Source organism: Zingiber officinale, chromosome 4A (genome assembly GCF_018446385.1).
Source record: "Zingiber officinale cultivar Zhangliang chromosome 4A, Zo_v1.1, whole genome shotgun sequence".
NCBI lineage: Eukaryota > Viridiplantae > Streptophyta > Magnoliopsida > Zingiberales > Zingiberaceae > Zingiber > Zingiber officinale.
In genome coordinates, this window is record NC_055992.1 from 155,940,173 (window position 1) to 155,998,109 (window position 57,937).

Genomic DNA, 57,937 nt, shown 5'->3' on the forward strand with positions numbered 1-57,937 from the left:
CAAATAAAATACATTTAGAACAAATTTCCATGGGACTAGACCAATAACCTCTAGGAATAGTCGAATCGCTAAAATTGAATACTTGGATTAAAAAAAATATTAGTCTCTTCACACTCGATGCATATATCGAAATACATGTTAAATTAAAATTAAATCCTTTATCAAATATATAAAAATCACCTAACTGAACAGGATTACTTAGAGCATCATTTCCTCAACAAGGAAATACTTTCATGACTTTGCAAAGTCTGATAAAGCAAGATAGGATTGATAAGATGAATGATCAAGTCATAGCCTAAGTCAAATCTACATGAATTCCTTATAAAGGTCGCTTAACTCTCATAACTTATTTAAGAATTCATCGCAGTTCCCATTAATTGGGTTCCAAGTATTCCTAGTAAGCCCACCCCTGATCCGGCCCATGACTTAGATTATGTATTAACTTAAAGCTCTACTAATATTTATAGAGAATCTCACTTAATCCTTAAATAACATTTGCATGAACCCTATTTTCCATGACATTTTTTTTAAAAAAAAATCTGGCTCTAACCTTTAAAGAAACTAAGTTCCTAATTTAAACATTCAAATTAAAATGAGACCTTACAAATAGAATTTTCAAATAAAATACATTTAGAACAAATTTCCATGGGACTAGACCAATAACCTCTAGGAATAGTCGAATCGCTAAAATTGAATACTTGGATTAAAAAAAATATTAGTCTCTTCACACTCGATGCATATATCGAAATACATGTTAAATTAAAATTAAATCCTTTATCAAATATATAAAAATCACCTAACTGAACAGGATTACTTAGAGCATCATTTCCTCAACAAGGAAATACTTTCATGACTTTGCAAAGTCTGATAAAGCAAGATAGGATTGATAAGATGAATGATCAAGTCATAGCCTAAGTCAAATCTACATGAATTCCTTATAAAGGTCGCTTAACTCTCATAACTTATTTAAGAATTCATCGCAGTTCACTTTTTCTTCTATCAAGTTGTAAGTCTCTCAAAGGTACTAAGCTGATAAGTACATATCATTCTTCTTTCATTCACCTACCTAGTTTGCTTTGGTCTTACTAACTTCAGAAATGAATGTAGCCTTCTCATCCTAAACTTGCAGTATTTATAAATAGATCACTATTCAATAGTGATCATTCACAATTAGTAGATATAATGTGTCAATGCTAGATCTGTACATGATTTAGATAGATTATTAACCCGAGATAATCGGAACTGAATACTCACCACACTCGGTTTTATATTGATAGAAGACAATCATACAAACAATTCTTCAATATCAACTTATTGAAAATAGATGAAAGTTGAAAGTAATAAAAATAAAATTAAAAAAAAAAAAGTACCTTCGACAATTGGACCTGACTCTTGATCATTAGAAGAATTTGATTTTTTATTTCGTATAATCATCGAAGTCATAGATAGATAATTATCGAAATAGACACATGTGCAGTAATAAGATATTATTTTACTTTATCCTATTACCGAAATCATATCCAGGAAAAAACGAAGTCTTTGATCGATTCAAGGAGACAAATCTGATTCAAAGTTGGACCGATACTGAAATAAAAAAACATCTTTTACTTTGTTTGTTTTGTAAAGTATCGAAGTAAAAAATGCTATATAACTACACGATTTAAATGTATTACTGAAGTAAAAAATATCTTTTTATTTCATCGGTGGTGTAACATGTTAAAGTAATAAATGACATACAACGTCAAGGTTTATATTGCTTGGCAAAATAAATATAATCTATAACTTCATCATATTTTCTATTTATCGAAGTAGTTGATATTATGTTACTTCATAGTATATATTTATTAACAAAGTAATTGATTGTCAAGATTTCATTGTTTTGTATTATACTGAAATAATTAATAAAATACGACTTCACAATTATTAAACTACGGTGAAATAAATGTTACCTCTGACTTCGGTACAATTTTAATGTTATGAAATAAAAAAAATTAACTTTATAAAAATTATATATATATATATATATATATATATATATATATATATATATATATATATATATATATATATATATATATATCCACAAGCATAACTAAAAAATACATAACCAAAAGTATAACCACATGTATGTATGTTCAAAAATCCATAATGTAAAATAAAATATTTATCCGAAAGTACATATCCCATTTAGGAACCTAGATACGAGTAGATGAATTCGCTCCATTCACTTCTAACTTCATCATATTGAAATTGATTGTAATATTGATGCTTGATTATTCCTGCAAACTTTCATGTATAAAAAATACAAAAATACATTAGATTTATAAAACTATTACATTCATTCTATATCATAAACAAGAAACTAACCATCTTCTCCAACTGTGGATTTTCACATTCAACTATCTCTTTCATGTACCTCATCACACAATATCCACATTCAACAGAATCACTTTATTTGAGATTACCCTATAATATAATAAAAAAAAGTAATGCAACAATTACAATCCAAATAATAAGAAATATCCATTTATGTCTTAATATATATATACAATACATACCGTCAATTGCTTAAAATCTGGTACTTTAGTAATACCCTTTGAGACATTGTATATCTTGACCCCACTACATTTTAAAAAGTAAAAAAGTTATATTTTTCATATTTATAAGTGAATGCATTCAAAATCAACACAATCTACTACCTACTTGGTCACCATAATTTTCCATACATCATCTCGATTTCTATTAGACATAGAATCCAATAAATATATCATATTTTTATCTTCAATGACGATAGTCAAGATCCAATGGTACCTGTAAAAATAAAAATATAACATTGACTAATATATAGTAAGAATCGATAAATAATTAAAATATTACCCTGTGTTGTATGGGATGAGGCAGATGCTGTCTCTACACACTGCTTCCAACTGCTCAACAATATGTTGTGATATGTCACGACCATCTTTACCAAATGGGCATGTAGATAAGTTGCCGAGATCCACAAATGAAATATAATCAGCCCTATCTTCATCTCTCAAATATTTATAGAGGTAACTGCACTCAAAGATTATATAACTTGGTTAGAAATGCTTCAAAATGTGAACAAGTTCCAAATAAAATATTAAAATGCAACCAAATATTGTAAGTTAGACATAACATACCCCATGTAAATCAAAATTTGTCTGAGACCTATCTCTCTCATTTCTATAAAACACAAGATATCTTCTCTTAACAACCGTATACTTTTAGGACGTCCAAACATAGTGTCCATAAACTCTATATATATGCTCTCCGATTCATTCATCAATCTATCAACATATAAATATACTTGCATGCCATGGATAATATCTTTTCTATATCCTTGAACTTGTCACGATGACCAAGAACATCCGATAGAGCAAATGGTTGAGGTTTTCCCTTCTTCTCCAATTTAGAATATTCATACAAGTTTTATAAATTAAACCATTGTCCAAGCAACATATATAAAAACTGCAAACACAAAATTAAGTGAAACTTACAGTACCTTTGTTGTTGGAAAAATTACCAACTCTTTAGGCCAACCAACAATGACTCCAACTGCATCTTTGTTGATTCTTGGTCCAGACTTAATTGGAATTGGAAGCTTTGCTTCTTCATCTAAGATAACATCAACAGATACCTAGAAAAATTGAAAAATCTGCCTCCTAATATTATTGCGTCATACGCCACCACATTTTCAAGTTATTTTACAGCTAGGTGGCATTCTTCCCCTTTTAAGAATAAAAAGATATTATATATATATATATAGTGAAAAAAAATAATTTGACTAGAAATCAAGAAATTTAGAACTTTTATATTTGAAATATCGTATTCATAAACTTCTTCCACATCATCTAACACCTTTGGATCTTTCATGTTTGAGCCCTTGTGCAATACTGCAGTCTCGGAACTTCGATCATTGATGATTAGCATAACACTAGCAAGTTAAGCCTTCAATTTCTCCAATTCAACCTTTAACCTCTTAGTCTCTTCCAATTGTTCTTTGAAGTTTTCGACCATAGTGTTTAAGACTGATTCCCTCTTCTTTCTTGGAGTTTTAAAGTAGACTTGAGGTTTTACGAATCCTCCCACACCTCTAACCCTTCCATAATGTTCTTGGCTTCCTAAGGTAGTGGTTAGCACAACATTCATTCCAAAAGATTTAAGCCGTCCTTTCTCTTTCTTTTCCAACAACTCATCCTACAATTAGAGACATAACAAATCAATCAAAAAACTACAAATCTAGGCAATACAGAGATTGAATAAAACTAAACATTTATAATTTCTTTCTGCAACTTCTTACGTCTCCACATTTGTTATGTTACCAGATTTGTCTTCCCGGGCTTTACGCCAAAGCATTGATCTATCAACTTCCTCGTCTTCAGCAATTTATTATTCTCTCTCTATAATTCTAAATTCATCAGCTTAAGAACATAAAAAATTTGCTTAAAATGACAAATAGAATGTTTCATAACTTAAAGTTCAACCTCCAAGCCGATGTAACCCTTGCGAGACATTCTGTGGTAATATTTACAATGCATGGTATGTTCTTTTTGTTTTTCATGAATAACCTACATTATTATGGTCTTTAATTAAGTATGAAAATGAATAGTTCTTAAAAGAAACATGACAATTTATAAATTATACCTCCCATGATGGATCCAATCTCGCATCCACAAATGTTTTCCAATCTGATATTGTGAGCTAATACTGACTTGGGGGAGAAATTAACTTTTCAGGATTTTTCTTATTCGGCCATACAAATCTGTTGGTCAATTTGTTTTAGAAATCTCGCCACTTTTGAGTTGCTGAACTCAGTACAGCAGACTCACTTTGTGAAGCTAGTTCGAAGACATTCTGTAAAAAAAAAATTATTAGTTGGTACTATTTCATTTCGTATATACATGTACATGTTCAAAAAAAAATATCTATATAAAATGTGGATCGATGATTAAAACCACGTTGTTTGTAGTTTTCCTTAATTTTGCAGCATGTTTCTATTCGTTCAGTTGTTTCTGTCATTTCACAAGTTGCATCATAAATCATTAATTAACTACATAGATTAAAATTTACATTCTCCAAACTGGAACTTTTACTTGCCCAATAATGATCCTTTAAGAAGATAGGGGCAAAAGTCACAAGGTTCTCTTGGATCTAACTGTATTTTTTATAACTTGTTCACTGCTTCTAACAGAGGGTGCAGAACAAGGAGCCCGTAGGTGCAATTATGTAAAACACCATTAAACCTACACATCAATAAATTAGAGACTAATTTAACTAAAATGACTTGTCAAAAAAGAAAAAAGAAAATGATCATATTTAAGAGAAAAAATATAAAGAGGTTTCAATGATTGTTCTCACCTAGGGTTAGATTCTTTTTTTTAGGATGAGGGAAAGAATTCTATTGACTATATCATTGTTTATTTACTTGAGAGTTTGTTTGATTCAAGATGAAATGTAGAAGCAATCAATTAGTATTAGATTGTAATGGTTTTCTAGAAATTCTGTAGCAACAATGGAAACTCGCATAGAACAACTGATGTAAAATATGGGAAGTGAGCAAGATTTAGATATTGTGATTGGGCTAGTCTAGCTCAAGTGTTTGCTCCATTATAGTGCCGTTTTGTTGGTTTCTTTTACTACCTCATATCTGGTTATTATTGAGGCTTACCTCATTTAAAGGGGTGGATTAGTGAAAATTACATTATGCACCAAATTCTTGATAGCTCGAGAGGTATAAGTTAAGTCTCATTCCCTTGATTAGTTGAGTTTAACTAGGTTTTTTTGATAGAGATGGACAAGGGTTTAGGGTTTTTCTAATATGTGTGTTGATTGTGCACATTGAACAGATTGACTAGGATCTTGCCAAATTGACAAGAGCTTTAAGAGGTCAAGATTAATAAAGAGCCACACATCAATAGGATTGATTGAAAGTCCAAGAGGTGAACATCAAGTCTGACTACGAACTTGGCTAGACTCACATCAACATTTTGGTTTTTGGTTCAATGGTTTGGAGGCACAAAACAAGGTGAAGCCAAAGGCAAGGTGAATGATGGCATAGGGCAAGCTTAGAGGGCTTAATCTATCCAAGAGACAAAAATCTTAGCGCGAGAGACAAAATGTCAAGAAGCACATTGAAGAGTTGAAGATATTTGGATTGAGAGATCATGAGCGACACCATAATCTTGAATTAAATTCAGGATAGTCAGCCAAAAGGGTTATACAAAATAAAAAAAAAAATTGGGTTCTACATAACAGAAAATATGGATCCTAGAGTATGAGAAAATTTGTGAATTTATAAATAAATTAATATGCTAAGATAAGAGTTAGAACAATTACAATAGAGGCAACACCTTATTAATCGTAATGTTTTACTATAGTAAGGTATTTTGATGCCTCTTCTAATTAGCAAGATGTTTTGGAATATAGAAAAAAAATTGAAATATTGGTGATGAGACTATTTTGCATTCGGGATCATTAAAGCGGTTGCGGCATGTGCTAAGGCCCAACTTCAAATTTTGTAACCTCAAATAATGAAGAACAGAAGATATATTTTACTTACAAATCTTTCCAATTCCTCCCATGCCAAACGCTAAAGGATCTGTTTCTTTTTTTTTTCCTTCTTCCTGAAGTTCCATGAGTAAGCCAAATAATGCTCGACTAATCCTCATTTCTTCGGACAAGCTGGAACATCTCACTCCACAAGAAAATTATCACTCAGATTTATGTCGATCTGCTCCAACCTACTCCAGCAGAGCGTCTTCCGGACGAAGGCGAAGGAAGAACAGAGATGAATAGAGCGAGCAGAGCGTTTTCCGTGTGAAGGCGATGGAAGAACGGAGATGAATGGGAAATAGGGTTCTGAGAGAGGTGACGGCGCTGTGAAATAGAGACAGTCAAAATCACAATCGGATCCCTATTAAATTGCGGATCCTTATCAAATTGCGGGTGGACGGATATCGGATTGCAACCAACAGAATCCTAATCCAAAACAGACTCTCACTCCATTGGGTCCCTTCCGCATCGTTCGCGATTTTTCCTAAAGTCGAAACCCTAGAACATTAAGGACACCACTCCCTCCTATTTCTCAACAACATCAACTTCCGTGAGTGTTTTCCTTTTCAAGCCGGACTCTCTTGCTGGTTTTGATGGGAATCTAGTTTTGACTCGCCTTCTGTTCGGTACCACTGTCGATGAAATCTCTAATTGACGTAAGTCCCTTTTCACTCATTTCGCAGCAAGCAGCAATGCGAAAAGGTTTGAGTATGATACTATAGGAATCGATCAAGCCTACAAGCAGCAATGCCTTCAAACATTACCTACTCATTCATCTTAAATATTTTACATTAAATAACTTAAATTTTAATTTTATTTACTCAATTTAAATAATTATTATTTAAAATAATAATAATAATTTTAAATATATTTTTTTAGATTAATAGTTAAAAACTAATCGTTTTATTCCAATTTTAATTTTAAAATTTATAATCTTTTAATAAATAAATTTTAAAAAATAAAAATAAAAACACTCATGTGGGGTGGGCCAGCCTTGGTTGGCCCAACCCACATTATCTTGAACACGTGCAAAATCTTGAACGCGCTCAAAAGTGAAATGGTGAACACCTCTTCACATTGGTTTTAACACCAAGAGGATATTATAACACCTCATTAACATTACCAACACAACATTAATGATGACAAATTATCTAACGTTTTGAGGAGGATTTTGCTATCCAAAATGCTTGATGAATTTTACTTGAAGATCTATAATTTTTTTTCAATAAGTTTGAAGGTTTCATGAGCAATTGTTAACTTAAAATTGATAAAATTTGAAATCGTTTGATTCTTATTACCCTATTGCAAAAACTATTATTTTATGCTTGAAAAGTATTTATTTATATAATATTTCCCCTTGTTAATTAGTTTAGAAAAAGAGAATTCACATAAATGCATATAGATATACTAAAATAGATAATAAATTATTAAGTTTTTAATTGTTTTCAACATAGCATTTTTTTTTCTTAAAAATGATATTTTATTCTGAAATGATTTTTTATAATATTTACAAAGTTTTATGTTTTTTCAAAATACATGAATTTTCTATGAACTGCTAAAATTGATTTTATCAATCAATAAAAACAGTGTGTTTTTTTAATCTTTTTCAATAACCATTAAAGAGCTGGCCTATGAGCTGTTTTTTTAAGTCCCTATTTGAGTTTGATCCATGTCATCCTTCTCTAAAGCAATGAATGACATTGTGGAAAATTAAACTAAGTAACTAACTCATTAGGATTGAATGAATGATCTTGTGATACATTAAACTAACTCATTCGGATTGAATTATCAAACTTGACAAGCTCCTACGTCCAATATATTATGTCTCGACGCTTGATGTGTGCATCGGAAATACATATTAGATCTAGGTTAAACTCTTTGATAAACATAAAAAAATCAAGACCATTTCAGTCGACTCAATTCAAAGTAAGAGCAACTTGTTTTCTTTAATTAATTATTTAGTCAATTGAATTTGCTTTTAGTCATTAATCCAAACTATAAAATATATATTTGTAAGCAAAATATTTATAGTTGACTAAGTATTCGAGTCAACTAAAATCTTTTTAGTTGACCAAATTTGCTTGTGGATCTTGACTTTATTCGAAATCGAGCTCGTTCATCAACTACCTAGAACACTAGGTAGACGTCTACTTGGAAAGAAATCCATGACTACACTAAGTTCATCATGTGATCACAGGCCTTGCTTTGAGTCCATTATTTTTTTATCTTACCCAAAATAAATCTAAGAAGCCACATCAATCACCATTTTCCATTTCAAGATTGATGACCAACATGTGTTCAAAGCACCCCATGGCTTCACATTCATGAAGTCAATTATCCAAATTTAATCACTTCAATTATCAAACACTACTTATGACCAAACTTAACTTGTATCGCCAAACTATCAAAATACACCTAATCACAATTCACAAGGAAAGGAACCATTGTTCCAAACAAAAATTTTGTAGAATTTTTCACTTTGCCTGGCTCCAAGAAATACAGAAGTCACTAGCGCATGAGGTGTTGCTACCATAAGGTCTGAGGTTCAAATCTCGGTAAAGTCGAGATAAATGTCTCCCTTATGTGCTAGTCACTATTCCAAAGACTAATAGCCGTCCATGATTTACCTCTTTCGTATTGACCCTGAGATAAATTAACGAAAATAATGAGGATAAATATATTCATCTTTTACCATTAAAAAATGCAAAAGTCATACCCAACCACAAAAGGATATTATCCAATCACTTCCTAGTAATAGTACTAAAACGTCACTGTTTAGTCCTTTATTCTTTTCAGGGACAGTGCATAAATTGCAATTTTTTTTCATTCTATATAAATACAAGGAATTGTGCATATTTATGGAATTGTCAGTCTATCAAATTATCATAAAATTTTCATTTTCATATTTTTCTAAATGAATACAAATACTGTAATCAATTGGTTAATAAAATCACTTTTGAATCTAGTTACGCGATGACTTATGTAATTGGAAGACATAAACTCAAGGGGATGGACACCGATCACAAAGTGGAAGTTATCGGCTAGGTGGGCCTCGACAGTGAAGGGAAAGGTGCTTACACAAAAAAATCGGCTTTGGCCAAGAATGGGAAGTGTGCCGGCTCAAGGAGTTGGATAGCAACCACAAAAAGGAAGGTGTCGACATAAGGAGATGGACACTTCCTAGAAATGATAGGTGTTGATTCGCGGGAATGAGCGTTAGTTGAATGGTGAGGGTGTTGGCTCGAGCATTATCTACTCTAAGAAGATGACCATGAGGAGAAATTGGGTTGACTCTAGTTCAATTCAATAATGTCTAATTGGGTCGGATAATCCGGTTTGATTCAAATCTTTTCTAAAGTTAATCCCCTCTTCCTTTTGCTTAAACTATAATTTTTTATTTAATGACAGTAAGAATAGCGAAATTTAGTCCATGTAACAACACTTGACCATCACTTTATATCGGTAATAAGTGTTTATCGGATGTATCATGAATTTTGTGAATGGTGCATTCCTTATGCCAAATGTGTTTAATACTAGCAAAATGTCAAATGAAACAGTTCAATTTTTGAACCTTAATTATAATTCATTTTTATATGATTTTATACTAGATGTGTTTCATTATTAGTTGTTTTGTCTTGGGTTTGGTCACTTGCCTCTAAATTTCCTTTGAAAAAAATGATACACAATATATTACTGAAAGAATCCAGCAGAATAGAAACAAGCTGATCACTCATGGTGTAGAATCAAATATGAGATTAAATTATAGAATGAAAGGAAATACAAAGATAAATGAAAACATCGGAATACTAAAAAAAATCGCATGGTATTGATCGGGAAAAGTTAAAAGATAAAGCATATTTAAATGACTATAAATTAAAGAGAGCTGATGAAACATGTTTCTTTTTCAAACAATTACAATGAAATTAATTTTGTCTTTTGCCATTTTACCTATTGAAGTTTTTCAAAACCAAAAAACATCCAAGGGTATCTTTGAACTCATCATAGTAAATTTGACCAACAAACATTGTAAGTCATAACAATTTACTTCAATTCAAAGAACTTTGTTACTTGACTAGGAAATAGATTCATAATAAAATTAAAACTCATAATGTGAAAGTATATAGTTTTGGTAGTTTGTGTCTATATGTCATTTTCATTATAGGTATGAGTTACGTTAGCAAATAGATACTTTGGACAATATATATACTTTTATAACCACAATTATATTATATAATTTAGGACGTAACATAGATAGTGATCATATGATATTTCTAATGAAACGATCTATTCGCACAATCTGAAATCCACCCCATTATATACCTCCTATCTGTGTATCTAAATTTACCTCCCTTTATATTTAAATTCAACTTACAGTTGAATTGATCTGAACAGATGATCTCAGGTTGTCAGCAGGGACTGATTTTTATCCAAGTTCCAACCTCAGAGTGACTGAGTGAGCAGAGTGTCCGAGCAGTGAAGTCGGTCGGACGAGACAGACAGGCCGGGCAGGTCGGGTGAAGCAGACCGACATAGACAGGCAGGTCGGACGAAGCAGGCCAACCAAGATAGGCAGGTCGGGTGAAGCAGACAGACCGAGACAGGCAGGTTGGGCGAAGCAGGCCGACCAAGATACGCAAGTTGGGTGAAGCAGACCGGCCGAGGCAGGCAGGTCGGGCGAAGTAGGCCGACCGAGACAAGCAGGCCGAGTGAAGATCTCGAGCGGCCAGAGAAGTATGTCGATCGAATAAAGAAACCGACCGGGCGAGCTGACCGAGGCCTGCGAGTCGCAGTTTCCTTAAAACAGATTCACCCACCTCCGGTTGTGCTTTGATGCTTACAAGGGTCGTTTGTTTCCAGGATACAACGACCGACCATGAATCCAACCAAGCACTGATGATCACGACGAGCTAAGTGATACCCGAACGCTACCATAGGCACTTCGCCGAGCAGGAGCTGCACAACAGAGGAGGAGGAAGGAAAAAAACGAAGCGCTTCGCTTACTTTTTTTCTGCCTATGATCGGAGCCGCCACTTGGGCAAATTTTTACTCCGACCGATCCAGCATTCGTGTGTGCAAGTCGCACTCGAGTCAACTTGATTCAATGCAAATCTGAGTCCTGAATTTGCACCCCCCTGCGCACCCACGCGTGAAAGAGAGTCTTTTCTCATGCATTTGTTCACAATCTCAATGTATATGAATCAATATAAACTAACAAAATTACCTTGAAACTTTCAATGTAGGATTAAAATCTCATTCACAATGAAACCTCTTTCCTCTTCCATTTCTTCTACATTCACTTATTCAACAAAAACTACTAATTTCAATACACTACACTGAGATCCTTGCACGGTATAATGAATTCATTTTTGTAAAAAACGAAAGCTAAATTATCGCAAATGCACGATGAAAGAAACAAGCAAGTATTTTGAAAGCGTTGGTAGGTTTACAAACCTTCTGAACTAAGAAATAGTATTATGAATAATGACAAGAATGTTAGTCATGCCAGGAACACTTATTAAGTTTTCTCATCAATTGTTCATCACATATTAAACAAATGAAAAATTCTTTACAAAGTATAACTGCATCTCTTCACATACAATTACTATTTATTATTGTTCCTCAAATTACCGACAAATAATTGTGGAAACATACAACAAGCATAATTATTTTTGTAATTATTACATTGAAGAGTGAAGGAAATATTCTTCCACAAGCGTAAGCATGAAAAAAATTCAAATAACTCAATAATTTCCACTATTGAAGAAAAAAATCACTACAAAAGTATCACTTTACCCCTAATATAAAATAAGAATGATAATTTTGAAATTATTACAATTAACTATGAGCTTAAAATTTAAAACTTCTTAATAATTGAATCTCACATTACAAGATCATTATAAATTGACATTGAAGACAATTTCCATGAAGATCTATATAAATATTATGTGTGAATTTCTCAAATGAAATTAGCTTCGAAAAATTCACAAATAATGTTCATATAGACCTTCATGGAAATTGTCTTCAATGTCAAATTGTAATGACATTGCAAAGTATGATTAAGTTATCAAGAAGTCTTCAATTTTAAGCTTATATTAATAGCAATAATGTCAAAATGATTATCCTTATTTTACATCGGAGACCGATAATCTCATAGCGATTTTCTTCAATAGCGTAAATTAATGAGTCATTTGAACCTTTTCTTTATGCTCATGGAAAAACATTTCCATCACTGTTTAATAGCCAAAATATTATTTTGTCCTCATTCTTTAATGACTTCTAAAATTTCATTTGCATTTGTGCATCTCATTGCTTCCCAGTATGCTGAGTCCTTATTCTCATTAGTTCTCTTCTATTCAGTCATTTAAATATGCTTCCTCCCTTAATCCCAATCAACACTAAGTAATTTCATTTTTCCAACGTTCCAGTATTATCATTTACCATTGTATCTCCCTTCATTCCATCATTTATTTTCATTTTTGGCTTTACACCATGAGAGATCAGCCTGTTTCTGTATCAATTTCTTTCAAAGGAAATTTAACAGCGAGTGACATCAAGGCAAATCTGTATGACAGAACAACAAACAATGTAACACATATAAGTATAAAATCACATAAGAATGGATTATAATTAAAGTTAGAAGTTTAAACTGTTTCATCTGACCTCGAGATAGTATCAAATACATTCTGCAAAAGGATTGCACCAACAAAAAAATCCATGACAGATCCTTTCCATTGAGATAAACACTTATTACCTGTAAAAAGTCATGCTCTAACCGTGTTACATGTACTAAATTTTTCTATTTTTCTAATATTAAATAAAAATTTATGAGTGTTCATTTAATTTTTCTTGAATAAGTTTCAATAGAGAGATTGTGTTAGGGATCCTTATGAGCCAAGCAAAAGACAATTTTAAACCCCTGAAGAGGGGATCAACCTTAAAAAGGTGTACTGGATTCAAAATGGATTACCAGACCCAATTAGACATCATTGAATTCAACCAGAGTCAACCCAATTTCTCCAGATGTTTTCATCTCCTTTGAATAGACAATGCTCGAGCTAGCACCCTCACCATACAATTAACACCCTTTCCCTTGAATCAACACCCTTCATTTCTTGCCGGTGTCCATTTCCTTAGTTGGCACCTTCCCTTTGTGATTGCTATCCAACTTCTTGAGCCAGCACACTTCCCATTCGTGGCCAAAGTCGATCTCCTTGTGTCAAAACCTTTCCCTTCACTGTCAAGGTCCGGCCTAGCCAATAACTTCCCCTTGAGTTGATGTCTTCCAATCATGGCTAATCTCCGCAAGCCACCACCTCCCCTTACACAAGTCATCACGTAACTAGTTAAGGCATGCTTTAAAAAGATTTTGTAGGTGGTTTCTTTAGCGTAGAATGCTCACACAAAAATACTTATATTCTTCCTCTTATTCTCTCAAGTGCCAAAGAAAGCACTAAGATAACTTGGAAGCAAAAAACAAAAAGAAAATGTCAGTTTTGAAGCTCTCTTAGATAAAATTTTTCTCAACTAGGGTTAGATTCTTTTTTTTTTATAGGGTGAGGAAAAAAATTTTATTAACTATATCATTGTTTATTTATTTGAGAGTTTGTTTGCTTCAAGATGAAATGAAGAAGCAATCAATTTGTATTAGATTGTAATGGTTTTCTAGAAATTCTTTAGCAACAATGGAAACTCGCATAGAACAACTGAAGTAAAATATGGGAAGTGAGCAAGATTTAGATATTGTGATTGGGTAGAGGATATTGTGATTGTGTTTTCTTGATTTGTTGGTTTCATTTAGTGCCTCATATCTGGTTATTATTGAGACTTGCCTCATTTTAAGGGGTGGATTAGTGAAAATTAGGATATGCACCAAATTCTAGATAGCTCAAGAAGTATAAGTTGAGTCTCATTCCCTTAAGTAGTTGAGTTCAACTAGGTTGTTTTGATATAGTTAGAAAAGGGTTTAGGGTTTTTTTAATGTGTTGATTGTGGACGTTGAACAAATTGACTAGGATCTTGCCAACTTGAAAAGAGCTTTAAGAGGTCAAGATTAATAAAGAGCTACATATCAATAGGGTTGATTGCAAGTCCAAGAGGTCCAGGTCAAGTCTGACTAGGAACTTGGCAAGACTCACTTCACTAGGTTGATTGTTGGTTCAATGGTTTGGAGGCGCAAAACAAGGTGAACCCAGAGGCAAAGTGAATGATGGCATAGGGCAAGCTTAGAGGGTTTAGTACATCCAAAAGACTAAAGGCTTAGCGAGATAGACTAAAGGCCAAGAAGCACATTGAAGAGTTAAAGATATTTGAATGGAGAGATCATGAGCAACTCCGTAATCTTGGGTTATATTCTGGATAGTCCGCCAAACGGGTTGTACAATAAAAAAAAAATAGTTGGTTCTACAATATAGAAACTATGGATTCTAGAGTATGAGATAATTTGTGAATTTATAAATAACTTAATTAGCTAGGATAAGTGATAGAGCAAGTTCAATGTAGGCAACACCTTTACAATCGTAAGGTTTTACTATAGTAAGTTATTTTGGTGCCTCTTCTAATTAGCAAGATATTTTGGTAAATCAAAAAAATAAAATATTGGTGATGAGACAACTTGGCATTCAGGATCATTAAAGAGTTTGTGGCCTACTTCAAATTTTGTAACCTCTAATTGCTTAAGTTTTTCTTTTGTGGTTCTTTTATAAGTTGGGACACAAATGAGATAAAGATTAAGTGCTACTCTAAAGAACTAGAGATTTACCTGATTTAACAAAGATGTATAAGCAATGTTAATGAGAAAATGAGCATGGAATATTTTATGTTGATGCATAATAAATGAGTTTTCGTACCTTTTCACAAGAATTGTCATATTTAACAGACAGATTCAAATCATTATATTGTCTAGTACCTTTTCACAAGAATTGTCTTATTTAGTAGACAGATTCAAATAATTATATTGTTTAACGCTATCCCATGTTTAGTGGATAGATACTTGTTGATAGCATTATATTGTTGTATGAGATGTCATATGTAGCAAGTAGGTACCTTTGTTTAATATCTTTATATTGTTCCACATGGGTAAATTCCATATGGCTCAATATGTCTAACAAGTCACACTATAACTTAAGCCAAGTTGCATCTTCCTATTTGAAAATCTGAAAAGGTACTTTTGGAACACCAATGGGCATTAATTTAAAGACAAAATTGAGTAATATACTTCATGTTAATATAAAAATGTAACAATAAATATTATATTTAACAAGTAGATTCCTTTATAATAGCTTATATGTAATATGAATGTCAATACTTCTAATACCTTTATTTGGTTGATTATTGTTGATATGATAACTTTGGATATAAAAGGAGGTGTCCTAATAACATGCAAATAATGTATCTTAATTTAACAAGACCCCTAGTTATGTATCACTTAGATTAGTCCCCAAACAATGAGTTAAATAAATAATATACTAAAATGCAATAAGATTGTGTGTGTACACTATATATATAAATGTGTGTGTATATGAATGTATGTATGTATAAATGTGTGTTTATATATGTGTACATATTTGTGTTTGTGTATTGCCAAGTGCCATGTATTAGATGAGATTTTATGTGATAGGCGGTCACAGCTCAATGTGAGTTGAGTCATTCAAGCTTGAGAATAGAATTATATTAAGAGATGAAAGAGATAAAATCAACAAAAATTCAGTGAGTAAAGCATAAATTGGTAACTTGAGTTACCACTAATTGATTTCATTTAAGGCACATATTCGACTAAAGATGGAATCGAGCCACAAGAGTTGATCAGAGGAATTTCATCAAGCTTCTATAGATTTCCATTTTGCTTTTACTCATTTAATTTAACTTTTATTATGTTTCACTTGTCATTATTCTTAGGATACCTTTATTTGTGTTTATTGCATTGCATACTACATAAATATCTTTACATATATTCACTCTTGTCAATATAAGACTTATTGTTGCTATTATGATTGTTTATTTCCTTGATCATGTTGTTTTGCAATGAGACTGGATATTTATGTGCATATGCTATAAATTCTATAATGCAAACTATCCCAAGTGAGATAATTATCCTAATCCAGTGTGAAGTGGCCTTTGAGGTACGACAAGCACATAAACATATCTCATCAGCATCATATCATTATATATGCCAACACAAGTATGTTAAGTGCATAGTTCAATAGTCCTATAGCTTGATCTTGACCTATTATATATCTTTTGCTCGTTGTGTATCGTTCCCTAAACAAATAGAATTTGAACATGTACTCCAATAAAAACAGGGCAACCCTTTTCCATTTTATTCATTTTCACTACTGGTACACCTAGACTAATGCTCACCTAGATTCTCCTTCACATGGTCTAACAAGCTCTATTTTGTCCTTTTGATTTTCTAGAATGACTTGAATTATTGGGTGGACTAGCACATTCACCACATATTCAAACAATATTATAAGTTTAAATCAATTAAAGGCCTAACCCATTGCTCACTAATATAATGTTCAGATAACAAAAGCACAATTACATATACAAAGAGAGGTAGAGTACCTTGGATCACATGCATAAGTGCAAGGAAGGAATGTAAGCGAGTACAGAGTCGTTGCACCACTGCCTCCCTTTCTTTTTGTTTGCCAAAAATCACGTTGGACTGGACTGATGCTTGTGGGTTTCTGATACTCCCTTTGTCCGATATAGTATGAAAAAACTTCTTTTGTTGATAAGATAGAATTGTTCTCCATCAGACCTAGTGATATGGCCCATGTTTGAGAAGAAATCAAATGATGAAATACATTAACAGTTTCAATATTTTTTTATGTGATTGTGATGAATAGGGACACATTCAGTAACTCAAATTATCTTCGACTGTGAGATTACCATCCACGTCGTTGCTTTGCGTATGTCTGAAGAAGGCACTTCTGCTTGCATGCTTTGCCCTTCAGGTTCTATTTCAACGGCGGATTATTTGGGAAGACATTGATACGACGCTTTTTCGGCGTTGCCTTGAGATTTCTCTCATGACTTCCAGTACCCTTCTCGGCGTCCTTAGCTTCCACCTGATTTGAAGAAAACTTGTGCGTAGGGATTTTAACATCATTTGCTACTGATGCTGGGGTTTCAGATGGAGCTGTGACTGGCGTTTCCAAGTCGCTTTCTTCTAGAAGAGAAAGGAGAAAAGAAGAATAAATAAACAAAAGATTGCTTCTTTTTTTCAAATCCAAGTTTCTGAAAAACTGAAATCCGTCTCAGTGAAGAGGAAGAATAGAAGTTATGAATCAACACGAAAGTTTCGTGAAACAAGGAGAAAGGAGTGGAAAGGGAATTTGCCAGAAGGACTTCTGCTGCAGACGGGTGCAAGAGGCTGAGACTTCAAATTCCTCCTCAAACCGCCACGGTAGGCGGGGTGGCCTCCGTCGTTTCCATTAGGGCATCCGGGGATAACAACCCTAAACCCTTATCTTTGTTTTACCGAGATTCGAACTAGAGACATCATGTTGGCAACACCTAGTGCTCTAGTCACTAGATCATCCCGAGGATACAGGATAGACATTTACATAGTGCAAAAGGCGTTCGCCCCTAGGATCCCTGTCAATTTGTCCCAGGGCCAACACGGAGGAGATAAATCATGAGTGACTACTAACTTTTATAATAGTAACTAGCACATAAAAGAGACATTTACCTCGACTTTATCAAGATTCGAACCTCAGACTTATAGTGACAACACCTGCTAGCCACTATACCGTCCCGAAGAGATATGGTGGCAATAAGACGAATATGCTCGCCCCCAGCGCCCCCACCAACCTATCCCAGGACCAACACGAAAGAGGTAAATCACGGACGACTATTCGTCTTTAGAATAGTGACTAGCACATAAGGAAAGTATTTACTTCGGCTTTACCGAAATTCGAACCTCAGACCTCATGGTGACAACACCTCATGCGCTAACCACTAGACCCATCCGAGGGGACAAATTAAAATCGTCCCGAAGAGACATGCATTGATGGGTGGAGATGAATAGTTCCTACCTATTTTATAAGTGGAGATTATTTACAAAAAAAAAAAAATTCCTTTGGATCATTTTTAGGATTTAAGATTTAATCTTTATATATATTAATGGGATGGATGACTCTATTTATAAAATAAGTAAGGATCATATATCCCTACGGATATATATATAAAACGATCATTCTCTATATCATAAAACCATCTAAAGAATCCGGCCTCGGATTATTTATCCTACCAATGATTACATAGGGATTATGAGATTATCGTCTGGACTCTGGATCTCCTCTGAATCAATGGAGGATGTGTTTTGAGTAGAGGTGTAATCGAGCCGAGCCGAATCGAACTCTTTGATGTTTGAATTTGGCTTGTTTATAATCGAGTAGAGTTCGAGCTTTATTTAACGAATATATTCATGGCTCACGAGCTTATTCGAGCTTTTATTGAGCCTACACGAGATTAATAAATATAAATTATAAATTAAAATATTCATTAAACATAATTATATATTTTAAAAAAATTATAATATTCATATTAAAATTTATAATTTTATTCTAATAAATAAATTTAATATATTTGTCTATATTTTTCATAAGTAAAGTGTAAAATCTATAAATTCAAAATCAAAATTATTATTTTTTTTATTTAAAAATTGATTTATGAGCTTGACGAACATGTTCACGAGCTAACGAGCCGAATATTATGAAGCTTGAATTTGATTTATTTATCTTAACGAGTCTCATTAAATAAATTAAAATAAATTTTTATCAAATCGAGTTTCGAATAATTCATGAATTACTTGACTCTGCTAGTTTTGAGATGTGAATGTCCACCAACAGTGGAAATCTCATGGGCTGAAGGACTGGACGCCAATGCACGTGAATTATCTTGGGATTCTGGTCTACTTTTAGTATTTTATTCTGCAAAATATCTTCTCTAATATATTTATATATTGAAAAGTTCTCGTGCCATAACTTTGTTTCACAAGGCTTAAAGTTAAACTGCCTGGTTATTTCTGAGAAAATGTCGATGATAACCCCGCTTGACCACTTCGATGAATTTAAAAGTTACTCGAGGCTACATGCCACGTAAAGTTTTTAATAATCTCCGTGATTTGATGGATAATTTTTTAAAAAAATGTATCGATAAATTATTTGTTAGGAACATTTTTTAATTTACTCTTATAGTAAAAATTTCTATAGAATATTAACTTTAAAGTTAATAATTAATATGAATTAAATACCGAATGTCAATCAAAGAAATTGTCACATGGCTGACGTAAGGATAAGTTTTTTATCCTCAACTCATAAGGTAGCTTGTTTAGAAGGACTAATAGCTCATAAAGCTTCAATAAAAAAGAGTGCTAGAATAATTTTAATAGTGGTCATTTTTCTTATTAGTACTACTAGGTTTTTAATATTTTGGATCGATTAATCCTGGATGTTGATTTAGTTTTATGGAAGTTTTCCACTTACAGTAAATTAAGATCACCCATGAAAATCTATCTAGAAAATCAATATTCTTATACTCATTTTTCACCCGAGAAAAAAAAAATTCTTTCTCTAGTGCACTAGGCTAGTTAATTAATTATTTATTAATTAAGTAATTTATAATCATTTATTATATATTAATTAAGTATTTAATAACTAATTAATATTTTTTATAATATAAGTCTAACGGTATTAAATAATTTTATAATTTTTATAAAATAATAATATAATAATTTTGAATCATTGTAAACCAGGCATGAACTAACCAATGATTCTGAACCATAAATTGTAATCATCTTAAATGATTAAGGTTAAGGGTCGACCCCACAAGAATCGTCGAACCGACGATTCTGAACCGTCGAACCGTTGGTTCTGAACCATGGTCAAGCCTAATCATGGGTGACTTTACTTTTTGAACAATGATCATTGTATGGAGAAGGACATGAAACTAGCAAGTATTTTGCTGTTACCTCCAAACCTCTTGGTAGCAACGCCCCCATGTAATGACCATCTGCCCCATGCATTAGAGGTCACTCTTAGTGAACCAGGTAACACTGAACCTGGGACGACTGGTCCGACTCTACGAAAATTTTTCACTGACCACTAAGATAAATCAGGAAGCGCTTACAACAAGCAACCCAAAAGCCTAGCATCCCGTAGTTGGGCGTCTCATTTGGAGAAAAATTCTCTATAAATGCGTTGTAGTTGGTAATCAAATTATGAGTAATTGGATGATAACTTGGCACTTTTCCATGCACCATATCCTGACGGGCACATTAAAGGTCACTCTTTTTTTAGAAGGTATATATATATATATATATATATATATGTATATATATATATATATATATATATATATCCTGAGGGGCACATTAGAGGTCACTCTTTTTTTTTTTAGAAGGTATATATATATATATATATATATATATATATATATATATATATATATATATATATATAAATATAAAGGATCACAAAACTATTACATTTCTAGATGTCTATCCTCCACACAAAACTAGTAGCGCTGAAATACTTCACACAATCTCGTCATGCTATTGATACCAAACTAATGTCCAACCATCTCTTGACCCTATCAAAAAAAAGACTTAGCAATAGCACATTCAAAGAAGATGTGGACATTAGAATCTTCAAATCGGCGGCATAGGGAACATATCTTTTACGATTCATATGGCATGTTGTCCGCTGTCCTTAGCTTACTGTGAGCAAGAAACTAAGCTATGAATCGATGATTTGGCAATATAAATTGCTTCCAAATCACTAAAAATCAAGAGACTTTGGGTATTCGTGAGCGAAAGAACTCATATGCCAAAGTTGTCCCATTTTACTTCATCACAAATTATTCAATGAGCTTCATGTTTGTTGCACCTATTGAAGTATTCCACTCCAAAAGAACATTACAAATCTGTAATATACATTTAATAAGTGATGAATATGGACCGATCCTTAACAAAAGTCACTTGCACCCGATCCAACAAACTATCCATGATATTTTCCCGTCGTGTAGCCAACACTTTGGAAATGATTTTATAGAAGATTGTATAACATGAAATGAGCCTATAATCGAAAACACGTGGAGAGTGATCAAATTTTGGAATAAGAGCGATCAAGGTATGATTCCATTGCTTGAGAAGTTTTTCATGGTGGAAAAACTCATTTACCGCCGCTATAAAGTCATCCCCAATCTTGTCTCATGCAATCGTGTACAACGTTGCATTGAAACCATCCGGTCCAAGGGCTATATTGGCCGCAATATCAAAGATGGTCCCCTTTATCTCTTTCGAAGTAATTGGGGCAACTAGATTCGTTGATTGAGCTTGAGATAGATAGTTTCCAAAAATATTACTACTAGCTAAAGGAGTGCTCAGCTTAGTTTTGCTCAATAAGTCTTGAAAATACCTCACAAGTTTTTCAGCGATTTCATCTAAACTAGTTATTTGCTCACAAAATTGCTTGATGAGTGTGATAATTGCATTTCTTTTGTTATTGTACTTCACCGAGTTATGAAAAAACTTTGTACATCTATCACTATTCATAAGATATGTACTCTTTGTTCATTGTTGATAGAAAAGTGTTTCCACATCCACTAGCAATGTTGCTCTCTTTATCATCATCCCATAGTCATTTGGTGGTTCGGCCCTGGTAAGAAGGCTTCGTTACACATCCTCTAGAATTGATTTTGCCCTTAAAGCTTTCTCCGAGACATGTTCAAAGTGAAGTTTATCAAGTTCCCTCAACTTGCCTTTTAGTCTTGTAAATTTTACCTAGAGTCTAAATTGAGCACATCAAGAAATAGGATCATCCCCATGAATTCGCCACCAAGTCTTGGAACCCCTCATGTAATGTCCACATATTGTAGAATTTGAAAGACCTATTGTCCCTTCTCCCTTGCAAGTATTGAAACGATACCACAAGCATGATATGATAAGCATCCGAGCGGTGTGACTTCCACATAACTCTTATAATCCGCTAAAAGTCAATGTGAGTTCACCATAAAATTATCAAGCTGGCAAAAAATTGATCCATTAGTCCATGTTAGTGGGCATCCGACGGAGTGAAGATCAACCAAGCCACAAGTATGAACAAAACTCTCCAAGTCATGCAATTCTTAATTGGTAACCGTGGCCCACCCTTTTTATCTTGTAACATCAATAATAAATTATAATCTCCATAATGAATCAAGGTTCATCTATCATTTCCCCAAGAAGTGTGAGTGCATTCCATAAGGCTTGTCGTGTCGTAATAGAGTGAAAAATGTATACAGAAGTCACTAAGTAAACCTGATCCATAATTGAACAACACAACCGACAATGCATATATTGATCCGATGACTTAAAAACATCCAGGGTAACCTTGTGTATATCCGAAAGAAGCAAAAGATGACCTCGATTCACATTAAATGTCACTCTTAACTCTATAGATGATTGCATACTTTCAGTCAGTATTATGTGCAAGTTAAGATTAGATCTTTCTTATTTTTCCATGATGTATCCATTGCATTAAAAGTTATATATCAATATAGATCAAAATACTTTTTAATTAGATTGATAGTTCATTTTCATACTCATAATTTCTTAGGTCAAGAGACATAAACATCTCACAAGATCACGCCATATCAGATACTTTTAAACAATTATGACCAAATAGGATTATATCAGCTTTCCCTATTTGGCTAGATACAAACTCTATAGCACAATCATCTAGAGACAAACAACTTAAAAAGTAGCAATGATGAGGAAGGAGATGATAAGAGCCTTCAACTAACATGACCAACACAACATTGATGATGACAACTTATCTCAACACTTTGAGGAGGATTTTGGTAAGCGCCAAAATATATTCAGTGAATTTTTATTAAAAATGTCAATAAATTTGAAGGTTTCATGAGCAATTGTTAACTTAAAATTGATAAATTCGAAATTGCTTGATTCTTATTACCATATTGCAAAAACTATATATATTCTTTTAAGCTTGAAAAATAATTATCTATATAATATTTTCCCTTGTTAATTCGGTTAGAAAAAAGATAATTCACATAAAAGATGATACTAAAATAGATAATAAATTATTATGTTTTTGATTATTTTCAACTTAGTATTTTTTTCCTTAAAATGATATTTTCTTCTGAAATTACTTTTCTATAATATTTAAAAAATTTTATGATTTTTCAAAATACATGAATTTTTTTATGAATTGCTAAAATTGATTTTATTAAAAATAATATGGTTCAATCAATTGTAACTATGCTCAATCAACTAACTAAAATGATATAAATATCTTGAGGGAGTCAAGTATAAATTAAACTAAGAGAGGATTACAAATTAATATGAAATTCTAAGCTTAGCTTGGCTCGGGAGTTGAGTGTCCATAAATAATTTTTTGGGACAAAAATTAAAATAATTCTTCAAATTATTAAAATCATGAAAAAGATATATATTTCTTTTACAAGAAAAAATTAAAATAAAACCAGTGTATTTCTCTCACACTAATTATAAAATTGAATATATGTGAATGGAAAAAAAACATAGAGAGGAAAGAGATTCTTTGTAAATAGAATTTTAGTATTATATTAAAAATTTTAAAGTATATTACTTGATTAATATTGTTATTCATACATATGTGATATGAATAAATATATGGTAAAAGATTTTCTCATATGTGAATATGTCTTAATGTAAATATCTGAATTATACTGAATTAAATTGACTCATTAAATATAACTTGCATATGCTATATATCAAGCAGGTCAACTTAAATAAATTTAATTTGATTTATAATTTCAATTCGGTCTACTGCTAAATCTCCAGTAAGATTATCCGATATGGAATAATTATATTAAAATAAATAAATTTAACTTAATAAAATTTAATATTTTTATTTTTTTGTTAATTTAATCAAAAGTTTTTACATCAGATAAAAATGATTATAATATTGCCAAACTCACTGTATTAGCGCTACTTGCAACGACTATAATAATATAAAAATAAAACTAGTTTTAGAGTAAAAATATATATATATATATATATATATGATGTTATTTTAATTTAAAGTATCTTACGATAATGATAATTGATGAGATTTTTTTATCCTAATGTTTGTTTGTTTATTTATTTGTTTTTATTTTTTCTAATCCTACACTCTACCAGAACTCTCAAGTGCATTTGATTGAAAATTATTCTTGATAATTTTAATTATTTACTTAAGATTATCAAAAAAATAAATAATAATTTATATCTAACATGTTAGCAAAAAAGACCTGTTCTATGATATAAAAGCTTCAATGTTTGATTGGGAAGGGGTTTTCGACATTAGCTCTCCAATATTCAAATCAGTTTCCGATGACTAGAAAGATAGAGAACTGTAATCAAAGTGTGTAGAAAATGAGATTGTGCATACCTCCGTCTATAGATGGAAACCTCCTTTTATAGTGTCACTGTAGTGTTTGTGCGTATATCACAAAGTGTAGACATGTTTTCCCAGACGTCCTAGAAAAAGACAAGTCACAAATTATCTCTAACATCATTCCTTAATATCTCTGATATCATTCCTTAAGTAGACATGCAACTCTATGATATGACAGTCTAAAATCTTTTAAAGTACGATTTGCCTGCTTGACATACTCTACTGTTAGCGACACAAACTCCTAAAAGGATATTGATATGGATGTGATTAAGGGGCAGAGAAGGAATTAGGGGGAAAGTGGAGGGCATTTTGGACATTTGGAATCAAATTAGGTTTTGGCTTTAAAGGGAGATCACGGTTCACTGGAAAAGGGGGGGCTGGGTTCGTGGGAGAGAGCCGCCGTCGCCAAACGGAGCAGGGACAGAAGCATTTTCTCCCCTTCTCGCTTCTCGCCGGCGCCGGCCACCACTGCCTTCCTCTCCTCCTGGCGATTCCGACCACAACCCTCCTTTCTCCTCACGGCATCACCCGACAGGGCCACAGGCGCCGCCGTCCTCCAGTTCGCCCATGCCGAGACACCCTCACAGCTCTGCCATCACCACCTCCCGCCATTCACACCCTCTGGTTTCTCTTCGCCGTCCACTGTACCACTGCCATCCTCGCCTCCTCCGCCACCTTTATCCCTGCGCCGCCGCCGACAGCACCGCCTTTGTCGCGCCTCCCAATGAGCCCTCTCCAGGGGTTGTCATTGTCGCCTACACGGCTGTTGTTGCCGCCTCCACCGACTTCACGTTTGATGCCACCTATAGCCGCGATGATACCTCCAATGACTACCACAGCCGTCCCGATCGAACACCGTAGTCACCGCCTTCAGCGGCAGTCGTCACCACCTCATCCACAACCATGACCCTCCAGGCAGTGACCTCCCGTGCTTAGGTTTGTCGAGCCGGTAGAGTGTTCGCCTTTCGTGCCGTTGTTGTATTTCGGCCTGCGAGCCGAGGTTGTAGTCGGATAGTGCATCATCCTACGGGTCCATATCGTGTTCGGCTCCAAGCCACTGGAGCTAGCTACTCACCAGGCGGACGTTCGCCTACTATTTAGGGTCGCGACAACCCGGTCAGTATCCCGATCAGCTTATCTATCCATCCGAGGGCGCCCCCCTGGGCCAGGGTACGTTATCGTACCTTTTCTGCATTTCGTTAACTATTCTGTCATTAGTATTCGATTGCTCATATATATGTGGGATTCGCCTCGAGCACCGAGGTACCAGAAGCCGGGGCGACCCGGTCGCTGGATGCAGGTACAGTTGATCGGAGGAGGACTTCTGACGATCTGGTCAACGCAGCGGACAGATCATCAACCGGGTCATGGGGATGCGGTCAACCTTCCAGACACGTCACACCGGCAGGTTCGTTTTCTCAGCTTCCAGACAGGAACAGATATGACAAGATAGTTGGTGGGTTCGCATGCGGTCGACCCGCTACTGCTCGGCCGAGTAGTCTTAGCCCGGATGTAATGAACAGAGTTATTGTCCTACATTCCTTTCGATTGTACTGTTGTCAAAGGACTGCCCTTTGTTTGACCGGACATACCTTCAGCTCGAGGGGCAGTGGACAGGGAGAATTACTACTTCGCTATAGTCTTAGTCGCGAGTTTTCAAAAAGCGATCGTTTGAACATGATCTAGACCAACCGGATAGTCACGCCTGGCTGGACAAATAACCACTGCTTAACTTAATAGGTTTACTTCATGGGTCTGGACTATTGACTACTTTAACTTTAGCCTTTATGTCAACAATTTTCTTTTATTTTGATTTATTAGTGGAGCCTTTCTTCGCTTCATCAAATAGGATAATTAAAAAATCTTTATATCAATTCTTTTATCTATTCTTATAATAGTTGAGAAAGAATTTTATTTCTTAAATATTATATAAGACGGAGAAAGATAAAAAAAATTATATGATATAGTAAAAACGAGAAATGTAAATTTAATATAAATTTAATAAAATAAATTTTTTTTAAATTATTGTTTTTTATTTATTAACTTCACGTGGATGATAATTGTGAGTGGAGATGCGCATCGCCCCAAAAATGCCAAATGGTCCTCCGACAAAATAATAAAAAATTCAATTGAGTGAATAAATAAATACAGCAGCTGGTCGTGGTCACGGTCATAGTGCACGCAATATACGCTAAATTAATGGGCCAAAATGCGAATAAAACTGTCGGAATCCGAGGACGACAGATCAAGCACCGTCACAGACAGCAACATCAGTCAAACGGCAGCGAAGATGGCGACGATCCAAAGGAGTAGGGCCGAGCCGGAAAGCATGGTGCTGCTCGCTGCGCGCGCTCCGTTCTGCATTATGATGGCACAATCGTCATGGTTTTGATTTGATTTCGAGTTTTAGCTACGTGCTACTATGTATGTGTTCGAGTGCTACTGTACCACTTCGTCGGCGGCGACGCTGGGTCCAGGAGAGGCAGCGTCGGACGGCGATGCGGCGAGCGGGGCCAGGGAGCTCGGAGCGGGAGCCACGGCTTTCTTACCCTTCTTCTTCTTCTTCTTCGGCTTGCTCGCGGCGGGGGCAGGTGTCTCGGAGGGCACTGGTGACTCTGCGGCGGGGACCGGAGTGGAGGGGATGACGGGGGCCGCGGCGGGGGGTACTGAGGTCGCGGGGGGTGCCGCGACCGGCACCGGAGCTGGAGGCGTCGCAGCGGCGGCGGGGGAGGTAGCCGGCGGCATCGCGGCTGGAGCAGTGGCGGGGGCGGTGGCATTTGCGGGTGCGGTTGGCGGGGGCGTCTCCGGTGCCGTGGCTGGAGGCGGTGTAGTGATTTTGGCGGCGGGAGCAGCCGCGGGAACGGGGGAAGGCTGCGTGGGCGCAGGAGCTGGTTTGGAGGGGGCGGAGGCGGGGACGGGAGTGGTGGTTTTGGCGGTAGCAGGGGCGGTGGCGGCTTTGGAGGGCGCCGCTGCGGGAGACTGGGCGCTAGCGGGAATGGCCGCCGCAGCGGCGCAGAGGAGGAGCGAGAGACAGAGGATGGCTGGGCGGCGATCCATCGTCGGAGGAGGAGGAGGAGGAGTGAAAGGGACTGAGCCGTGAGCCGTATAAGTAGAATGAAGAGTAGCGTCGGGACGGATGGGGCCCAGCAGCAGTGGCCGTGTTCGTGAAGGCACATGGGGCGCCAGCTGTGAGGAAGAAGGTTTGGTGGGTTCGGGGAGATGGACGGTGGATTTGAGGGGGTGGGAGCGGGAGGTGGATGCCGTTGTTAAATGCGGCGTGGGGTTAGAGCAGGCTGGCGTTCCTCGCGCCGGGACGAATCTTGTCTCGCGCCGGGACAAATATTCGATTCAGCCTTTTGCCACTGACCGACCGTTGCGGATTTACTCGACTCCGTCTCTCTCTAGAGAGTGACCGTTGCGCTGATGTTGCTGGACGGGCAACGGGCAACGGGCAACGGGCAACGGGCAACGGGCAACGGGCAACCGCGGTAGAAATGGATCCTGCTGGGTTAGGTACCACCGACCAGTCTTAGAGTTTCTTTTACCAGTATTGGTGTGGCAATTTTTATACTTTTATTTTCATTATCATAAAAAATAGGTGTAAAAAAAAAATAAGGATTTTATTTTAACTTTTTATTCTTAAATCTCTTTACTTATCCAGTCATATCAATTTTAATCAATTTTTTAATATTAATTAAAATTACTTCAATATTGGTAAAAAAAAAAGTTAATAAAAAATTACTCCAAACAATGTAGAGTAATTTTAGAAAAATTTTGATCAAAATTGTTAATTCAATAAAAATTATTATAATAGTGTTAGTCAGGTGAAAGAGTAATTTAAAAAAAATAAAAACAATACTTTTTAATATATTTTTCAATATAAAATATTTTTTACAATAACAACAACAAAAAATCTACTTTTTATCAATTGCCCAAATTTAGTTGTCTTTTTTTCTTTTTTTTTTTAATATGTAAATGGTCTTTTCTCTTAATATCCTTTTTCGTTCTTGTTGTTCCTACATGCTCACGCACACTGAGCTGTGGAAGAAAGAGGTTCGAGGACATACCTACTGAGCTCTATGGTTTTGTCTTCACATGGGAAAAGTCTTAAAGCACCTCTTCCTTTAAGATCTACCTAAAGAATGCACATGCTTCTCACATCTCTTTAAAATATCTAGCTAGTAATTCTGATCTACAGTTTAGTTTAATCCAACTGCACTACAACCCGCTCACTCATATGCCTCCTCTCCTTTCAATACTGACAGACATCTTTTGAGTTTATGACCTTGAGATGCATCATCATGCTATTGATTTGTTAGAGGGCAATGCATTCACAACTCCACTACAAAATAAAGGTATTGGGGAAAATCTCTTATATCCCAGCTTTGAGAGGTTTACAAGAACCATTTCTCTCAAATACAATAAAGTGAGAATAACTTAATTAGGTAAAGAGAGAATAACGAGCTAGGGCTTGAGCTGAAGCCTTCAATCTTGATTCAAGCCATTGAAAGCTTTTACAATGTTATCATTTGATTTGAGGAGTATTGATAATTTCTTGTGCAACCTAACTAGCTCAAAGATTCCCAATATGTTTTATAATGAGCACTCTAATGACTCCAATCATTCATCGCTGGTTTATTCCAACACCCACTAGTCGATTAATGAAGCAACTGTTACTATTAGCAGCCAAAGACTATTTATTGAATACTTTTTAGTCGGCAACATATTCTAATTAGGGGTGAGTAATAGAAATAATCAACCGTATTGAATTAATTCAGAAATTTGATTCATTTTATTTAAAAGTTCAATTTTTATTTTAAAAAATTAATTATTTTGATTAAATGGGAATTCTAAAAAATCAATTAAATTGATTTTTTTATTAAATAATAAAAATATTAAATATTTTAAATTTTTATTAATTCAATTAAGTTTTTATTAAAAAATTATAATATTTTTTTTTAAAAAAAAATTGATTATCGATCAAATTAATCGATTTTGTATTTGTTTAATTTTAATAGTAAAATTTGATTGATTGGTAAAAAAAAAAAAGAAGTTCCCTGAATTAGATTTTAGATAGTTCAGTTTGATCAATTTGATTTTAATCCAATGCTCAATAGATTAGTTTTTATCGTCCAATGCTCCTCATCTTAGAGTCCACTACATGTTAAACCTACAACACATCAAATGCACTCAGTTCCTCGAGCTAGCTAGCTACACAAAATATAGTCCTCCATACCTTGTAGTTCATCTTATTTTAAGCCAACCTAAAATCCACCTCAAGTCAAATCTCTTGTTGATTGATTGCATCAACCACTCTAAGCTTACTCCATGTTATCCAATTCTTTGCGCCTCAAAGTCCTTGTACCAATCCTCGTAGGCCATCAGGCACACAATCTCCATGATTGCATGCGCAACCTCCCAATGTTTCTTTCCCTATAGTGTCCTCCAAGCTCCTTCAAGGATCTAACACTCATTTTAGCCCTTCGATCTATTGAGCACACGTCAATCAGCACCATGTGCAGTATGACAAGTCCTTGCATACTTGATAAACACATCAAGAACATGTTAACACAATTGCTAATCCTAGATAGTCCTTAAACATCACTATGAACAATGTCACCAAGGATGAGAGGACTTAAAAAGGATTAATGAGGATATGAACTTTGGACATGTTAAGACAATTGACACACTTCATATTGAAAATCCAGTCTTTATTGATCGAGGGAAACATTTTTTACAAGTACAAGAAATTTAAATGCCGTAACCTGTAGTTCCGCTCCGTCATTATATTTCTTATTTTGGCAGGAAACCATACGGGAAATTTTTGGTGTTGTCTAATAGGGACACATCACTCTCCGAAGGTAAAGGTCTGCGTTCAACTTAGTACTGCCAATAGTCTTCCCAAGTTCAGAACCTGAAATTCACACAAATGTGGAAAGAAATTAGAAATGCAATTCAAATCTTCTATAAGCTTGCTTACCGGCAAAAACTGGGATAAACAACACAAAATCAAACTTATATCCTTCGATAAAAGTCACAAGAGGAAAAGACCCATCTGCAATCTGAACAATGGCACCATTGGAACACAGAATGTATTCATCAAACACTAAAATGTTTTTAGTAATATGACTGGAGGTCCTGAATCACTGATCCAGAACTTCTTTTCCTTCCTTTCTCGGCACTGAATTGTGAAAGCATTACCTTTCTGTGCCATTGTTACTGAACTGGTCCCAGAAGAGTATTATTGAACACTTTGTACCAAAGCTTGAAGCATCTTGTAGATTTCAAATTAACTAGCATCCCATGAATATTCCAGTATGTTTATTTTATTTCTGCATTCTGTTCTCTTTAAGGTGACGTTTGGTTTAGAGGTTTGGGAATGAAGGAATGGATTCATTCCCAAACCTTGTATTTGGTTGATGGGAATGAAATCAAAATTTTGGAATGAAACATAAAAATTTGGGTATGGATGAAACTCATCCTCTCCCTTGGGTTTTGATGGAATGAGAATAAGAATAAGAATTAAGTTTTGGACGAAAAAACCCTTAGTATATTTGTTCAATTTTTCTTTCATTTCATTCTCTCTCTTTATTCTCTCTCATCATACTTTTTCTCTCCTCATTCTATCATCACATTTTCTCTCTCAACATACTTTCTCTCTCCTCATTTTCTCTCATCATACATTCTCTACCATTTTCTCTTTGTATTCTCTCTCATCACACACTCTATCTTTCTCATTATTTTCTCTCTCCTCATTTTCTCTCATCATACATTCTCTACCATTTTCTCTCTGTATTCTCTCTCATCACACACTCTATCTTTCTCATTATTTTCTCTCTCTTTATTTTTCGTTCATACTTTCTCGCTCATCATACTTTCTCTCTCCTCAATCTCTCTTACCATACTCTCTCTCCATATTTTATCTCAACATACTTTCTCTCTCCTCATTCTCTCTCATCACACATTCTCTACCATTTTCTCTCTATATTCTCTCTCATCACACACTCTCTCTCATTATTTTCTTCTCATAATTTTTCATCATACTCTCTCTCATCATACTTTCTCTCTCCTCAATCTCTCTTACAATTCTCTCCATATTTTATCTCATCATACTTTCTCTCTCTTCATTCTCTTTAATCACACTCTCTCCTCATTCTTTCTCATCACATATTCTCTACCATTTTCTCTCTATTTTCTCTCTCATCACACACTCTCCTTATTTTTTCTTATCACACTCTCTCTCCTCATTTTCTCTCATCACACTTTCCTTCTCTTCATTTTTCCCATCATACTTTCTCTCTCAACACACTCTCTCTTATTATACTTTTTCTTTTCTCAATCTCTCCTATCACACTCTCTCTCCTTATTTTCTCTCATTACCTTTCTGTGTCATTGTTACTGAACTGGTCCCAGAAGAGTATTATTGAACACTTTGTACCAAAGCTTGAAGCATCTTGTAGCATTTCCATTTGTTCTTTATTGAATGGACTTGATTCTAAGGACATATGGAATTCAGCGCCAGCAACATTGGTTCTACTCTGTCTTGAGAAGGACAAGAAGATTTCAAATTAACTAGCATCCCATGAGTATTCCAGTATGTTTATTTCTGCATTCTGTTCTCTTTAAATGATCGCACCAGGGACAATTGTTTCTTCACTAAGTGTTTTGGTTATTTGGTTGTTGCTCCTCGGGCAAAATTAGATTGAGGTCCTTGGGTTGCCAGAGCAGAACTCTCAGTGTCTGACTAAATAAACGGAGAACCTAACATGAATTTTCTTTGGGTTTCCCTATTCTTAGTCAGCAGAAACCTAACCGGTCAGAGCTTAGATATTCAGAACCCTTCCCCTAACTTCATCAAGATCCCGATTTAGTCCCCATGAGAAATGTTTAGAGCTTTTTCCTGAATATGTTTGTACAGTTCCTGTATTATAACAATTCCAATTAACATCCTCTAACATGTCTATTTGTTGCCAATATGGTGAAAGCATATTGAAATAATCTGTAAGCATTGGGTTTCCTTGGTTAAGCTCTTGTAAAATGTTTTAATCTCAAAGATAGCAGGGGTGTTATCCTCATTAGGGTATGTCTCATCAGTTGCATCTCAGATATCCTTAGCAATCTTTGTAATGAGTTTAGAAGCCAGCAGATCACCATGTCATTCTACCCGTTCCAGGTACGACGACGGGCTAACTTTTATGGTTGCACAGAAGCTCCTATCAGATAGTCTTTCTTGACTTTACCATGAACAAAGATCATCATGGAATGGGACCAATGGTTGAAACTATGATTGATAAATTTATGATCAGTGATAGGAAGTATAATACTTTCAGAAACACAGATTTGGTGTGACATTACAGTATAGAATCAAAAATAAGATTGGAGGTTTCACTTTTAACTTCACTGTCCATAAAACATGAAGAAAGTGGATCATTGTACAGTATGTTTAGGAAGGAATGCCCCAGACTGATGCTGTGTACCACAAAGATTTTATTCCATTAATCTCTTTAATAAAAAGATGAAAACCTGTGGGTATATACAGCAATAATAAAATGCATGCCTCATATGCTGTTATTTTGTAGAGAGATGAGTTATTCTCCATAAAATCAGGAGAATATCTTTCACCTCAATCAAGAAATAAATCTATCTTAAAACAGTATATAAACACCTAAAACACTGTATTAAAAAAATGTACAGCTCTTACAACACAGGAAATTTCAAAATAAAAATAAAATTTAAGTAGAATGGAAATAAAATTTGGTTATACTTTACCATAAATACATTAATTTCTATGAAAGCCACTGACTAAACTTGTCGGGTAAAATTATTATTACTTGATGCCACTGTCAAACAAAATGTTTAGACAAACTGTCACAAATAAGATTTTCATAGTGATCGGGCTATCAAAGGATAGCTTTCCTTGACGAAGAAAACAATCATCATAGAATTTAAGTTCTATATATAATTATTTTCTTGTTCCAACTTAGTTATTTTTCAGTGTCTTAGTTATTTTCCCAGCATCCTAAACCATAGTCTTATCAGGTTTGATGTTTTACCATTTATCCACTGAAGTCATCCGTCTTCTGATTATTAATTATACAATTCTTGAAGGCCAAAGACAGGAATGAGGTACAAAATATCTAATTTCATTCCTTCAGCCAAACTACAAAGTAAATATTCCTATGCCATTTCTACTTTATGGCATACCCTAAGCATCACTGTTTTCATCTGTTGACCAATTCCTTGAACCAAACATCGATATAGGAGCTGAAGTATCCTGATTTTATTTGCATACTAGTTTTGCTATGTATTATTGAGAAATAACTTGTTCCTCAAGGAAGTTAATTGGCAAAATATGTGTAAGACTGGGGATCAAACATTGATACTATGGCAAACAAGGCACATGGCATTGTCTGTAGCATAATTATGATGATGAGTCATTGTGAAAACCTGCTTGCCATTATAATTTGTTTTTAATTTTAGAAATTTCTCCATCTGAGTAAATGCCTAATAAGCAGAAACCGTAATATTAGATTGATGACTGAAACTGGAAAATAAATCATGCATGAATCTAAGTCCCATATACAAATAATGTGTACTTAGGAAGGAAAAACAACTTAAGAATTTTCTACTAACATTTATTAGTCCAAGCTAGAATTAGGATCAGATTACGTCCAGATCATAGAATGTAAGCAGTACACAGGCAATGTAGAATCTGTTGGGAGTTTACTTGAATAAATGCATATCACATGATGACTAACACTCAAACATATAATACTTTTAGATGGCATAAGCAACGGTTGCTATGAATTGTGTTGAATACTTTCGAAGATTCCCTTAATTGTAAGAATTATGATTGATTTGATTAGCTTGAATATAAGGATTGTGATGGATTGTAATCAATGATTGATAGACATACCATAATTATATGATCCTCTTTCCCTCTTTATCTATATAAATATCTACATGTAAGCGGATTATCGCTGATGTCATGTTTTGCCTATTTCAATGCCGACGTCCTTTAATTCCGATTTTGGTGTCTGACGCCCTGTGCAGCTGATTTCAGCATCAATGTCCTTTTCTGTCGATTTCGGCACCGACGCCCTATGTTGTCGATTACTGTGCCGACGTCCTTTTCTGCTTTGGGTTCTTCGTGTGACCACGGGTCGTCCTGACACTAGTTTTTGTTAGGACCGAAAAGTAGCTAGAGGGGGGGTGAATAGCTTCGCGTGTGCTTGTCGAGCTTCGTTGCTTGTTTCTTCAAAGTGATGCGCAGCGGAATACAAAGAAACAAACTACAACAATGCTAACAATAGGATTTTACTTGGTATCCACCTCACAAGAGGTGACTAGTCCAAGGATCCACGCACACACACACACCTCCACTAATAAACACTCCTTTTCGGTAACTACCGAAGGCGGAGAAGCCCTACAAGACTCTCAATACAAGTAGAAGAAAGGGTAGTAACGAATAAGCAAAAGCTTACAAGAGATGCAGTAAAAACCCTAGCTTCTTCTTCTTCTCGTTACAACTCACCTCTTGACTTGGATGAACCTCCAAGAACCTTCAAGAACTGGCGGTGAGGAGCTTAGAGAGTGCTGGGGAGGAGCTGTGATGAATCTGGAATGAATCGGTGAAGTGCTACTGAAGGAAATGAACGCCTGCGGCTTAAATCGACGCTAACGGTCGAATCCCGATCGATTGGAATGCTCCCAATCGATCGGGGAGGCTTTGGATCGATCCACGGATCGATCCAGTGCTGCTGAAAAACTTCGGATCGATCCACGGATCGATCCGGCGCTTATCGCGGAGGGCCCCCAATCGATCCATCGATCGATTGGGACCTCTGATCGATCCACCGATCGATCCGGAGGGGTTTTCGCGAGGACTCACCGGATCGATCGGTGGATCGATCGATCTGGATCGATCGGTGGATCGATCGGATCTCTGGATCGATCCACGGATCAATCCAAACCTTCGGATCAATCCACGGATCAATCCAAACTCTTTGGATCAATCGGCTAATCAATCCGGATCTGATTTTTGTCCAAAACCAAGCCCAAAGCCCCTAAACCAACATCTAGTCAACCATGACTTGTTGGTACATAAGACCTAGCATCCGGTCACCCTTGACCAGCTAGGACTCTCTCACCAGTGTCCGGTCAATCCTTCACCCACTTGGATTTTTCTCTTCTTGCCAAGTATCCGGTCACCCCTAAGACCTACTTGGACTTTTCTTCTTCGTGCCAAGTGGTCAATCCCTTTGACCTACTTAGACTCTCACCAGATGTCTGGTCAACCTTGACCCATCTGGATTTCTCTTGCCTGGCTTCACTCACCAGGACTTTCCCAATTGCCTAGATTCACTCACTAGGTCTTTCACCTGGCTTCACTCACCAGGATTTTTCTCCTGCCTAGCTTCACTCACTAGGACTTCCCAGTTGCCTAGCTTCACTCACTAGGTCTTTCACCTGGCTTCACTCACCAGGATTTTCCTCCTGCCTAACATCCCAGTTAGGACTTCCCAGTCAAGTATCCGGTCATCCTTGACCTACTTGACTCTTCTTCAATCAACCTTGCATTGTCAAACATCGAAATCCAAACCAAGACTCAAGCTTGGTCAACCAGGTCAACCTTGACCTGAGGAATGTTGCACCAACAGTTTTTCCTCCTCTTCCGACACTTGGCTATGACTGCTCGCGGTTGTGGGTTCTTTCGAGGTCGTAATAGTAGTCGCGGTCGTGGTCGTGGAACTGATACCACTAGGAGTAGTCGTTCGTATGTTCACTGTGGCTGCTCCCACTATGCCTCCAAGAAGTGTTGGACGAAGTTTGGTAAGCCTGACTAGACTAATAATGCATCTACTGAACTATTGACTTCATCACCAGACACTAGCGGTCATGATGATATGGTCTTTGTTTCTCGTATTGATTATGAGAAATTACTTCTCTCTTCTGCTAGCATTCCCTCAGCCACTGCTGCCTCATCCTCTCTAGGTGCATTTGCTATGTCTCGTGATAAGTCTTGGATGCTGAATTCTGGTATGTTTGCTCATATTACAGGTAACAAGTCTATTTTCTTTTCCTCTTTTGTTTCCTCATTTTTATTCCCTGTTCGTCTAGCCAATGACACCTATTCTCCAATTACGAGCAGAGTTATTTACTGTCCATAAGACAGCTAACAAAAGCTCACAACTGTTTAGTATATTTTTATCCATCCTATTATATTATTCAGGACTTGCACATGAAGAGGATAATTGGTGGAGGATATGAGAGTGATGGTCTATACTATCTGGATTCGATTACACCTGTAAGTTCCCAGGCACTCTCAACAACTGTGTCTCCTTATCGGTGGCATTGTCGTCTAGGTCACCCATCTTCTTCCCCTCTCAAAAGTTTCGTTCCCGTTCCGTCTACTGATTTCTAGTGCGAGTCCTATGAGTTCGACAAACACCATCATACTTTTTTTCCTTCTAAAGTTGATAAACGTAGTTCTTTTGCTTTTGAACTTGTTCATTGTGATGTTTGGGAGCCTAGTAGAGTTGAGTCGAGAGGAGGTTTTTAGTATTTTATATTTTTTGTTGAAGATTATTCTTGCATGACTTGGTTATATTTACTCAAAAATAGGAGTGAGGTTTCTGAGATGTTAACATCATTTTATAACGAAATAAAAACTCAAAATTCGATTGCCTTGCGCATTCTTCGTACTGATAATGCACTTGAGTTCACTCATAAGACTGCTTATATTCTGTAAGTCTCATGAAATAAATCAATCCTCTTGTTCATACACTTCCCAACAAAATAAAGTTATTGAATGCAAAACTCATACTCTTGTTTGTCACATGTATGTTCTTAAGTTTTTGTGGGATGATGTTGTACTGACAGCTTGCTTTCTCATAAATAGGATGCCTCCTATTGTGTTGCATGGGGATATCCCCTTCTCTTGTCTTCATCTTGACAAATCTCTTTTTCCTGTCCCTCCTCGCATATTTAGTTGTGTTTTGTTCATGATTTCTTCTCGTTTGGATAAGTTGTCTTCTCGCTCTATTAAATGCATCTTGCTTGGATATTCTTGCACACAAAAAAGATAATGTTGTCTTGACCCACTTACAAAAACACATTTACACTTGTGCTGATGTTACGTTTTTTTGAGTTCCAACCATACTTTTTCGTAGCTCAGTCACATGATACATTAAGCATCTCATCCGTTACCTATCCCACAAATCCATATCTCCCACTACAAATGCTTCTTCTCCTAAACCATTGCAGCTGTACACGAGGAGAGCTCAGCCAGAACCATATTCATGTTCCTCACCTCCTCTTCCTGTAGATCCTGATGGCCCCTCCAATATTGATCTGCCTATTACTAAGGTATTCGATCTTGCGCTACTCATCCTTTGTCTAATCATATTTCGTTTGATTACCTTGGTCCTACATTCCGTGCTCTTGCTGTTTCTCTATCATCTACAGAAGTTCCAACTTCCTACTCCAAGGCTTATCAACACTCGGCTTGGCGAATTGTAATGGATGAGGAAAGTCCGCCCTTATCTCTCGTGGTACTTAGGAGATGATGGTTGCACCACCTTCTGTTGATATTGTTGTCTAGCGTTTTCTCTAAAATTTAAAGCTGACGGTACTGTTGATCGATACAAAGCTCGTTTGGTGGCCAAAGGATTTACACAGATTTATGGTGTTGATTACTTTGAGACGTTCTCTCCTATTGCTCGCCTGAATTCTATTAGAGTTCGATTCTCCTTGGCTGTCAATCAATTTAAGCCAATGTATTAGCTAGATGTGAAGAATGTCTTTCTTTATGGTGATTTGCATGAGACCGTGTTTATGGAGCAACCTCCAGGGTATCTTGCTCGGGAGAGAATGCTACTATGGTTTACAAGCTTAAAGAAACTATTTATGGTCTTAAACAAAGCCCTAGAGCCTAGTTTAATATATTTAATAATATAATCAGTGTTGTCAGCTTTAAACAGTGCAAATCGGATCATTCTATGTTTGTACGACATAGAACGAATGAGATTATCATTCTTATTGTTTATGTTGATGGCATCCTAATATCTAACAATGATATATCTGGGATAGACGAAACTAAGAAGTATTTGCAGCAACACTGTGATGAGGGATATGAGACCTCCTATGTATTTCTTGGGAGTTAAAATTGCTCACAACAAATCTAGAGTTTCATTATGCCAATAGAAGTATGCTACAGATTTACACAAAGAAACTGGATTGCTTGGAACGAAGACGGTCGATACACCTATGGATATCAATTTAAGTGTTTGGGTTGATACTGAAGAGTTCTTTGAGGATAAGGCAAAATATAGATGGTTGGGAAACTCATCTACTTAACAGTAACAAGACCTGACATCTCTTTTGCAGTTGAAATAATCAGTCGTTTTATGGATAAGCCAAAGTAAGTTCACTAGGATGTCGCTATCAGGATTCTTAAGTAAAGGATTATCATTTAAGAGAAATTGGCACATAAAGATCGAAGCTTATTCTAATATCAACTAAGCTGGATCTAAGACCAACAAACGGTTCACTTTTGAATATTGCACTTATGTAAAGGAAAATCTAGCAACATGGCGAAATAAGAAACAAACTGTTGTTGCTAGGCCGACTGCCGAGGCTGAGTACAAGCTCACTCTGTAACTGAGATGTTACGGCTGAAGAATCTTCTTGAAGAATTAGGGTTCACCTACCATGAACCACTGCCAATGTATTGTGATAATTAAGCAGCTATTAACATTGCAAGTAACCCAGTTATTCATTAGAGTACAAAACATATTGAGATTGACTGTCACTTTATTCGTGAATGTATAACGAGCTAGAAAATTGTCACTCCATTCACATCATCATCCAACCAAGTTGTCGATGTCTTCACTAAAGCATCAGGACGAAAATTATTCTTGGAACTTTGTGACAAGCTGAATATAATTGACATATATGCTCCAACTTGAGGGAGAGTGTTGAATACTTACAAAGATTCCCGTAATTGTAGGGATTATGATTGATTTAGATTAGCTTAATTTTAGGGATTTTGATTAATAGACATACCATAATTATAGGATTCTCTTTCCCTCCTTATGTATATAAATACCTACATGTAAGTGGATTATGGTGTGGAGAAATATATAGGCTCTTTCTCTTTTACAAATTGCATAGGTTATGTTAAACAAAATGGGAAATCTATAATTTACTTCACAGAGACAGTAAAATTAAAACTGAAAACATACTTTATACAGTGCAGTCAAAATTGAAGGGTGAAAACATATATAGTTGAAGCATGCCCATTGTCATCATCATCATCGTAATTGATAATGCTCTAAAATAGGCAGAAATGAATTCCAATGAATTGACAAGTGAAAAAGAAACAGTGTGTTTCAAATTAGCAATTTGGTCATAAACAGTGAACATAATAAACATGGACAAATTTTTCAGAGGGACGACATGAAACAAAAATCCAACAGTTTGCACTTTCAAGCAGACAATTTGGACAAAAAGTAGATGAAAGCACCAAGGATGCCTAAGATAACTGCTCCAAATCATAGGTATCAAGTTGACTATAAGAGAAACAATTTCAATAATTAAACAAAAGCAGCTAAGCATTCAACAGTCACAGAGAAAGAAGATAACCATTAACTCTAATCAGTATAATATACCTTCAACTCAAGGTTTGGTAGGCTCGTCATCATCTTCAATATCCCAACTCAGATCCTCATCTTCTTCGACAACAATGGGCCTCTTGCGCAAATCTCGATTTAGAGGGCTTACGCTAGTCTCAGCAGATTTTGTCTCATCATGTTCACCAAGATTCTCAATCTCATCCCACTCAAGATCTTCCTCCTGCGCAGAAGGTTGGCTTGAGCCAAAGTAATGGCTGCTGTCCTCGACTGACTCACCAGTATCCACCTTCCCTCTTTGCTCTGTCTTATCATCTGACCTTAAGCTTATGCCATCACCTGCAAATTCAGACTTCGATTGCTTTTCCAAATTGGAAGTCTCATCAACATTTTCTGTTGAAGCTTCCAATTTGTCGACTTGAGAAACCTCGGCATGTTTCTCTACCCTGACAAGCTCAGATTTAGTATCTTCTTTTCGGATCTCCTTATTCTTCTGACTCTCATCTGCATTTGCTGAATCTGAAGTCGCACCATTGTCATTTTTGTTCGAAGCATCCAAGTCTTGAACCTGAGATACCTCCACATTTTTCACGCTTGGAATAGGCTCATTGTTCATTTGGTCTTTCTGCTCCATCTTGACAATCTCATCCTTCTTTACTTCCACTTTCTTTTCGTTAGCCTGCCTGAAGTCCCTCCCTTTCTTGTCGTCGTCGTTCTTACTTTCTTCATCACTTTGGTCATCATCACCCACTTCCCAGCTCAAATCCTCCTCTTCATCCCCTGAAATTACCCTTTTGACAAGCTTTGCCCTTGCATCCTCTGCTTGCTTGAGCTTGTGGACACGATAGTAATAGCGGAGCCAGAAGGTCTCGTAATCCATCGATCGCGGCACCAGCTTCTCGAGAAATCCCTCCAGCGCCCCATTCTCGAAGCACAGCTTCTCGATCTCATCCTCTTTCGTAGCCAAATCAAATCCCAACTTCCAATTATTGAAACCCTGGACATCCTCCGGCTCCTCTGAGAAGGTATTCATGTCGGACTGGATCGCGACGACCTGCACCTCGAACCGGCTGTACCTCATCGAAGCAGGGGTCCCGCTCTGCTGCCCATGATCGGAAGAGTACCGGTCGCGGTCGCTGCCGCTGCCCTCGCCCTCCATCGCCAGGATAGATGCCTTACCCTGCGAGATCAACTCTTCCGTCCCCCGCCAGACGGAGCCGCCGAACTCGTCGATGACCTGGCCGACGGACTCGAGCGATTCCTGGGCGGCGGAGGCACGAGCCTCCAGCGAATCTGGGAGGTGGCGCACCGCTTGCGATGCGACCTCCCGAAGCGCCTCCGTCTCCTTCTTGAGGCCGGACCCGAACTCCTCCAGATCCCGGCGGTAGGTCTGAATCACCGACTCGGACTTGGTGGCGAAGGTCTTGATGAGCCCTCTCCAACCGCTGTTGCCGCCTGTCTCGTTAGCTTCCGGAAGGCGGCTGGGTGATTCCGACGGAGATTCATTCTGCGGGGTGGTCGCCGGATCGGACGCGAAGACGGACTTGAAGAAATCCATGGCGACAGATCTCTCGCGTCACCTGCGGTGCGACCGGCGTCCTTGTACGGTAAGAATTTATTGGATTTAAAATATATATATTATAATTTTAACATTTTGACAATATTAAAATTGAAAATGTTTTATAAATTAAAAAAAAGATTAATAATTTTAAACCCCTTTGTATTTTATAGCAGGTTACATTTTGCCCCCCTCTATTTAAAAAACTACACTTAACCCCCCCCGGATATAAGTAAAAAAAAGGAAAAAAATAAATGACTAAAATAACCCTAACCTAAATTAGACTTTTAGAAAAAATGAAAAATAAAAATAAAAATAATCCCGTAAGATCGTAAAACTTCACTTTAACCCAACCTAATTTATATATAGGCCCAAAATCTCACTTGTTCCTAGAAAAAATATCCTCACAAAATTTACACATACACCAGCATAAATAATAGAAAAATAGCAGCTCTAAGAGGGTAATCAGTCAAAAATTCATTCCACCAAACAAAAAAGAGCTAGAATTCTAAATTGATAAATCAAAATTAAATAAAGATAGAATAAAATTTATCATTAAAAATCAAAATGAAGACCCTTTGATGATTTATAAAAAAAACAAAAGGTTTTTATTTTGATTTTTAATGATAAACTTTATTCTATCATTATTTAATTTTGATTCATCAATTTAAAATTCTGGCTCTTTTTTGTTTGGTGGAATGAGTTTTTGACTGATTACCCCTCTCAGAGTTCCTATTTTTCTATTATTTATGCTGGTATATGTGTGAATTTTGTGAGGATATTTTTCTAGAGACAAGTGAGATTTTGGACTTATATATAAATCAGATTGGATTAATAATAAACTTGATCTTACGAAATTATTTTTATTTTTCATTTTCATTTTCTTCTAAAAGTTTGATTTAGGTTAGGGTTATTTTGGTCATTTACTTTTTTTTTTCTTTTTTACTTATGTCAAAGGGGGTTAAGTGTAATTTTTTAAATAGAAAGGGGCAAAATACAACCCGCTATAAAATATAAGGGGGTTTAAAATTATTAACCCTGAAAAATAATTAGTATTACTCCTATAATTTTTTAGGATATATGTATTTGGCGAATACGTTCGCCCCCAGCGCCCCCGTCAACCAGTCCCAAGGTAAATACGGAGGAGGTAAATCACGAACGGCTACTAACCTTTGGAATAGTGATAGGATAGATGTATTTGGGCATCTATAAGGAGGAGATGAATAGGAAAAGAGAATGAATTTTTAGAATTTTAACTCCGATCACACTTGCATTTAGTATAAGTGTCTTCAATACACTTGCATTTAGTATAAGTGTCAAATCGAAGATATATATATAAACTTATAACATATGATTAGGAATATTCTCCTAAGTATTTATGATCCTTATTTTTATATTATTCTTTAAATATTTTATTATTCAAATATCTTAAATCTCATAATAAAATATCTCATCAATCAAATATTTATAGATTTCACCCATCAAATATCCACTCTTAAAAAAAATTAAAAAAAGAAATGATAGTTCATCTTTTGATGAACTCCACAAAAGAGAATCATTGGGCACAAGTTTATACCAGATGATTTCTAATCATCCCAGAAATATCCTCTTAAATGGTGAATATTTGAGAAGGAGGATATTTGAAGAAATGTCTTATATTGGGGATGCTCTTAGAATTGATAGGGTAAACAAGGGATAAAAATGATTAAATGTATGAAAAAATTTCTAAATATATGTGCCTCTTCCCTCAATTCTAAATGTTCCCCGGGACTAAAGCTCAAACACATGCCTCTCCCTTTGGTGCCAACACTACCCCACATCACTTGGGAGCCTCTTCCCATAAGTTTCATTGTGCCCCTATTAGTTCTTAATCAATTGTACAAAGCTAGATAGGTTGTACTTCATAGAGCAATCCTTTAGTGTGTGTCTTCCTATGGTAAAAAATGACTCGTTTATCTCAAGTGTTCTTTGCCGTCAACCCCATAATGAGTTGAATGGAGTAAATCATTGTAACTGAGTGACCTACTTAAGTGGGAGAGATTTTATTCCTTAAGAGATTATTCCCTGAGGATTCAATCTCTCTACTGATAATCTATTATCTGAGTACTAACTCGATTATACTAATAGAGAAGAGTGGAAGAGTGTGTCTTCATGAGTGGCCTGTTTGTTCAATCATGCATCGATATCTTCTATCCGAGAGGCAACCTTCTTTACAATTGATTGCCAACATAGCATCTATGCAGGTTGTTGCCTCAAACAGTGGTTGCACCTTGTTGTGCTTGCACATTTTATTCATTCGACACTTTCTAGCACTCGGAACATCAAATTGCAATAAAATACTGAAAAAAAGGAGTTATTCAATCCATTTATTCACGATCGATTGCTTTGAGTTTCAGAGCTACTCTCGTGTCTTAAATGAGGAAATGCAACTTTGGTTGCGATAAAATTTTACTCGTAAAGCCGAACCTTTGAAGAACTAGGAGTTATTCCTTTTGGTTGGCAGATTTTAATGATCTTATAGAGATTATTTGACAATCTTGGGTCTTCTATTGTAGTTAGATTAATAATCTGATTTTGTTGATGTTTGAAAATTACTTTTAGTGAGTTCATTAGTGATACGGTATGTTGTAAGTGGATTCAGAGATGATGTGTCAGTCAAAGTCAGGGGTGAGATGGTAGTCAAAGTCAGAATCTATATATCTGAACGGGTTATTCTCACTAAGACTCAACTCCTTACTCAACGCTATGACTCTCAGCATAAAGTTGGCCGGCCCAGTAGCCGGTCGAATTTAAGAAACTTAGTTCCCCATTTTTTTTAGGTACAAATCTCTCTATATACGATCAATCGGCCACAAGAACCGGCCGGATTGGGAGGACTTATCACTCCACTTGATGCTAAGATATACAAGATAAACCTAACAACTCTAATGTCGGTCGAGCATATGGGCTTAGTTCCTCATCTTCCAATCTCCAGAAATACCCTTTCAGCACACAACAAAGGCAATCTCCTAACATACATCCCATCATGATGAAATCCAGTCGGACTTCCAAATCCCAACATAATAGTTTAGCGGTAAATTTTATTACATATAACTGCTTTGTCTAAAGTACCGAATGGACCTAGAACTGAGTTCCTCATTTCACAGCAAAAGCACTCTCAGTATACAGTCAGTCGGACTCGATGTCGTTTGGACTTAGAGGGCAGTTCATTTCTTACTACTACAATATAGCTAAGCATATAGCCTGGTCGACCTAATAGCTGGTCGAACTGGAGGGATTACTTCCCCATTCCTATTATCAGACTCCTACTACATATAGTCGGTCGGATTACCTCCAAAGGACAACACTATCAGATAATTGTAATAACCCGTCAAAGAATAACAGATATTCGTCAAGGAATATTATAATATCTTATACATATTAACAACTGAGTCTTCTTATGAGAGTGATTACTCAGTTTCTATCATTATTATGGAGATTATAAAAAATTGTTCATACACGTGTAACGGAAGATTTCTCGGAGGAAGACTGTATACCTTCCATTACCCGATATCTTTTGACACCAAATATTCCTTGTCACCTCATTATTACGGAGGTTATGAAAGGTGATATAAGAAGGGATTATCTCCATTGGCAAGGTACGCAAAAAACATCCTTACGCTCACATTTTGACATACGCATTACCTATTGTTCATTTTCTCCACTTTTCGCTCGGCCATTGTATTGACTTTAGCGTCGGAGAGTTTGCACCAAGAACCCCCTCCCTGGTTCTTGCGCTAATATTCTCTTTACCCTCTTTTGGTGTGTAGGAAAAATGAAAGGGCATTTTCTCTTTAGATAGAGGTCTTCTCCCAGTCGCCGATAGAATCACATGCTCAACGGGTCATTTCCCTTACTTTCAAATAGGACCAGTTATAATTGATGATCCTATCTTAGATTTTAGTTCTAATACTGTAATCTTGCTTGATCGGATTAATTGAAGATAAGCATGAAGCGATTGCAGTTTACAACTTACAACTTGTTGCTATATCAAACATATAGGTCATCTTAAAAATTTGTGTGAACTATATTTTTGTACTCTAGTTTCTTATAGAGAGCTTGCTCGTATATTCTTTAAAGTAAATCGAATAACTGCGCTTGATGATAATGGGTCTGGCCTCCTCTGGTCCTGGGCCAGTTACTCAGCCAACCTCACGTGAGCTTCGTGAGCACACATAGATTCCTCCCCACCTGCTACTGGCGTGAAGTGTTGTTGCTCCTGCCGAGCCAGCTGGTCCGGAGAGCCGTTTATTGCTCCGTGCCAAACCGTCGCGTTTGCCGAAACAACAAATAAACAAACGTACCTTCATACTGCGACTACCCCTGACAGACCCACCCACTCACCCAAACTCGCAGTCAGAAGAGTCAGAATCGCAACTCCTCTCCCTCTTCCTCCACAATCTCGCACGACGCCAACATAACAAGGAAAAACAAAGAAAGAGATCGAGGAAGAAGAGCAATTCACTCTTCCGCCATTAAAAGCCAGACATTAGACCACTCTCTCGTTGCTTCCTTAACCCTAATTCTTCTTCAGAAACGAGCTTAATGGCACCGGTCACCTGCTGTTTTCTGAGAGCTCCTTGGCGGTGGTTGCTCGCGCTGTGTTTGATAGTGTGGTCGGCCGCCGGCGTGTCCGGGATTCTGAACCCGGAGGACTTTCTGGCCCTGCAGGCCGTGCGCAAGGGCCTCGACGACATGCCCAGGTCTCGCTTCTTGGCCGGCTGGGACTTCACCGGCGACCCGTGTGGCTTCCCCGGCGTCCTCTGCGCCGGGGATCGCGTTGTCAGCCTCGCCCTCGGTGACCCCCGCGCCGGCTCCCCGGGCCTCCAGGGTCGCCTTGACCCCGCCCTCGGTCGCCTCACCGCCCTCGCTGAGCTCTCGCTCGCCCCCGGCCGAGTCTCCGGCCCAATCCCCGTCGGGCTTGCCAACTGCTCCGACCTCCGTTTCGTCGCCCTCTCCAGGAACCTTCTCTCCGGCCCCGTACCCGACGGCCTCGGTGCCCTCCCCCGCCTCCGCACCCTCGATCTGAGCTACAACCTGCTCTCCGGTACCATCCCGCCCGCACTTGCCTCCGTCCCCACTCTCTCCAACCTTATCCTCTGCCACAACCGCCTCTCCGGCTCGCTTCCCTCTTTCCCCCACTCCTCTGCACTGATCCGCCTCGACCTCAAGCGCAACCAGCTCTCCGGCCAGGTGCCCCCTTTGCCGCCCTCGCTGCAATACCTCTCCCTCGGATCGAACGCGCTCACTGGCTTCGTCGACGCCGTGTTACCGCTCCTCACCCGGCTCAGTTTCCTCGACCTGAGCTACAACTTCCTCTCCGGCCCCCTTCCCGGGTGCGTGTTCTCCTTCCCGCTGGCCGCGCTCCTGCTGCAGCACAACGCCTTATCAGGACCGGTTTCTCCCCCCGGTGACGTGAGCATCCCGGTGGTGGACCTGAGCTACAACCTGCTGACCGGGTCCCTGCCGCCGCAACTGGCGCCGGTTGGGCGGCTGTACCTCAACAACAACCGGTTCATAGGGGAGGTGCCGCGTCTACTGGTGCGGGGCCTCGGCGACGGGATGCAGCTGCTCTACCTCCAGCACAACTTCCTCACGGGGGTGGAGCTCGGAACGGAGGCGGCGGCGGCGACCGGAAATGCCATCCCTGCAGGGGCGTCGCTCTGCCTGCAGTACAATTGCATGGTTCCGCCGTTGGACGCGCGGTGCCCGGTCCAGGCCGGCACGCAACAGATGCGCCCTGCCGACCAGTGCCCACAGTGGAGGGGCTAATCGCCGCGTTTTGAGGAAGAGATGGTGATTCATATTGGAAAGGAAGAAGAATCTCATACAATCAATCAATCAATCTTTCTTTTATCAATCTGTTCTGTTGGTGTATAATTGAAATTGATTCTTATTTTCTTGTGGAGAAGGTCGGAACCTCAGGTTCAGTCTCTGACTAAATCATGCATTCTGTACCCGCGCGTGTTCTGTCTGTTAGGTAAAGGATTTATTTTATTGTGAGCATTACGTTTTTTTTTTTTTACAATTTATTGAACCACTTATCTAAATTATCTAAATTTTAAATACAAGTGCAGACCGTTTGCGTTTCTAAATTTACCGGATGGCCGATGGACTTAGAACAATTTAGGGAGATGCTCTACAAAATATGAATTTTATAAAAAATGGGTAAATGCACACTCTCCCGAATATGCATCTTAGCCAACATTTTTTTAAAAAAAAAAACTAAATGCTTTATTGAGGAAGTGACATAATTCTTAGAAGTTTCAATTCCATTTGCTAAAAAGAAGATTAACTCTGAAAGAAAGATAAAGAACTAAACTGCCTTTTCTCACAACTAATGATAAATAGAATATAAACACCATCATCTTCTTTTATAGTCCATTTAGATAACCAAAAACATGATAATATTTTTGTCCCTAGTTTATTATATCGCAGTAAGATATTCAAGTTATCACTTGGGTATCCATGATTCGATCCTCAGATACGATGTATTTATAGGAATTTTTCGGATGCGCAATCGAAGGATGTTAGGCTTTTGGTTACCCGCCGTGCATACTTTCCAATTTATCCTAATAATCGATGAAAAACTTTTATAAAATTGGACCAATCATCTCATGACTAATCAATATGATTAACTTAATTTATCAATTATATAACCCAACTAATTGAATATATAGGGTTACTGTTTATATGGATGATATTCATTGTGTAAAAATAAATAATTCGAGTCAAAGAGCTACATGTAATAGATCATATTTATTATGTAGCAGTTAAGGTAAATGTCTATCTTATATACTAGTCATTATTCCAAAAGTTAATAGTCGCCCATGATTTACCTCCTCTGTATTGACCCTGGAATAAGTTAACGAGAGCGCTAGAAACGAACATAGTCACCTTTTTACCATCATATTTATTGTGTAGCAACTACTATCATAGGTGCCACACTTCTAAAATAAATCGATTCAATATTTCCTTTTTGGACAAACTTAGTTAAAATTGTTATACATTAAATACAGTTATATCACAATATTATTTATTAATTTAGTTAAAATTACTTAAATTTAATTAAAATTATTTTAATTTAATCAAAATCGCTAAAAGATGACGTGACAGTCAATATCAAGAGAAGGTGACATCCAACGTGTCACTCTCAACAGGACTTTGTTCTTTTCTCAACGCTAAGGCCTTCAGTACAAGGACAACCGAGTTTAAGGGATGTCTAACCTACCACAAAGCCGGTCTGTCATACGTCCAGCCGGAGAAAGGGGATACAGATTCCCATTCTCAATACAAGTCTTTCATCATATGACAGGTCGATCCCACTACCGGTCGACCCTATGGGTTTTCTCATATGTCAGTTCTCCTTCATATAGCTGATCAATAATGACTTCGGTTAGATTTATAGAACTCAGCATGCCCGTCACTTATACGAAGAAAAGATAAAGGTGTAAAACAATTCTCCTTATAAACTAGGTCGGACTTCCAAATCTCAGGTTCACAGTTCAAAGACAAGTCTTCGGTCATATGAGAGATCAGCTTAAAGTTCCAATCGAATCTCTCGAGACTCAGTTCCCCATTTCTCAGATGCAAGTATCTCGATATATGAACAGTTGGTCACAGAATTGACCGGACCTAGGAGACTTAGCTTCATATTACTTCAAGAACAAATCTCCAACATCACCTAGTGCATAACCGAGCGGTTTAAGGGAAGGACGGCTATACAATCAACCAAGTTAAAGATCCAATCAATATACACTCAATAGACAACATGGGCAGAGAATCATAACAACTTGTTAGAGAATCACAATAACCTGTCAGAGTAACAACCGTTTGTTAGAGAATATTCCTCTATTGTAATATAAGCATTCAATGGAACCTTCTTCGAAGGTGACTTTATACTTTCCATCAGCCAACACATTATAACAATATATTTCTTTAACTGTCTCATTAATAGCGTACGTTACAAAAGAGGTGCACATAAGGATAACCGAAAACATTCCTCGGATGGTAATTATACATCTACTAGGTTGTACGTTTTCCCTTACTCGACAACCTCTGATAATTGACATTTTCTATCATTTCATGATTGTAGAGGTTATGGGAGGTGGTATATAAAGGGGTTCTCTCCGTTGGCGAAGTACACGCCTTATGGTAGTATTACTTATGTGCAGACATTTATTGTTCATCTCTTTATTTTTCCGCTTGGACACCGTACTGACTTGAGTGTCAGAAAGCCCACGCTAGGGACCCCTTCCCTGGGGTTGCCACTGATATTTTGTCTGCTTTTTTTGGTGTGCGTAGAGAATAAGAAAAAGCCCCTTTTTCCTCCAGTTCACAGTCTTTTCTCAGTCAACGACACAATCACCTACCTAGCGTGTCATCTCTCCAGTTTTTAGACAGAATTAAATTTAGCGCCATCTATAGGAACTTTCGCCTGAATCTAAAGCAGAGATAGAAAAAGATGGATGATTCACTACCGTCACCTTGTCTCAATAGGATTTTAGGCTGCTGATCGCAACCCGGACCCAAAAGATGATGCAACAACAACAAGAGGCAACTGGCGGTACTTTACCGCACAACCCTGCTGCGCCAACGACAAACCCTCACACTGAACGAGGAGCTTGAGTGGGAAGTCCGACAGACCCCAGCCAATCCCTCTGGCAACTGGCTTAGCGTCGCCACATATTGCACTAGTCAGCCTGCTGCACGTGCCACCCTTGCCTGCACGTCGCCAGATACTATTTCATACGCCACTCGAGGGTATGGGCCGAGAGGAAAACCCCCAAGTATTGTCTTCTAGAAATGTGCTTGCGCGGGATCTGGTAGAGGTAAAGCCCCCATAGTTAGCGACTCCCCCGAACGGGTTAACATGTTGTTCTCCCAGGGGATACTGAGGACAAGTTACTGAAACACTACCGTCCCCTAACGATAGGGGAATATGCAGGGGCAACTGACCCTGAAGATCACCTCCTCAAATTTGAGAATGTCGCCCTCCTCCTTCACCAGTACACGGACGACTTGAAGTGCCGAGTGTTCCTCACTACACTCTCTGACTCGGCACAGCCCATTTGTTGTTTCAAGAATTTTCGTGAGGCTTTCCTTCATCATTTTGTCAGTAGCCATCGTTACTACAAAACTCCCCTGAGCCTCTTTTCGCTCAAACAGGAGTCTAAAAAGACGCTCAAGACCTACATCAAGAAATTCAATCAGATAGTCATGGATATCCCCTCAGTCACTTCGAAAATTCTTGTGAGCGCCTTTCCTCAAAGGCTCACAGACAACGATTTTTTTGTTCCCTAATCAGGAGGCCTCTAGAGACTTCGATCATCTACTCGGCCGAGTGATCGAGTATATCAATGTGGAAGAGGCACAGTTCGCCTAGAAGAAGGAAGTCACCACGCCCGCTCCGACCTCAGCTCTCGAGCACCGAGTGCACCACCTCTTCCATATAAAAGACCTTGGGCGGGTCCTCAGCCTCATCATCAAGAGTTGTGGCCTCATGTCGTACAACACGTAGAGGTCGAGCGGGCAAGATATCCCGAGCCCCCTAGATGGGGTCCGGCTAATGTTTTATAATACCACCGATTGGATACCCACAACACCCGAAATTGTTATAATCTAGGGAATCGTCAGGCAGCCAACTGAGTTATAAGCAAGCATGCTCTCGCACTATATCTTATACTCCCGATCAGCCAACCAGGTTATAAGCGAGCATACTCTTAAACCATGTCCCGGACTCCTGAATGGTTCGGTTGGATTATAAGCGAGCATGCTCTCGCGCCATATCCTAGACTCTCGAGCCTTCAGCCGAGTTATAGAAGATCATGCTCTCACGCTATATCCCAGACTCCCATGCCTCTGGCTGGGTTATAAGTGAGGATGTTCAATCGCCATATCCCAGACCCCTGAGCAGCCAACTGGGTTCTAAGCGAGCATGCTCTTGTGTTATAAGTGAGCACGCTCTCGTGTCCTGTCTTAGACTCCCGAGCCTCAAGTCGAGTTATAAGCTAGCATGCGCGCCTTATTCCAGACTCCCAAGCCTCCGACCATGTTATAAGCGAGCATGTTCTTGCGCTATATCCTAGACTCCCGAGCCTTCGACCGGGTTATAAGTGAGCATGCTCTTGCTTAATGTCCCAAACACCTAAGCCTTCGATTGAGCTATAAGCAAGCATGCCCTCACCCCATGTCTTAGAGTCCCAAACAGTCAGTCGAGATATAAGTGAGCATGCTCTCGCACCTATATATTTTTCCAGATTCCCGAGCTGTTCGGTCAGGTTATAAGCAAGCTTGCTCTCGCGTGCATCTTATTTTTTTTATATATTTCACCCGACTTAATTATGTTAGTTGATCAACTTATTAGCATGAGGGAGCCATGAATTGTACACCGCCCAGCTTCTTTGAGTAGGAAATGAAGGTTGGGTCAAGTTTGAAGTTCCCAATGTCAGGAATAGGGGAAAGGTCGGATCTCCACTCGACCAGCCAAGAAGCCGACTCAGGTATTTGAATAAAAAAGAAATGAGATTTTCATCCCTTGTTTGAGGAAGACAGTTCTTTGAAAAACACTACCTTAGAACGAGATTGTAACAAAAAAACCCTGGTTCCGATTTTTCGGGGTAAGAAACAGATGAAAGTTGTGGGAAGTTGGAGGAATGTCATATAGATGAAACAAAATGAACATTCCGCACATAGTGCGGAATGTGTTAGGTACAAATTGTTGTAGAGGGATGTTAAAGTACTGACCTATTTCAGAAATGAATGAAGGCATAGGAAAATACAAATCGGCTACAATATGATCCTTAAAGAAAGAAACATGGCCCGATGGAGGGTGATGAGGATGATCTTGGGGGGGGGGGGGGGGTCAAAAAGCCAATACCTTAGTTTTTAGGGATTTTATATTGCAAGCGAAGCACTTCTCGATCACAATTGTGGAAATCTGAGTGAGTGAAAGTGTACCAAGAAGTGAAAGTGTACCATGATGAACTATGGTAAAGCAAAGAAGAATCAGAAGAAGGACTTATTGATTCAAATCGTAAGGGAACTCTGTCGATGGAAATCGCAGGAGAGTAGGTTGAAGATGACAAAGCGTAAGTAATTTGTTTCTACATAGTTTAGGGTTTTTAAACATAAGCCACGAGATATGACCCAACCACAGTCGTTTAATCGAGATAACATGTTCACGAAGGATCATTGATTTGTAGAGGGAGGGTTGTCGTTGGTCCATACGAAGAGGTGTGCATCAATGGTCACTTAAAAAAATATGTTAGTGGGACACATGACATTTACCAATAAATGGACATTTATGATGGATACGACAGCCGAATCATTATGCTAAAAAATACCTTCCCACGTATCAATGGTGCACTACTGGACATGTCTAGCATTCGACGTGTATTTTTTCAAGAAATATAATTAAGTATAGCATTAATGGGCGAGCGAGAGCTCGCCCCTCCGGTCAAACTAGTTAGTTGGGTGATCGGATGAAAATAAGACTTAGGTCCAGTCAGTCGGCTTCAAGTCTCCTTTGACTAGACTTGAAGGGGAGGCTAGTGATACGGGATGTTACGAGCAGACTCGGGTATTATTGGGGTTGCAAGGTTGCAAACATAGTCCCACATTGAAAACACATGGGAAAGATCATGGGTTTATAAGAGAAAAAGATATCTCCATTGGTATGAGGCCTTTTGGGTAGAGCCCAAGAGCAAAATCATGAGGGCTTAGGCCTAAAGTAGACAATATCATGTAATTGTGGAGATATCTAAATTCTTTTGGATCCTACAATTGGTATCAGGGCCCAGACTGCCAGAAGGTTTAACCGCCGACTGTGCACAAGAGCTATGGTCCTATGTTCGGATCAAGAAGACCAGACACCGGGCAGAAAGTCCTAGTAGGTTGGGTGGACCGAGGGGCAGGAAGACCTGGTGGGTCGAGGATCGAACATGGGAAGCCTGTGGTCCTTTGTTTGAGGGGGAGATTGTTGGTGTTGCAAGGTTGCAAACATAGCCCCACATTGAAAACACATAGAAAAGATATCTCCATTGGCATGAGGCCTTTTGGAGAGAGCCCAAGAGCAAAACCATGAGGGCTTAGGCCCAAAGTGGACAATATCATGCAATTGTGGAGATATCTAAATTCTTTTCGATCCTATAGGTATGATGTGGCAGTCAAAGTCAAGAGGAGGTGGCAACCAGCGTGTCACTCTCAACATGACTTTGGTCTTTCCCCAACGCTAAGGCTTTCAGTACGAGAACGACCGAGTTTAAGGGATGTCTGACCTACCACAGAGTCGGCCGGTCATACATCCGGTCGGAGTAAGGGGATCTAGCTTCCCATTCTCAGTACAAGTCTTTCATCATATTACAAGTCAACCCCACTTCCAGTCGATCCTATGGGTTTTCTCACATGCCAGTCCTCCTTCATATAGTTGGTCGATAATGACTTCGGTTACATTTATACAACTCAACATGCCTGTCACTCATACGTAGAAAAGATAAAAGTGTAAAACAATTCTCTTTATAAACTTGGTCAGACTTCCAGATCTCAAGTTCACACTTCAAAGATAAGTCTTTGGTCATATGGACGATCAGCTTAAAGTACCGATTGAATCTTTCAAGACTCAATTCCCCATTTTTCAGAGGTAAGTATCTCGGTATATGGACGGTCGATCATAGAATTGACTGAACCTAGGGGACTTGGCTTCATATTACTTCAAGAGCAGATCTCCAACATCATATAGTGTATAACCTAGTGGTTTAAGGGAAGGATAGCTATACATCAGTCAATTTAAAGATCTCGTCGAGATACACTCAGCTAACAACATGGTCAGAGAATCAAAACAACCCGTTAGAGAATTACAACAACTTGTTAGAGTAATAACCATTTGTCAGAGAATATTCTGTTGGAGCAATCTGGGTATCCTAGATTTTGATGTTTAGGCAAAGGTTTAAGTTAGGTTTATTGTTGTATTTGATATGCATTGTGAGTGTGCAGGATACAGGTACAACAAGGAAAGTCCAAAGGTGAGTCTTGGCGGTGTAAGTCCAAGCATGTAGTCTTGGCAACGTAAGTCCAAGTGTGATCTTAGCAAAGGAGGAAAGTCCAAGGATGAGTCTTGGCGGTGTATGTCCAAGCATGTAGTCTTGGCAATGTAAGTCCAAGTGTGACTTGGCTATGGATGAAGTCCCGGAGGCGCGACCTCTTGGCAAAGGAAGACCCGACAACAATGATAAGGCCAATGGAAGCTCCAGAAGGCAAAACGTGAAGGATGGAGAGGCATCCGAGAGACGCAAGGCTGATGGAGGAGGCTAGAAGGCTAGGTCTAGATTGGTCAGGCGAGAACGAGTGCTGAGTGAATGTACTCGGGGTAAAATCCCAAATTTAAGGTTTACTGTAGCAGTACTGTAGCGTTATTGTAGCAGTATTGTAGCAGTCGACTGGTGGTTTCATCAGTCGACTGGTGCAGTCGACTGGTAGCAAACAGAGGGTTGGTATCGAGCCGTTGGGCTACAACGGTCGAATTTCCACGAAGGGCAGTCGACTGCATGTTTTGGCAGTCGATTGGTAGGCGGGGTTTTCTAACCCGTGGCCTATATAACCAAACATTGGAAGCTTGGTTGAAGTTGACAAAATTAGTGGTGGTTAACCCTAATTAGAGTCTCCAAGTGCCCAAGTGATCTAGCGTGCTTGTACGAGGTTGTGGCGAGGTTTCTCCACCCACAAGGAGCTACGCGAGCTAGCCGGAAGTTCTCCGGGGAATCATCCACCGACGGATCGGGATCGTCCACCTTACGGACAGCCGTGGAGTAGGAGCTTTATCTCCGAACCACGTTAAATCAACGTGTTAGGTTTGCTTTCTATTGTTAGTGTTTATCTTGTATTTCCGTTGTGCACACTAACCATTGTAGGAAGCGACGATTTGGGTGAGACGCTATTCACCCCCCCCCCCCCTCTGGCGGACGTCAAGGTCCCAACATATTCTTCTATTATAATATGAGTATTTAATGGAACCTTCTTTGAAGGTGACTTTATACTTAATTTCCATCCGCCAACATATTATGACAGCATATTCTTTCAACTATCTCATTAATGACGTAAGTTAAAAAAGAGGTACACATATGGATAACGAAAGATTTCTCGAACAGTGACTGCACATCTCCTAGGTTGTATGTTTTCCCTTACTCAACAACTTTTGACACTAGACATTCTCTGTCATCTCATTATTGCGGAGGTTATGGGAGGCGATATATAAAAGGATCCTCTCGGTTGATGGGGGACACGCCTTACGACAGTCTTACTTACACGCACACATTTACTGTTCAACTCTTTATTTTTCGCTCGGATATTGTACTAACTTGAGTGTCGTAGAACTCAAGCCAGGGGCCCCTTCCCTAGTTTTGGTGATGACATTTTGTCAGCTCTTTTTGGTGTACACAGAGAAGAAGAAGAAGCTCCTTTTCCTCCGATTCACGGTCTTTTCTCAGTCAACCGCACAACTGCCTACCCAATATATCATCTTTTCAGTTTTCAGATAGAATTAGTTATGATCAAAACTACTATACTATAGTAATTATGATCATAACTACTACAACGGTAATAATTATGATCATGTAGTGTTAATGTAATTTTGAGTAAATTTGAGCATTTTTAATCAAATTGATAAAATAAAATTAATATAACAATGTTACATGTATAATAATTTTAATTAACCTGAAGTAATTCTATTCTATACTAATTAAGGGTGCGTAAGATACATGCAATAGTACAACGTAAGGATAATGCTCGAGAACCCTAGTAATAAGTTATTGTAACAGACTTTCCTTTATAATAAAATTAATTTAATTTTTTTATATCAGAAATTAAATTGATAAGAATGGATACTACACTTAATCTTAGCCAAAAGATCGAGAAAGATATGCTTTTTAATATCGTCAACCCAAGATATTTATAGAAGATTCTTTACTCACAGTATTATCAATCCTAAGATGTGGAACTAAAAAGAATCATGACAGTATATATTTTTTATATAAAAATAATAAAAAAAAATTACTAATAAGAATTAAAATTATTTCCAGTGTGAAAAGAAAAAAAACATTAGCGCAATTTAATTTTAGGATTTTATCAAAATATATTATTAAATGGTATAGATTCTTAATTAAATATAAGATGGTAATAATTGTAGTGATTACAATAAGGCTAAAATAAGGATTTTTTTTTTTGATGAAAAATATGATAGGACATTCTCAAGGACATCTTTTGATTTAAACCCAAATTTAAACATATACCATTAATTTATAATTTATTGTCGTATATAAATCTCTCTAAATTGAGAGCTACTTCATCCAATTCTTCTACGTATAACGAAATTATAATCAATTGTTCAAATAAAATTATTACCAATTTATTCTGGTAATAATATCATTACAGGGAATCAGTGAAAAGATTGATATATTATAAAGGAATCAAATATCCAAAAGCTATTTTATACCATGCCTTCAAATGCTAAATTGAAGAAGAAACAATGGTACAGTTGTTACGACAAAAGGTAATACGTTGATTATACGGTTGGCTCCATAGTTATTTGTAAAGAGATAAATCAAGAAACTAAAATGAACCCCCATGTGGAAGGGTTTGGTGATATGACTTTTACCAAGATTCAAACCTTGCTTATTATGGCAATTCTATCACATGGCGTTATATCTTGGGGGCAA

General features: G+C 37.3%; 4 protein-coding genes, 1 long non-coding RNA gene and 1 pseudogene across 23 annotated transcripts; 1 reads left to right on the forward strand and 5 right to left on the reverse strand.

Moving 5' to 3' along the window:
• Nucleotides 1-2,093: 2,093 nt before the first annotated feature.
• On the reverse strand, nucleotides 2,094-7,088 carry LOC121971801. Of its 19 annotated transcripts, none has more exons than XR_006109252.1 (8): nucleotides 6,581-7,088; nucleotides 4,506-4,875; nucleotides 4,344-4,421; nucleotides 2,878-4,218; nucleotides 2,704-2,811; nucleotides 2,559-2,622; nucleotides 2,368-2,466; nucleotides 2,094-2,286 (listed from the first exon to the last, which is right to left on the reverse strand). XR_006109252.1 is itself a non-coding variant. In XM_042523251.1 (8 exons), the coding sequence occupies exons 3-7, from the start codon at nucleotides 3,332-3,334 to the stop codon at nucleotides 2,452-2,454; spliced, it is 537 nt and encodes a 178-aa protein (XP_042379185.1). In that variant the 5' UTR covers nucleotides 3,335-3,658; nucleotides 4,666-4,875; nucleotides 6,581-7,088; the 3' UTR covers nucleotides 2,094-2,286; nucleotides 2,368-2,451. The 19 variants fall into 19 exon arrangements, 11 of the variants coding, with proteins under 11 accessions (XP_042379185.1, XP_042379181.1, XP_042379177.1 ...); XR_006109251.1 differs by having other exon boundaries at nucleotides 4,322-4,421; XR_006109256.1 differs by having other exon boundaries at nucleotides 4,344-4,429.
• Nucleotides 7,089-12,161: 5,073 nt separating this feature from the next.
• Nucleotides 12,162-17,738, reverse strand: LOC121971804. The gene is made up of 4 exons (XR_006109258.1): nucleotides 17,464-17,738; nucleotides 17,137-17,332; nucleotides 13,234-13,324; nucleotides 12,162-13,134 (listed from the first exon to the last, which is right to left on the reverse strand). It is a non-coding gene; the product is annotated as an uncharacterized LOC121971804 (long non-coding RNA).
• A 9,364-nt stretch (nucleotides 17,739-27,102) lies between these two features.
• On the reverse strand, nucleotides 27,103-28,329 carry LOC121973825 (skin secretory protein xP2-like). Its single transcript, XM_042525174.1, has 2 exons — nucleotides 27,447-28,329; nucleotides 27,103-27,356 (listed from the first exon to the last, which is right to left on the reverse strand). The coding sequence occupies exons 1-2, from the start codon at nucleotides 28,053-28,055 to the stop codon at nucleotides 27,273-27,275; spliced, it is 693 nt and encodes a 230-aa protein (XP_042381108.1). The 5' UTR covers nucleotides 28,056-28,329; the 3' UTR covers nucleotides 27,103-27,272.
• Nucleotides 28,330-30,688: 2,359 nt separating this feature from the next.
• On the reverse strand, nucleotides 30,689-42,233 carry LOC121971805 (BSD domain-containing protein C22A12.14c-like). Its single transcript, XM_042523253.1, has 2 exons — nucleotides 40,670-42,233; nucleotides 30,689-30,912 (listed from the first exon to the last, which is right to left on the reverse strand). Exon 1 carries the CDS (start codon nucleotides 42,186-42,188, stop codon nucleotides 40,677-40,679), a length of 1,512 nt encoding a protein of 503 aa, XP_042379187.1. The 5' UTR covers nucleotides 42,189-42,233; the 3' UTR covers nucleotides 30,689-30,912; nucleotides 40,670-40,676.
• A 4,299-nt stretch (nucleotides 42,234-46,532) lies between these two features.
• On the forward strand, nucleotides 46,533-48,138 carry LOC121971806 (LRR receptor-like serine/threonine-protein kinase SIK1). The gene has a single exon (XM_042523254.1). The coding sequence runs from the start codon at nucleotides 46,773-46,775 to the stop codon at nucleotides 47,997-47,999; it is 1,227 nt and encodes a 408-aa protein (XP_042379188.1). The 5' UTR covers nucleotides 46,533-46,772; the 3' UTR covers nucleotides 48,000-48,138.
• Nucleotides 48,139-56,962: 8,824 nt separating this feature from the next.
• Nucleotides 56,963-57,143, reverse strand: LOC121974038 (annotated as a pseudogene).
• Between the last annotated feature and the right edge of the window lie 794 nt (nucleotides 57,144-57,937).

Bases quoted from the DNA above. Each gene is read 5' to 3' on its own strand.
- LOC121971801 (XM_042523251.1), bottom strand. From the start codon at position 3,334: ATGCAAGTATATTTATATGTTGATAGATTGATGAATGAATCGGAGAGC. The intron at 2,812-2,877 runs GTAATATTTTAA...TTATTTTTACAG, and splicing joins CTCATCCCATACAACACAGG to GTACCATTGGATCTTGACTA. The intron at 2,623-2,703 runs GTAGGTAGTAGA...TTTAAAATGTAG, and splicing joins TGGAAAATTATGGTGACCAA to TGGGGTCAAGATATACAATG.
- LOC121973825 (XM_042525174.1), bottom strand. From the start codon at position 28,055: ATGGATCGCCGCCCAGCCATCCTCTGTCTCTCGCTCCTCCTCTGCGCC. The intron at 27,357-27,446 runs GTACAGTAGCAC...ATCATAATGCAG, and splicing joins GCGTCGCCGCCGACGAAGTG to AACGGAGCGCGCGCAGCGAG.
- LOC121971805 (XM_042523253.1), bottom strand. From the start codon at position 42,188: ATGGATTTCTTCAAGTCCGTCTTCGCGTCCGATCCGGCGACCACCCCG.
- LOC121971806 (XM_042523254.1), top strand. From the start codon at position 46,773: ATGGCACCGGTCACCTGCTGTTTTCTGAGAGCTCCTTGGCGGTGGTTG.